The sequence below is a fragment of the Zea mays genome, chromosome 3 (assembly GCF_902167145.1).
Source record: "Zea mays cultivar B73 chromosome 3, Zm-B73-REFERENCE-NAM-5.0, whole genome shotgun sequence".
In the NCBI taxonomy this organism is placed as follows: domain Eukaryota; kingdom Viridiplantae; phylum Streptophyta; class Magnoliopsida; order Poales; family Poaceae; genus Zea; species Zea mays.
Window position 1 is genome coordinate 216244339 of NC_050098.1, and position 70592 is coordinate 216314930.

The window sequence follows — 70592 nt, forward strand, 5'->3', positions numbered from 1 at the left end:
AACTTGGTCTATCGAAAGAAGATTTTGGGGTTACAGCTCTTCAAGATCGTTTGAGGAAAGGTTCTGACGATGATTTAAGCATCAGATGCTTTTTCTTGATATTGTTCAATAGGTTGTTGTTCCCTACTGCCAGCTGGGGAATAACAAACCATGAGGTTCTTTTAACCGAGGAGATGGATCGTTTCCACCAGATGGACTGGTGCCAGCTTATTTTCAATGATTTATGCCAAGCTGCCAAGAAGTGGCATACTAGGAGCGTTACGAACGTTTCTACAACAATCTATGGATGTTCCATCGTTATTCTTGTAAGCATATCCTTTTTTGTCTATTATATGTACCCATAATCTTGTATGCAAAATCCATATACACGTAGATTATGCTTTTGTTATGTCTTATAATGATTCATGTTATGCTTTTTGCAGCTGTATTATTTGGATCATCTGCATGACTCAGCGGCACCCCAGAACAAACGTGGAACACCACGAATCAAATACTTTGATAGGAATATTATTCAAGCCCTGACAAGAGCTGACAAGGGCAAGATACGCAAAGGAGAAGAAGCATTTGGACATTGCTCAGTATTTTTTTTTGTGTCAATCATTTTTTACATGCATATGATAACGTTCACATACCTTTATGCCCGTTTGTAAGCATATTTGTGATGTTTTTTTGCATTTTCCATTAAACATATGAATCTCATTTATCAATTTCATATGTTTGTATAAGTTTTACTCCATCTTTCATGCCTTTTTTTAGTTCCGAAGCTCCTCGGAGACCTGCTACATAGCTGTACCACCCGTTGAAGCACAATTCAAGGCATGATTCTATTTATATATTTGTTTGTCATAGAATTTCAACATAATATTCATGACCATGCTATACATTTACTTAATAATTTTCAATTTACAACAGCATAAGACCAGGACCAACACTTTTGATGTACCTCGTCCTGACCCATCTGGACAGCACTCAATTCACATCGAACTCCCGCTCATCAGGGATTTGATATCAAGCAAGCTGAATCAGCTTCCATCCCGCCACCGCCTGGGTTTCATAGAGAAGCTGTCACATTTTGATGCGGAGGTTGGTAAAGTGTGTTCAGTTATTAAACAGACTCTTCAGCAGATTGTTGAGAAACAATACAATCTATCTGATGTTTTTGGCGAGTTAATTGATGAGGTCCTCCGTGCTGAGGCGGGTGACAACGAAGATGCTTATGATGTGCAGAAAACCACATCAAAATCAGATGATATTCTTCCCCAGACAGCTGGTTAGTTAGTTTAATGTCTTTACGTCAATATAAAAAAGTTATGCAATCATTTATCGATATCGTTTTGATGCCATTATTTTAAACAATGTTTTTTTTGTTTGCATGACACGTACAGAAGGATGTACGTGTCCGCCCCCCCCCCCAACTGTACCCGATATGTCTACTCCAGTTTCTCAGCAGGATACGCAGTTTACAGACACACAGGTACATGAATTACTGTTAAGGCAACAGCATATTCGTGTACTATTAGAAAGTTGCCCCGATGAAGCTGATATTGATCCACTGGTTCATACAAATATAACGAAACAGAACAAAACACCTACAACCTTAGTGGTAATGTTTTTCTTATTAATTGTATTTTTTCATTATAGGGTTGTATTCATCGTTTTATGTAAATAGCATATAACCATTACAATTTTTTCAGGGTAAACATGGTGACGGTGGCAAGAACATGCTGACCAATACAAACGTCACTCCTAAAGCAACACCACACATGGATCCTGACGCGCCGATATTTGATGCGACTCCGCAAATCAAGGTATGAGTAAACCCCCTCGTGGTTTTTCTATATTCTCATTAGCAGTTTACTAAATTTGTAATCCATTTATACCATCATCGTTAGTCTACTGGCGGCGTACAACAAGCGGCAGAAACAGACTTGCCTGACAGTAGTCCATGCTTTGATCAGACTCCATCTGAACATGTCAGCTCAGTAATTTACATTTTCTTTGTAGTTTTCATCTGTTCACAGATTTTGTATAGTCATGCTTCACAGTTTAAATAGGTTATGCATCATACAAATCAGTGTTATGCATATTTACACATACATGTTTGCTAAGTAGATGTGCATGCAGTTTTTACATAACTGTTAGATGCCTATGATAAATTACACATACATTTATGCAGTTTGCAAGAATATTTCTGTCTCTTGATCTGTATCAGTAATGTCAGCTCATTAATTTTATGCAGTCTAAATAGGTTATGCATCATACAAATCAGTGTTATGCATATTTACACATACATGTATGCTAAGTAGATGTGCATGCAGTTTTTACATAACTGTTAGCTCCCTATGATAAATTACACATACATTTATGCAGTTTGCAAGAATATTTCTGTCTCTTGATCTGTATCAGTAATGTCAGCTCATTAATTTTATGCCAGTTTATGACACTTCATTCCACATACGTATATTCCACTTTATGTCAGCTCAGTAATTTTCATTTTCTTTATAGTTGTCAAAATTGTTCACAGAGTTTTATGTATATTTTCATATATATTTTTAGGTTTATGTTGAAACCGATCCAGCTACAAACACTCCACAGGTTGGCCAGGCTTCTCTTGATTCGGAGATGCAAACTGTGTTAGCTCTACGCGAATATTTGTGTGGTCTGCAATCTGACACCGGCAGATATGAAGTTCATACTAAATCTAAATCTGTTTATATGCTGGTAGTTTTACGCGACCTCTCTAATTGAAATAAAAAATTCCCCAGGACCATAATAGATTATGGTGAATATTCAGCGACATGTTCTGACATATATGAATCTTTTGCCGATGGGAAGTGTCTCGACAATGTATTCATGCAGTGTTTCATCCAATGTGTTATTGATGATGCAAAAAATCAGCAGACTTCCATGAGTTCGAACAGTTTGATTCTTGATGTTAATGTTGGGGTAAACTATCGTAACTTACATACACCATTTTCATATACAAATTAGATGAACCCAAGTACACTCACTCCATTTATATCGTTTATTGCAGTCACTACTCAACTTTGAGGAACAGGAACGACACAGTCGCAACCCTCAACCTTTTGATGAATCTGTACTCCACACACTTCTAGACAATTCATTGCCTGAGACAGATGAATTGGACCAATGCAAAGCGGTAACAATCGTATTTCATAATCCAAACATAATTTCTTTTAAATGGAACATATCACATTGTTATGCTTTTGTAACTTACACTGTTTATTTTATGCTTTTTTTACACGGTCAGATCATGGTCCCCATGGTAAGCAGGGGGCATTGGACATTGTATGTTGTCAACAAGGTCAAGAAGTGCATTCATATTTTAGATTCCAACCCATATGGACCAACACTTGGTGGAACTACATGGAAGGACTATCATTTTGCACATTTGGGCTCAGGTGGCAGAAAGTTACCATGGGCTAAGGTTATTATGAGCAGATTAAACAAAGCAATACAACATGTACGGCCCAGGACATGCTTTCCCAAGTTTGGTAACTTCACAATTGACTTGTGCCCAAATTGTCCTAACATGGCAGCTGGATCCAATGACTGTGGGTTTTATGTCATGGGTTACATTCTATTTTATCAATGCGACGAAGGATCTTTGCAGTCAGACATAGAAGCAATACATACAAATTTACCAGTTAATTCTATAGTTGGCACAAGGCAACATATGGAACAGAGGTATAACTAACTCAGTGTTTTTGTATTGCAGGGCAACACCAGTGAGATACGGTCTCTTGCGCTGCATTATATCACATTCCACCCGAAGAACAAAGCATTATCGCTGCTCCAAGACATCTAAAGATTCAAGGTCTAAAGGATGTAGTTTAGTTTGGTCATGTAATAAATTTTGTATACAATGGTTCCCTAAACTTCAGATCAGTCATGTGTGTATATTATGGGCAAAGTCCGTAGACGTTTCTTAGTTTATGTCAATGTCAACTTTGGGGATCAGCTAACCTCTAAACTGGAATATTGTACCAAACTGTGTTTGATAGTAATGTGTGTTTCTTAGCATTTGATTCTGCCAGGTTCCTGTACAATATTGTTATGTCAATAACCTCGAAGTATGCATGTTTTTTGTCCGAAGTTTACGATATAATTATTGCGGGTCTTATGCATGTTTGTCCATACACTTATGATACAATAGTCATCATTATATGCCAATACATTATTATATACATTATCAGAGTTATATACTACAAACAGGGTCATTTTTTGTACAGTCATGGTTCACAGGCTAACCATCTTATGCATTACACAACGCAGAGTTATGCATTTTTTCACATACATGTATGCTAAGTCTATGTACAGTCAGTTTGCTGCATACCTGTTAAAGCTTATGACAAATTACACATACGTTTATGCCAGTTTGCAAGTATATTTATGATACTTTCTGGATTTTGTCAAATGAACACAGGAATCACAATTACACCAGGAAATATTTGTATCTTATGGTCTTCTACTCTCTACCAGATGAATCATCATCTCCGACATCCACCGTTCGTTTTTTCGACGTTGATGTCTCATTCCATTGCGAGGCTGCAGCTATGATTTTGTTCCTTGAACCAGGAGGCCGTCCTCGCTTACGTCCAGATAGGTTAGCCAATCGAACCCTATTATCCTCGACAGTTAAACACGTACGGCTGTTGTGACCATCAGTTATGCCACATTTCTGGCATTTCCTGCTCATCTTCTTAGCTCCTTTCACACCCAATTTTAAAACTTGTTGCTCACTACTTTTGATTGTTCTTCCCTTAGGCTTTGCCTTATCTGGTCTTGCTAAGTTTACACCTTCCATATGAAATTCCAGTTTCTACAAAACAAAGATATCAAGTCAGATTTTATTTTCACGTATGTCATCATATATTGTAGCAATGTTTTCACCTTTCTAGCTTCCACATCCATAGAACTACTATCAACCAGCTGAAAGGGAAATGTGCCCTTGGGCCATTTCTAAGTATTTTGGTGATTGAGTGCCAACACAAGTGCTTAAATGTAAATCTATGCCCATGAATGGACAAAGTGCAAATCAAGAGCGAAGGTATGTTTCTAAGTCTTACTACATTGGTTTTGTGTACTAATATACTTGTCTAAGTATGAGAAACAGAAAGAAGAAGAAAAGAGAAGAGTTGGCTATGTACAGCCAAAAGGCTGTTTCGGTCTGGGGCACCGGACTGTCCGGTGGTGCACCGGACAGTGTCCGGTGCGCCAGGCTGACTCGGCGCGAAGTGGTCGCTCTCGGGAATTCGCCGACGGCGTACGGCTAAAATTCACCGGACTGTCCGGTGTACACCGGACTGTCCGGTGAGCCAACGGTCGGCCGGGCCAACGGTCGGCCGCGCGATCTGCGCGGGACACGTGGCCGAGCCAACGGCTAGAAGGGGGCACCGGACTGTCCGGTGTGCACCGGACATGTCCGGTGCGCCAACGGCTCTCTGGCCACCAACGGTCAACTGCGCCATTTATGGAAAGGAATCGGGCACCGGACAGTGTCCGGTGTGCACCGGACTGTCCGGTGCACCCGACGACAGAAGGCAAGATTGGCCTTCCAGGTTTGCTCTCAACGGCTCCTAGCTGCCTTGGGGCTATAAAAGGGACCCCTAGGCGCATGGAGGAGAAAACCAAGCAACCTTAGAGCATTCTTGATCATCCACACTCAGTCTTTGCGCATTCGTTTGTCATTCTCAGTGATTCGAGCTCCGTTCTAGTGAGAACTTTGAGATAGTCTTTTGAGCTCGATTCTTGGCCGTGTGTGTGTGCATTTTGCTGTGGATTTGTGTGTGTTGCTTCCCTTCCTTACTCCGTGATTCTTTGTGAACATCAAAAGTGTAAGGGCGAGAGGCTCCAAGTTGTGGAGATTCCTCGCGAACGGGATAAGAAAAGAAAAGCATAACACTGTGGTATTCAAGTTGATCATTGGATCACTTGAGAGGAGTTGAGTGCAACTCTCGTCCGTTGGGACGCCACAACGTGGAGTAGGCAAGTTTTGTACTTGGCCGAACCATGGGATAAATCACTGTGTCTTCTCTGTGTTGAATTCTTTGTGATTATCGTATTGTGCAAGACCTTCTCTCTAGCCACTTGGCGATTATTGCGCTAACACTTAACAAGTTTTTGTGGCTATAAGTTTAAGTTTCACAGGATCACCTATTCACCCCCCCTCTAGGTGCTCTCAATTGGTATCGGAGCCGTTCTCTTCACAAAGGGACTAACCGCCCGAAGAGATGGATCCTAAAGGGAAGGGAATCGTGATCAACGACAAGGAGAAGGAGTCCTTCGTCAACGAGCCAAGGGATGACAAGTCCAACGACTCGGGCTCGGGCCACAGACGCAAAGATGGGAAGAAGAAGAAGACAAGACGCATCAAGGAGATCGTCTACTACGACAGCGATGAGTCTACTTCTTCCCAAAAGGACGACGACCACAACGAATACGAGAGAAAGAAACCGGTCAATTCGAACTTTTCTTTTGATTACTCTCGTATTCCTCAAAGTACTAATGCTCATTTATTATCTATTCCACTTGGTAAACCTCCTCATTTTGATGGAGAGGACTACGGATTTTGGAGTCACAAAATGCGTAGTCACTTGTTCTCTCTCCATCCTAGCATATGGGAGATTGTAGAAAGTGGAATGCACTTTGATAGTACGGATAGTCCCATGTTTATTAATGAACAGATTCATAAAAATGCACAAGCTACTACTGTATTGCTAGCCTCTTTGTGCAGGGACGAGTACCATAAGGTGAGCGGCTTGGACAATGCCAAGCAGATCTGGGACACCCTCAAGATCTCTCATGAGGGGAACGATGTCACCTTACTCACCAAGATGGAGTTGGTGGAGGGCGAGCTTGGACGGTTCGCAATGATAAGGGGCGAGGAGCCAACTCAAACATACAACCGGCTCAAGACCCTTATCAACAAAATAAGGAGCTACGGAAGCACGCGATGGACGGATCACGACGTCGTCCGCCTAATGCAAAGGTCCTTTACCGTTCTTGATCCTCATTTGGTGAACAATATTCGTGAAAATCCTAGGTACACCAAGATGTCGCCCGAAGAAGTTCTGGGGAAGTTCGTAAGCGGGCGAATGATGATCAAGGAGGCAAGATATGTGGACGACGCGTTGAACGGTCCTATTCATGAGCCTCAACCCATTGCTCTCAAGGCAACGAGGAGCAAGGAGGCGCTACCGAGCAAGGTGGCGCAAGTTGAGGCGGCCGGGCTAAATAATGAGGAGATGGCCCTCATCATTAAGCGCTTCAAGACGGCGCTTAAAGGTCGCAAGGGACAGCCAAGCAAGACCAAGACAAAGGAGAAGCGCTCGTGCTTCAAATGTGGTAAGATTGGTCATTTCATTGCTAACTGTCCCGATAATGAAAGTGACCAGGAAAAGGGGAACAAAAGGGAGAAGAAGAAGCATTACAAGAAGGCCAAGGGCGAGGCACATATCGGAAAGGAGTGGGATTCGGATTGCTCCTCCTCCGACTCCGACAATGAAGGACTCGCCGCCACCGCCTTCAACAAGTCATCCCTCTTCCCCAACGAGCGGCATACATGCCTTATGGCAAGGGAGAAGAAGGTATGCAATCAAAACAATGTCACTTATGATTCTTCTAGTGATGATGAGTCCAGTGATGAAGAAATAGATTACTCTAGTTTGTTCAAGGGATTGGATAGAACTAAAGTAGAAAAGATTAATGAATTGATTGATGCCTTGAATGAAAAGGATAGACTCTTAGAAAAACAAGAGGATCTTTTATATGAAGAGCATGACAAATTTGTAGAGGCACAAAAATCTTATGCTTTAGAAGTTAAAAGAAATGAAGTGCTTTCCAGTGAATTATCTTCTTGTCATGAAACCATTGCTACTTTAAAAGGTGTTAATAATGATTTAAATGCTAAACTAGAAGTGGCTAGTAAATCTAACTCTTGTGTAGAACATGTTATGGTTTGCACTAGGTGTAAAGATTTTAATGTTGATGCTTGTAGTGAACACCTAGTTTCAATTTCTAAATTGAATGATGAAGTGGCTAGTCTTAATGCCCAACTTAAGACTAGCAAAAGCGAATTTGATAAATTAAAATTTGCAAGGGATGCCTATACGATTGGTAGACATCCCTCAATTAAGGATGGACTTGGCTTCAAGAGGGAAGCCAAGAACTTAACAAGCCATAAGGCTCCCATTTCCGCCAAGGAGAAAGGGAAGGCCCCTATGGCTGGTAGTGCTAAAAAGAACCATGCTTTTATGTATCATGATAGGAGACATACTAGAAATGCAAATAGAAGTTATAATGTTTTTGATTCATATGTTTATCATGACATGGTTGCTTCTAGTTCTTTCTATGAGCATGATAGGAATGTTGGTAGGAGAAATGTTGTTCATAATATGCCTAGGAGAAATGTTGTTAATGTTCCTAGGGAAGTTAATGAGCCTTCTACAATATATCATGCTTTGAATGCTTCCTTTGCAATTTGTAGAAAGGATAGAAAGGTGATTGCTAGGAAGTTAGGGGAAAAATGCAAGGGTGATAAAACTTGCATTTGGATCCCTAAGGAAATTGTGACTAACCTTGTAGGACCCAACAAGAGTTGGGTACCTAAGTCCCAAGCCTAAATTTGCCTTGCAGGTTTATGCATCCGGGGGTTCAAGCTGGATTATCGACAGCGGATGCACAAACCATATGACGGGGGAGAAGATGTTCACCTCCTACGTCAAGAATAAGGATTCCCAAGATTCAATTATATTCGGTGATGGGAATCAAGGCAAGGTAAAAGGGTTAGGTAAAATTGCAATTTCTAATGAGCACTCTATCTCTAATGTGTTTTTAGTAGAGTCTCTTGGATATAATTTGTTATCTGTTAGTCAATTGTGCAATATGGGATATAACTGTCTATTTACAAATGTAGATGTGTCTGTCTTTAGAAGAAGTGATGGTTCACTAGCTTTTAAGGGTGTATTAGACGGCAAGCTTTACTTAGTTGATTTTGCAAAAGAAGAGGCCGGTCTAGATGCATGCTTAATTGCTAAGACTAGCATGGGCTGGCTGTGGCATCGCCGCTTAGCACATGTGGGGATGAAGAACCTTCACAAGCTTCTAAAGGGAGAACACGTGATAGGTTTGACTAACGTACAATTCGAAAAAGATAGACCTTGTGCAGCTTGTCAAGCAGGTAAACAGGTGGGAGGAGCGCATCACAGCAAGAATGTGATGACCACTTCAAGACCCCTGGAGCTGCTGCATATGGACCTCTTCGGACCCGTCGCCTATCTGAGCATAGGGGGAAGTAAGTATGGTCTAGTTATTGTCGATGACTTTTCCCGCTTCACTTGGGTGTTCTTTTTGCAGGATAAGTCTGAAACCCAAGGGACCCTCAAGCGCTTCCTTAGGAGAGCTCAAAATGAGTTTGAGCTCAAGGTGAAGAAGATAAGGAGCGACAACGGGTCCGAGTTCAAGAACCTTCAAGTGGAGGAGTTCCTTGAGAAGGAAGGGATCAAGCACGAGTTCTCCGCTCCCTACACACCACAGCAAAATGGTGTGGTAGAGAGGAAGAACAGGACGCTAATCGATATGGCGAGGACGATGCTTGGAGAATTCAAGACCCCCGAGTGTTTCTGATCGGAAGCCGTGAACACGGCTTGCCACGCCATCAACAGGGTCTACCTTCATCGCCTCCTCAAGAAGACTTCGTATGAGCTACTAACCGGTAACAAACCCAATGTATCTTACTTTCGTGTATTTGGGAGCAAGTGCTATATTCTAGTAAAGAAGGGTAGAAATTCTAAGTTTGCTCCCAAAGCTGTAGAAGGGTTTTTGTTAGGTTATGACTCAAATACAAAGGCGTATAGAGTCTTCAACAAATCATCGGGTTTGGTTGAAGTCTCTAGCGACGTTGTATTTGATGAGACTAATGGCTCTCCAAGAGAGCAAGTTGTTGATCTTGATGATGTAGATGAAGAAGACGTTCCAACGGTCGCTATGCGCACCATGGCGATTGGTGATGTGCGACCACAGGAACAATTGGAGCAAGATCAACCTTCTTCCTCAACAATGGTGCATTCCCCAACTCAAAACGATGAACAGGTTCATCAAGAGGAGTGTGATCAAGGGGGAGCACAAGATGATCATGTGATGGAGGAAGAAGTACAACCGGCACCTCCAACCCAAGTTCGAGCGATGATTCAAAGGGATCATCCCGTCGACCAAATTCTGGGTGATATTAGCAAGGGAGTAACTACTCGATCTCGATTAGTAAATTTTTGTGAGCATTACTCTTTTGTCTCCTCTATTGAGCCTTTCAGGGTAGAAGAGGCCTTGCTAGATCTGGACTGGGTGTTAGCCATGCAGGAGGAACTCAACAACTTCAAGCGCAATGAAGTTTGGACACTGGTGCCTCGTCCCAAGCAAAACGTTGTGGGAACCAAGTGGGTATTCCGCAACAAACAGGACGAGCACGGGGTGGTGACGAGGAACAAGGCTCGACTTGTGGCAAAAGGATATGCCCAAGTCGCATGTTTGGACTTTGAGGAGACGTTTGCTCCTGTGGCTAGGCTAGAATCAATTCGTATCTTGCTAGCATATGCCGCTCACCGTTCTTTCAGGTTGTTCCAAATGGATGTGAAGAGCGCTTTCCTCAACGGGCCAATCAAGGAGGAGGTGTACGTGGAGCAACCCCCTGGCTTCGAGGATGAACGGTACCCCGACCACGTGTGTAAGCTCTCTAAGGCGCTCTATGGACTTAAGCAAGCCCCAAGAGCGTGGTATGAATGCCTTAGAGACTTTCTAATTGTTAATGCTTTCAAGGTTGGGAAAGCCGATCCAACTCTTTTTACTAAGACATGTGATGGTGATTTGTTTGTGTGCCAAATTTATGTCGATGACATAATATTTGGTTCTACTAACCAAAAGTCTTGTGAAGAGTTTAGCAGGGTGATGACGCAGAAATTCGAGATGTCGATGATGGGCGAGTTGAACTACTTCCTTGGGTTCCAAGTGAAGCAACTCAAAGATGGCACCTTCATCTCCCAAACGAAGTACACGCAAGATCTGCTAAAGCGGTTTGGGATGAAGGACGCCAAGCCCGCAAAGACTCCGATGGGGACCGACGGACACACCGACCTCATCAAAGGAGGTAAGTCCGTTGATCAAAAAGCATACCGGTCAATGATAGGGTCTTTACTTTATTTATGTGCTAGTAGACCGGATATTATGCTTAGCGTATGCATGTGTGCTAGATTTCAATCCGATCCTAAGGAGTGTCACTTAGTGGCGGTGAAGCGAATTCTTAGATATTTGGTTTCTACGCCTTGCTTCGGGCTCTGGTATCCAAAGGGGTCTACCTTTGACTTGGTTGGATACTTAGATTCCGACTATGCTGGATGTAAGGTCGATAGGAAGAGTACATCAGGGACGTGCCAATTCTTAGGAAGGTCCCTGGTGTCGTGGAACTCTAAGAAACAAACCTCCGTTGCCCTATCCACCGCTGAGGCCGAGTACGTTGCCGCAGGACAGTGTTGCGCGCAACTGCTTTGGATGAGGCAAACCCTCCGGGACTTTGGCTACAATCTGAGCAAAGTCCCACTCCTATGTGATAATGAGAGTGCTATCCGCATGGCGGAAAATCCTGTTGAGCACAGCCGCATAAAGCACATAGACATCCGGCATCACTTTTTGAGAGACCACCAGCAAAAGGGAGATATCGAAGTGTTTCATGTTAGCACCGAGAACCAGCTAGCCGATATCTTCACTAAGCCTCTAGATGAGAAGACCTTTTGCAGGTTGCGTAGTGAGCTAAATGTCTTAGATTCGCGGAACCTGGATTGATTTATAGCATACATGTGTTTATGTTCATTCCGCATTTTGTTGCTTACTGTGGTGCTCAAGTTGTACAGACACTCCCTGGACCTCACAAGTTCGTTGCAAAGTGATGCACATGTTTAGGGGGAGATGTGTTACAACTTGACCCTTTGAAACTAACCATGTGCTTGAGTTTGATGATTTAGTCTTGAGGGAAGATTGAAAGGGAAAAGGTGGACTTGGACCATGAAAGACTTCCACTGCACTCCGTTGAGAGGGTAACTTATTCCAAGTTCATCTCATGAACTCTTATTGCCATTTGCTCTTAATTGACGATTTTGGTGAGGCAATGGGGTTATGGGGCCAAGATTGATCCCGTTTTGGTGCTTGATGCCAAAGGGGGAGAAAATAAAGGCCAAAGCAATAAATGGATCAGCTACCACTTGAGAAACTTTGAAAATAGTAGGATAGAGCTTTTGGTTTGTCAAAACTCTTGCATTGTCTCTTTTGTCAAAAGTTGGCCCCTTGTGGGGAGAAGTGTTGATTATGGGAAAAAGGGGGAGTTTTTGGAATCTTGAATCATTTTTTGTTGGAAAACCTCTCTTTATGTCTCTACAAGTGGATTTGACTTAGAGATAGGATTTTGTGTTTGATTTGCAAAAACAAACCAAGTGGTGGCAAAGGATGATCCATATATGCCAAATTGAATCAAAATAAACTTGAGTTTTTATTTGAAGTAATATTGCACTTGTTCTAGTTGCTTTATGTTGTGTTGGCATAAATCACCAAAAAGGGGGAGATTGAAAGGGAAATGTGCCCTTGGGCCATTTCTAAGTATTTTGGTGATTGAGTGCCAACACAAGTGCTTAAATGTAAATCTATGCCCATGAATGGACAAAGTGCAAATCAAGAGCGAAGGTATGTTTCTAAGTCTTAGTACATTGGTTTTGTGTACTAATATACTTGTCTAAGTATGAGAAACAGAAAGAAGAAGAAAAGAGAAGAGTTGGCTATGTACAGCCAAAAGGCTGTTTCGGTCTGGGGCACCGGACTGTCCGGTGATGCACCGGACAGTGTCCGGTGGTGCACCGGACAGTGTCCGGTGCGCCAGGCTGACTCGGCGCGAAGTGGCCGCTCTCGGGAATTCGCCGACGGCGTACGGCTAAAATTCACCGGACTGTCCGGTGTACACCGGACTGTCCGGTGAGCCAACGGTCGGCCGGGCCAACGGTCGGCCGCGCGATCTGCGCGGGACACGTGGCCGAGCCAACGGCTAGAAGGGGGCACCGGACTGTCCGGTGTGCACCGGAAATGTCCGGTGTGCACCGGACATGTCCGGTGCGCCAACGGCTCTCTGGCCACCAACGGTCAACTGCGCCATTTATGGAAAGGAATCGGGCACCGGACAGTGTCCGGTGTGCACCGGACTGTCCGGTGCACCCGACGACAGAAGGCAAGATTGGCCTTCCAGGTTTGCTCTCAACGGCTCCTAGCTGCCTTGGGGCTATAAAAGGGACCCCTAGGCGCATGGAGGAGAAAACCAAGCAACCTTAGAGCATTCTTGATCATCCACACTCAGTCTTTGCGCATTCGTTTGTCATTCTCAGTGATTCGAGCTCCGTTCTAGTGAGAACTTTGAGATAGTCTTTTGAGCTCGATTCTTGGCCGTGTGTGTGTGCATTTTGCTGTGGATTTGTGTGTGTTGCTTCCCTTCCTTACTCCGTGATTCTTTGTGAACATCAAAAGTGTAAGGGCGAGAGGCTCCAAGTTGTGGAGATTCCTCGCGAACGGGATAAGAAAAGAAAAGCATAACACTGTGGTATTCAAGTTGATCATTGGATCACTTGAGAGGAGTTGAGTGCAACTCTCGTCCGTTGGGACGCCACAACGTGGAGTAGGCAAGTTTTGTACTTGGCCGAACCACGGGATAAATCACTGTGTCTTCTCTGTGTTGAATTCTTTGTGATTATCGTATTGTGCAAGACCTTCTCTCTAGCCACTTGGCGATTATTGCGCTAACACTTAACAAGTTTTTGTGGCTATAAGTTTAAGTTTCACAGGATCACCTATTCACCCCCCCCCCCTCTAGGTGCTCTCACCAGCCGAATGTCAGTGTTATGTTCCAATGTTAATATCTGCATATTACATTGATCATCCTTAGTATTGCATTCATTTGTATTAGAGCCCATTAAAATTTCCTGTGAAATAAAACAAAGTCCAGTGAAGACACAAATCTTATAGAGCAGCATATGTAATACATTATAAAGATTTGATCCATACCTCGTTCCCATCATCTAATTTGCGTAAGTTGTCTATAGCCATTTCTTCTGTTTCATACGCTTCGACCTATATCATCATTACAAGCATGGATCATTATCGACAAGTAATTATGCAAAATTCGTAACATCACGAGGTGCGTACCTGGATGTCATCGCAAACACTTGTGCCACAACTCTCACCAGTACCTATATCAGGCTCCACACGCATCAATAACCCTAATAATGCGTCCATCATCTCTAGGGCTTTATCATTCCCAGCTTTAGACAGACTCGCATGGTGTACTACTTTCATTGCTTTTTTAAGCAACATCTTCTGTCTATATGATCTAGTTTCTCCATCTTTTCCTTTCAAATTCCTATCGTCTCTTGAAAAAGCCACATCTTGATGCGCGGAGTATGTGTATCGTTGCAAAATATACTCACTCGGGATCCTTTCAATTTGTAGATGTATGAAAGCGCGTACAAGATGAACACAAAATAGACCTATAATTGATTAAACATACATTATGTCATATATTAATCGCAAACAGCTATGTATTCGTAATAATTTATAATTTTATATAGAAAAAATCGTTTAGTATAACATACCTGTATGCTCCCAATGCTTGCACTCACATGAATACTTTCCGGCATCCACATCAGCCCTTATCTTGAATTGGTGTTGACCCCAAACAATTTTATTTGATCTTGTAGTATGTTTCACCACCCAATCATGTTCCTCACCCTCTGTATCACGGTCTATTCGGTATGCAGTTGCATATTTTACTGTCTCCTGAAACCTTGTCATCACAGCTCTAGTGTATGCCCTTGCAACTCTTATTTCAAACATATACAATGTAGTTGTATCCTTTTGACCCTGCAAATTACACAATATAGTATTAATATTGTTTTGTTTTTAATAGCATAAAACATATGTTTATTATTTTTTTTCACTTACCATGCATCCTAGTGCCTCTTTGGCCTCTTTCATCTTCCTACTATGCAGGAGCTTCATCATTTGCTTTCAAATTGATGAAGCGGTGTGTTTGCATCCACGTGGGCACTCTTCACCAACTTGTTCATGCTCTCGCTTCGTTGTGTAGAGACCATAAGACCACAATAGTCTCCTTTGAAAAATGCAGGTACCCAATCTTTGCGTATTTCATATAATCTGGCAAGGGTGTTGTTCTCGTGTAGCTGGAAATCATCAAGCATCATTTGCCAGGCAGCCTCGAACTCCATTTCATTCAATGGATGATGTATTATAGATTGGAACCTTGTTTTGAAATCCATGTCCTCAAATCTTGCATATAATTCATTCAAGTGGGGCATATACCTGTTTTGCACATGCCACAAACACAATCGATGTATTGTGTTTGGGAATACTCTGCCAAGTGCGATTGGCATTGCAGGGTCTTGATCTGAAATAGATAAATTTACATAACATCATGCAAGCCAATATAATATCATATAGTACGTGCCATAATAATTACGAGCCATTTTATTACAACATACCTGTCAACATCACTCGTGGTCCGTCACATCCTATGCATGTTTTGAACGTATTGAAGACCCACTCGAATGTATCAACTGTCTCGTCTCCTAGTAAAGCAAACCCAAATATTGTGCATTGTAGGTGGTGGTTCGAGCCAACAAACATGCCTAATGGCTTATCGTACATATTAGTCTTATGTGTAGTATCAAATGTAACTACATCACCAAAATCAATGTACTCGGCTTGCTGGCTAGCATGGGACCAAAATATGCTTAAAATTTTCCCTTCTTTGTCCAGTTGAAAGTCTGAAAAAAATTGTGGATTATCTTTCTTGCATAATGAAAAAAAGATAATAGCTTTGACACATCATTTGCATTTCTTTCCCTTTGCCATGCTTTTTTCCTGTCAAAAAATGTAATGATTATGCACTATATCTAACTCAACACATTACGATTGTTTATGTAATATAAAATACAATTATTGTCAATGCATAATACACTTACAGGTTACTCATGTCCTGCACGGTTATTGGAACGTTTTCTGGGCCACCATGCATTTCTGTAACAAAATCCATAATGCAATATTGTGGAATCCTGCTTTCTTGCATCGCAATAAGGAACTCCATATATTCACGATCATGTGTTTTGTTGCATTGCAATTGCCCTTTTTCTGTATCTTTCTTCAAAAATTCATGATTATGCTCATAGTTTACCAGATCAATCCGAACGGAAATAACATTCTCTTCAGCATCATTGTAGATTTTTTTAAGTTTCATCCCAGCCTTGCACTGTGTTCGTTTCGAACATGTGTTACGTATCCTTGGATTTCCAGCTACCCTTTCAGCATTCTTTCCTTCCATTGAACAGTTCAACCATTTACAATTCTTCCGCTCCCTATATTTCTTCAACGGAAATCCTACCTCGTATGCATATTGACTATAAAAATTATACGCCTCGTCCACGTTACTAAATGTCATACCGACTTTAGGTATCAATCTTATATCAATATTGTCCGGCTGCGCACAGAAATTTAACATTTACGATTCAATAGCGACTAAATTTAACGTAATATGGGAGAACTTACGTGGCTTTGAAGAATATGAGGTGTGTCTTGTTCATGCGGCCCAATATGTCTCATAGGGATGTGCTTCTCTGCGCCGACCACTTCTGCTGTTTTTGTGTGCTCTTCGATATGTCCAGGTGCCCTCAATGCCGCCGGAGGAGTAACAGAGACACCCTCTGTGTATGAGGCGATTGCAGACGCTACAGGATGCATGTCCATTGAAACAGACGTACCTGCTGACTTATGCACAGATGTTACAGGCAGAATGTCATCGCCAGCGCCGGTGGTGGACATCTTCTCGCCGCCCATCGCCGGTCGGACCTCTCACTTCCGCCACCGCTAACCGCCGCCAATATTTCAGATGGACGAGCGAACGTGGACGCGGCTGTAAAGCTATATATATATATATATATATATATATATATATATATATATATATATATATATATATATATATATATATATATATATATATATATATATATATATATATATATATATATATATATATATATATATATATGGATACGGACGGTGAGATAGTTTGAGTGTTGCCACCTCTCTGTTCGTGTGGGCTCGTCAGCTCGATGTTGGCCGGGGACAGACGGACAGTGAGGCAAAACGTAGGATCTGACGACGGGACTTCACATAAAGCAGGTCTAGCTAGTGCCTACAATACGCTGTTACGCCCTACGTACTCGTACCCGGCACAGCACAGGGGACTATAGTATAGGAGAGTGTGCGTGTGTGGCTGTGTGCTCACTCCACTTTCGCATCCTTTTCCTGTCTCAGTTGATTGATGTGTCCCGAGACCATTGGTGCCATGTCGGGTCAGCTTGCTTCTCGTTCTTCGATCTCCTTCCTTGCCTTCCTGCCATTTTTGGGGTCAGGAGGAGTCAGGACACACGACCGGTGTTGATTGTTGACTGACCGGTGCTCGCTTGGCCATCTGCTGAAATTTCAGCGCATCAAATGAGTGTGTTTCTTACCTTTTAATGCTACTCTCTGTCCAATAGCACTATATAGCAGTGGAGTACCATTTTAGCTAAGAGTAAAGCCTTATAATATAATATCTATGGGCTATGCATAATTTTGCACAGTCCACTCGTATAGCGGCGTTTGGTTTATACAGATTCTAGTAAATCTGATATTGCATCAAATCCAATGTAAAAGGGATTATCAGTTTACAGGAAGATTGTGAGATTCTGGGCTCTGGGAACAAAATCCAATGTACAGTATAAACTGTTTGGTTAATAATCAGATTCTAAAATGAGATTTTGAAAATAAGCCCTAAAACCAAACACAGGCCCTTATTTTACTCGTCAAGTTTTTAAGCTCTTGTGAATAAACTAACTTCGCTTCTCTTCAAACCCCTCTCCTCTAACACCCCACCTCAGTATACAACGCACACATGCTGACATGCCATGCCATGCCATGCATCCCTTTATTATACTTGTTGTAACGAGAAATAAAAAAAAGAAGATTTAGCGTGTAAGGACTAAGGAATGCGAAAAAAAAGTATAAGGAATGAGAAAGAAACAGATGGTCATAAAAGATACTCCATCGGTGCTTAAAAAATGTAACCTTCAGTTTATTAATTAAGATATCTAATATGACACTGTAATTAAAGAAGATAGGAAAATGGTTTCTTAATAAAAAAAAATCATGTCTATGCAGAAAACAAATAATGCAGAAACGTGATTGATAGATAGATGAGTGAGAGAAGACATATGATTGGATAAAATGATCATTCTATATAAATTGTCTATTAAAAACATCAAGCATAGTATCTATCCAAATTAAATAGGCATAGAAACTGCTTAGAACAAGGTTGGTAATATAGCCCATAGTGGGCTTTAAACCCTTGCCATGTCATCTATAACCAACAATAAAAATATTTATATAATAAAGTTAGATGTAAAGTTGACTCTTAAATTGTTCCCTTGTCTCTTTTTCTTTTATCCTTTTGCCTTGGAGCTTGTGCGGCAACTGGCTCTTACATGAGAGTCCACTTTCTCTACTTATTTATGTCTCTCTCATCCACTTAAACAAAAGTGTCATGTAAACAGGCTTAAGGCTTATTACTTGCTCTTATGGCTTCTAGCATTGAGACTGCTGAGTGGGAGTTTTATCCAAGTTTTATTTGCATTTAATATTGTGTCACACTAACAAATTGGATGATTTAGCGGCTTAATTATAAATGTAGATTAATTATAAAGAGAGTTTTATCAAGATAAACCCATTAGCATTACCAACACAAAAGTTGATGTAATTGCACTAAGGTTGTCCGTAGTGGGCCACTCAATGTAGCGTTGTATCAAGATAGTATAGCAAATTTTGCTGCATCAGAGCACTGTATGTGCTACTCTATTTTAACGTAGGGGTGTATCCACGTTAAATCGAGCGTCTCCATTGCATTTGACCGCATGTGTATAGAATATAATTGAAAAAATGATATAATATGTAATAGTTGGTATATGGTTAATCAATAGAGTAAATATGACTGTAGAGTATTATGGTATAGGATAAAGAATTTTACTGACAAAGAGAGAACATTTGTTTTAATTAGGGTAGAAATATAGAGTTGTACATGTACGGATAGCCTAGGCCGCTACGTGCCTATTGTGCTCTGCATCATGCAGTTTTTCAATATAATCAAACAGATGGAATGTCACACAGACAAACTAGCATAGCCGGCATGCTCGTATAAATTCCTAGGCACGCCTAAATAAAAAACACACAACAGAACACTGTACTTGCATAGTTGCATGCATACACAATTACACATTTTCTTGCACAAACACACGCGACCCTAAAACCAATGGCCAAGCTACTCCTCTCTAAACTAAACTGCCGTCACATGCATCAAAGATAGCTCTAATCACGCAACGCGAGGCCCCAAACGTAGTAACCACGAACGAGCTAGTCCCGTGTGTATGCTGGTGCTGGCACGCTGATGAGCTGACACCGACGACGACGTACGGACGCATGCTGCTGAATGCAGACGCAGATCAGGCTGAAAACAGGTGCTGGCTACAGACTTTCCTGACCTCTCCTTTCCTCCCCTTCTTGATCCGGATGGAGCCCATCCGGTCCATGCTGGCCACGAACGCCTGGAAGAAGCGGGTCTTGTTGGCGGCGAGGTCCTGCACGAGCGGCCTGGTGCGCGCGTCCAGGAACAGCGCCTGGTCGGAGGCCAGCAGGCCCAGCCTGGCCTGCAGGTTGGCGTAGTAGGCGTGGTCGAACTGGAAGGGCGTGCTGACGTCGAAGGGCACCACGACGCGGGCGCTGCCGCCCGACGACGGGCACGACATGCGGAGCGCCTTCACGAGGCGGGCGTCCATGACCGGGTCCGGCCGCCGCGTGCCGCGGAAGTCGTAGATGCGGCCCAGCACGTGGACGCAGTGCGCGAACCCGACGGTGTGCGCGCCGGAGAGCGCCACCAGGTCCGCCGCGCCCAGGCCCTTGCCCGCGAACACGCGCAGGAGCTCGTCCACCGTCGAGTTGGCCCGCGGCAGGCTGCCGCGGACCTTCCCCGCCAGGGACACCTTGCTGTCCTTCCGGCCCTTCTTCACCGCGTAGTACGGCCCACCCACCTGCGCAAACAGAAAAAGGTCAAAAAGTTGCATGTGATGGGCCACTACTGTTGGGCTGGGCCCGATCCCATTAGGGCCATTTGAGAGTTTCTCAGCCGAATGCTTATATAGGCTGAAAGTAATAAAAAAAGAAAGAAAGAAAGCATGAATGGATAAAGTTGTCCTAAAAGTTTAAAAGAAAAAATTATGAGCCGTAGACTTTCGGCCGTTTCTAGCAAGCCAGCCAGCCAGCGTGGTCCAGAAAGATGCAGGAGAGGAGAAGGATGGGCGACCGTGGTACTAGGCAACAAAGGCAGCGCCAGGTTGGACGCTTGACTATTGCTGGGGGAGGGAAGAACACGACACTTGACTCGCTCAGAGGCTGTCATGTCATAGACGACCACATGTCAAGTGTCACCTGACGCACTTATAAAACACGCCCATGTGGCCCTAAATTACTCTCATTGCAGCACCAAATCAGCTGGCCTTCAGTTGTGGTGCCTCGTGGCCATAAGATCCAAGCCAGGACAAGGAGTGCCGAATCCCAAGATTAGATTAGCTTAAGGGGCCGTTCGGTTTTCCCAGAACGGTGGACATAACCGTTCCTAGCTTGGATTATTTCTTTAGTTTGTATAAATTTTGATCACCTAGAACGATTCATGGTGTATTTTTGGAGAAACGAATAAGGCCTAACTCAACTGATATTAGACGTTGAGGCTGTCACTTTGTCTTCCTAGCTAGCTATATTAGGAAATCGTACAGACACTATAATTCGGAAAGGCAGAAACGGTTCAGGCAAAATTGCCGTTACGTAAAAGCGACTGATGGACGATGGTGCTAATTCGTCTCAGATCGAAGCAAACGTTTAAGCAAATCAAATTAAAACCTACTGGCTACTACTACTCCTACTCGTATATGCAACATGATGGGCGGCCACGGTTGCAGGCTTTGCAGCCACACTGACGCGCCATAATTAGCAGAAGCAGTTCGCTGAGCAGATCACCGACCACCGATACAGCGATTGAATTCCAGGTCCGGCAAGGATAGCATGGTTTCGTTTCCCTTCACGGTCACGTAATCATCATCACCGCCCCTGACGCTTGGCCTGCTTAGGCAGCTAAGCCAACAGCGAAACGCAGCCCTGTCCCTAACGACGTACACATGCCCGGCCATGGGCACGATGTGCGGTTGCGCCTTTTTTTCCACATGCGGTGCAAAAGCAGTCCAGATTAAAGCAGGTAAACCTTTTCTTCCCCGTCCCCGGCCGCCTCGCGCCGCTTTGGTCCTAACTTGCCAGTGTAGTGTACCTGGACCCCTACCAACTTTAACTGTCGTCAGTTGGGTTTCAGTTGCAAACGCGGTGAGCCGGTGATGCACTAGAGTCACATCGCGCGCGCTCTCTCTCTCTCGCCGGAACCCAAGGCTCTGCTCGTGCCTTCGGTTGCATAATGCTGTACGTGGTCAGACGGTTTCGGCCCAGCTCCGTCTTCTCTGATCGCACCGCTAAACTCCCCCCGCGTTTTTTTTTATTCCGCGTGAATCAAGCCAGAGAGATGAATGGGCTAGACAGCTTGCGTTGCGTGCGTAGGTAAAGGTACGTACGTACCAGCTGGACGTAGTCTCGGGCGGCGAGGGCGAGGACGTCGGCGCAGGAGACGATCCCGGGGCACTTGCTCTCCACGGCAGCCTTGGCGAGCTCCACCGTGTCGAACGCCTCCTGCGGCAGGTTCCTGTTCTCCTCCATGTCGCGCTCCACCCTGGGTGGCGGCGGGCGCGCGGGCGCGGCCGCGTCGGCCGTCGGCGCGATCAAAATGGACGCGTCACACCCCTGCGTGCGTGTGCATTTCACATCAAAATCAGCACGAGGACACCAACGACCGCAACGCAATGCACTAATTCACAAACAGTTGCTCAGCTCTTGCTTGTAACTAGCTAGCTCCGGGCGGTTACGTACTTCCACGAAGCAGTCGTGGTGGAAGAGGCGGAGCACGGCGGGTCCGGCGGCGGGGAAGTCCCTGTACTGGGCGGCGGTGACGTTGGCGACGATCTGGTCGACAGCGGGGCACGTCCTGGCGTAGAAGTCCAGCGCCAGGCCGTGCCGCTCCGGCGACCGCCTGCTGCCGAGGGCCGTGGCCGCCGCCGCGGGCAGCGGCTGCGCCTCCCTGCCACGCGATGTGCCGACGAGGGACGACGACGCGACGAGCAGCAGCAGCAGCAGCGCGCGGCGGTGGACGAGGAAGCGGATGCCTCTGCTAGAGGAATCCATTTCCGACGTGCAACGCAGAGGAAGCTAGCGCTGGTGGCTGGAACTGGAAGCACACCACCAAGGCGAGCGACAAGCTTGCCTTATCCCGCAGCCGGTAGCGCGAGAGCTGACGGACAGCGGCCAGCGGGCGGAAGCGGGGCGATAGCGGGACAAGCCAGGGAAAGGAGGGCCTTGTTTGTAGGTGTGCGGCCAAACAGTGGAAGGCGAGCGCATGTGGGTGCGGCGGTGGCGAGGTTGGCGGCTTCCGCCTGATACTGCGCTCCCGTGAAGCAGAGAAACCGGCCGGCCGCGATACAAATACCACGCATTCGTCGTCCTCCCATGGTCTCTTCAGGTGTACGTGTCTGGAGTCTGGACCGAATTTTTACTGCGCTCTCGCAGGTGATGGGCACGTGGTTGTTGACATGAGCTATACAGTATAGACTATGAAGTAAAGGATATAAAAAAATTAAAAATCGTTTAGATCGTGTTCGTTTGTATCTGATTAAACCGTTCCACTTGATCAACATATAAATTACCGAACCAATTCGACTAGCAACCGTTCCAGCAATCCAATCCATAGAAAAAAAACGAACGGGGCCTTAGCTTAAAATTGTGTTTTTTTGAAAGAAAAAAAAACTATTTTAATTTCTCACAGTAACAAATAGACCCTTCTATCAACCTCGTTTCTTCGTCTTCCTCCGTATATGTGAGCGGTCAGGTTAAGGAGATGTTTGAATGCACTAAAACTAATAGTTAATTAATTAAAAATTGTTAGTGTAATTAGCTAGCTAACAAATAACTACCAAATCTCTACTACTTATTAAGACTGCAATAGTAGTCGGTCATTCCGCGTTCTGCCCATTCCGTGTTCTGCCTTTCCGATTCCCTCCTCCCCGCGCATAGTCCATTCCTATGTTGTGTGTCTTTCCTCCCCGCGCACAGTCCATTCCTATGTTGTGTGCCTTTCTGATTCCCTCCTCCCCGCGCACAGTCCATTCCTATGTTGTGTGTCTTTCCGATTCTCTCCTCCCCGCGCACAGTCCATTCCTATGTTGTGTGCCTTTCCGATTCCCTCCTCCCCGCGCACAGTCCATTACTATGTTGTGTGCCTTACTTTTCTTCAGCGATGAGATAGTTTATTAAACAATCCCGCATGGATTCATATATATCCCGGATATATCTGTCATCCGTATTTGGGGTTTTTAAAAGATTTGTATGTATCCCACAATCAATATCCAACAAAAAGTAACTCATTATCTGATAAGCACTTGCTGAGGCATCTTGGGATACTGGTGTGTATCGCAGCACAGACAAGTCTCCTGTATCCGCGTACGTCTTCAAACTTATACATGATGATATATACCGAAATGGGTGCCTGCAGCACAGTGTTTCCATAAAGATATCTTTTTCAAAGAATGTAGGTTTGTGTGTCTTTCCGATTCTCTCCTCCCCGCGCACAGTCCATTCCTATGTTGTGTAAAGCCCATTCTCATTCCACCATACAGCCGACGTCTAGCTAAAATTAAAAAATACACATGGCCCCAAGGGAATTTGAACCCACGACCTCTCAAACAAATAATAGCAGTAGCTACCACTACACCACATATGTGTTTATGTCTACATCTATAACAGAAAATACATCTACTATATCTCTCCCCAAGTCCACCTGCTACCCTTGCACAATGTGTGTAGTAGATAAGTATCACCGAGATTCTTCAATTATATTTTTGGATGGAGGGAGTAGTATTTAAAGAAGAGTCTTGCATGCAATTTCTTTTGTTTGAATAATGTTTTCAACTTAAATTTCTTTTTTGCATGCGTGATATTTATTCTTCGTAATATTTTTTCCATAGATCTGACTTGTGAGTCATTTTTATAAACCAATGCCAAACATGAATCCATGTTTCTTACTTGAAAACCCCGAACAAACACCATTAGCAGGAGGCACTCGTGTTGGGGTCGCTCATCGACGACAAGAAAAACTTGGCGACTGTCAGTTCGACCTCTAGAAACAGTCCTACGTGGCCGCATGTGCCGCTATGTACGACAAGCTCCGGCGCAGCCGCCGCTTGGACGCGGTGCAGAGCGGCTGCTTCGCGCTGTCCATCGTCAAGCAGGGGGACCTCATGGTCGTCGCCAACGTCGGCGACTCTCGGGTTGTTCTGGGCACCGTATTCAATGACGACGCCATCACGTCGTCCAGCTCATCGTCCACCTGAAGCCCAACCTGCCACGTAAGTCGCTACTGACTGGACATGAATTCTTGTGTGCTGAGACGATAGTCGTTGCTTACGTTGTATGAGTGTCCTCGAACACGATGTATGTAGAGGAGTAGCACATCCGGTGGTGCAACGGCCAGGGGTACTACCTTGCTGATGAGCCCGGGGAGCACTCGTTTTACAGCCCAGCCAAGAGTCATCAGTACTCGGTATGTCGCGCGCGTTCGACGACTACTATATCGAGAACTGTGGCGTCATCTTGGCGCTAGAGGTGACACAGAGGAGGACCGACAACAATGACCAGTTCGTCATCCTTGCCACCGTTGGGGTAGCTTTTGTGATGGCTTGCCTTTAATTCTCTTCGCAAACACACACTTGCCTTTTTGTTTAAGCAAAAGTGTACGGTGGTACGTGTCTGTTGACTAACGATGTACAAGGGAATTTCTTACGGTATGTGTAAAACGTGCTCTCCAATGATGAGACCATGCAAATCGTGACATATATCAAAGTCTGCATGATACTGATGGTTGCAATGTAGTGGTGAAATAGATAGATTATAAATAACAAAATTTATGTATGGCCAGAATCACAAATTGATTATGAAACATTTTCTTATAACGGTATAACACACATTTTGTATATAAGTTATCGTAGTATACTGGTATTATATATTCCCGTTGCAACGTACGGGCATTCAGCTAGTTATTAACTAATTTACCAAAAATAGATAATAACTGAACTATTAGCTAAGGTGTTTGGATGTTTCAACTAATTTTAGTCACTAACTATTATCTCTAGTGCATTCAAACACCCCTAAGCTTACCCACCCATGACAGCAGAGGCAGATTTAGGCCCCAGATCGTCAGGATCGTGGCTGCCATGTAGCCCAAAAATCCTGGTTTTACCCTCTGTCTTTCCCCCTTCCCGCAAAGCTCATTCTCATTCTCACGTACAACTCACGTCTACCTAAAATTAAAAAAACACAAATGACCCTAAAGGGATTCAAACCCGCAACCTCTCAAGCAAATGCGAGTAGTAGCTACCGCTGCACCATATGTGTGTTTATGTCTACATTTATGACAGGAAAACATCTATTACTAATTCTCTCCCAAAGCCCACCTGCTACCCTTGCACAATGCGTAGTACTAGATAAGTATCACCGAGATTCTTGAATTATATTTTTGGATGGAGGGAGTAGTATTTAAAGAAGAGCCTTGCATGCAATTTCTTTAGTTTGAATAATGTTTTTAACTTAAATTCCTTCTTTGCATGCGTGACATTTATTCTCTGTAATATTTTTTCCATTGATCTGACTTGTGAGTCATTTTCATAAACCAACGCCAATGATGAATCCATATTTCTTGCTTGGAAATCCCGAACAAACACCACTAGCAGGAGGCGCTCGCGTTGGCGTCGCTCATCGACGACGAGAAGAATTTTGACAACTGCCAGTTTGACCACTGGAAGCAGTCCTGCGTGGTCGCATGAGTCGCTGTGTATGACAAGCTCCGACGTAGGCGCCGCTTGGACGCGGTCCAGAGCGGCTGCACCGCGTTGTCCATCATCAAGCAGGGGGACCTCATGGTCATTGCCAACGTCGGCGACTCTCGGATTATTCTGGGCACCGCATCCAACGACGGCGCCATCACGCCGTCCAGCTCATCGTCCATCTGAAGCCCAACTTGTCATGTAAGTCGGTACTGACCGGCCATGTATTCTTGTGTGCTGGGACGATGGTCGTTGTTAACGTTGTGTGAGTGTCCTCGAACATGATGTATGTAGAGGAGTAGCGCATCCGATGGTGCAACGGCCAGGTGTACTACCTTGTTGATGAGCTCGAGGTGCATTTTGTCTGGCAGCCCAGCTAAGAGTCATCGGTACTTGCCATGTTGCGCGCGTTCGACGACTACTATATCATAGACTGTGGCGTCATCTCGGCGCCGGAGGTGACGCAGAGGAGGACCGACAACAATGATCAGTTCGTCATCCTCGCCACCCTCAGGGTAACTTTTGTGCCGGTCTGCCTTTAATTCTCTCCGCAAACACGCATACTTGCTTTTTTGTTTGAGCAAGCGCGTATGGTGGTGCGTGCCTGATGACTGGCGATGTACGAGGGAACTTCTTCCGACAGGCGTGGGGCGTGCTCTCCAATGATGAGACCATAGAAATCATGGCATATATCGAAGTCTGTATGATACTGATGGTTGCAATGTAGAGGTGAAACAGCTAGATTAAAATAACAAAAAATTATGTATGGCTAGGATCACAAATGGATTATGAAACCTTTTCTTATAACAGTATAACACACATTTTGTATATAAGTTACCGTAGTATTATATGTCTCCGTTGCAACGCACGGGCACTCACCTAGTTAGCTAAAAATATGATTGTCGGCGTTTCGAACCCGGGGGGTCCCTGGACCGACGAGTAAATTGTCGCCGCGTGCCCCAGCCCAGATGGGTCGGCGCGAGACGGAGCGTGAAGGGGGGGAAAAGCCGGAGGGAGACAGGCGTAAAAGGGGAAACCCGCAGCCTTCGTGTTTGTCCCGCGCCCAGGTCGGGTGCGCTTGCAGTAGAGGGTTACAAGCGTCCACGCGGGAGGGAGCGAGAGGCTTACACGAGCGCCGTCCCGTCCTTCCCCGCGCGGCCAACCTTCTGTAAGAGGGCCCTGGACCTTCCTTTTATAGGCGTAAGGAGAGGATCCAGGTGTACAATGGGGGGTGTAGCAGTGTGCTAACGTGTCTAGCGGAGAAGAGCTAGTGCCCTAAGTACATGCCATCGTGGCAGCCGGAGAGGTTTTGGCACCCGGTTCGTGTGGTGTCGTGGCCGTCGGAGGAGCGCTGGAGCCTGGCGAAAGGACAGCTGTCGGGGCTGTCGAGTCCTTGCTGACGTCTCCTTGCTTCTGTAAGGGGGATGAGAGCCGCCGTCGTCATAGAGCATGCAGGGCGCCATCATTACTTGTTTACCGGGGCGAGCCAGATGGGACGCCGGTCTTGTTCCCCGTAGCCTGAGTTAGCTTGGGGTAGGGTAATGATGGTGCCTCCTGTGACGTGGTCGGTCTGAGCCCTGGGTTGGGCGAGGTGGAGGCTCCTCCGAGGTCGAGGTCGAGTCTGTCTTCCGAGGCCGAGGTCGAGTCCGAGCCCCTGGGTCGGGCGAGGCGGAGACCGTCGGCTGAGGCCAGGGCTGAGTCCGAGCCCTAGGGTCGGGCGAAGCGGAGTTCGTCGTCTTCCGGGGCTGAGCCCGAGTCCGAGCCCTGGGGTCGGGCGATGCGGAGTTCGTCGTCTTCCGGGGCTGAGCCCGAGTCCGAGCCCTGGGGTCGGGCGATGCGGAGTTCGTCGTCTTCCGGGGCTGAGCCCGAGTCCGAGCCCTAGGGTCGGGCGATGCGGAGTTCGTCGTCTTTCGGGGCTGAGCCCGAGTCCGAGCCCTGGGGTTGGGCGATGCGGAGTTCGTCGTCTTCCGGGGCTGAGCCCGAGTCCGAGCCCTGGGGTCGGACGAAGCGGAGTTCGTCGTCTTCCGGGGCTGAGCCCGAGTCCGAGCCCTGGGGTCGGACGAAGCGGAGTTCGTCGTCTTCCGGGGTTGAGCCCGAGTCCGAGCCCTGGGGTCGGACGAAGCGGAGTTCGTCGTCTTCCGGGGCTGAGCCTGAGTCCGAGCCCTGGGGTCGGGCGAAGCGGAGTTCGTCGTCTTCCGGGGCTGAGCCCGAGTCCGAGCCCTGGGGTCGGGCGAAGCGGAGTTCGTCGTCTTCCGGGGCTGAGCCCGAGTCCGAGCCCTGGGGTCGGGCGAAGCGGAGTTCGTCGTCTTCCGGAGCTGAGCCCGAGTCCGAGCCCTGGGGTCGGGCGATGCGGAGTTTCCTATGGCGCCTGAGGCCGGACTTGGCTGCTGTCAGCCTCACTCTGTCGAGTGGCACAGCAGTCGGAGCGGCGCAGGTGGCACTGTCCTCTTGTCAGGCCGGTCAGTGGAGCGGCGAAGTGACTGCGGTCACTTCGGCTCTGTCGACTGAAGGGCTCGCGTCAGGATAAGGTGTCAGGCCACCTTTGCATTAAATGCTCCTGCGATACGGTCGGTCGGCGTGGCGACTTGGCCAAGGTTGCTTCTTGGCGAAGACTGGGCCTCGGGCGAGCCGAAGGTGTGTCCGTTGCTTGAGGGGGTCCTCGGGCGAGACGTGAATCCTCCGGGGTCGGCTGCCCTTGCCCGAGGCTGGGCTTGGGCGAGGCGAGATCGTGTCCCTTGAGTGGACCGAGCCTTGACTTAATTGTACCCATCAGGCCTTTGCAGCTTTGTGCTGATGGGGGTTACTAGCTGAGATTAGGAGTCTTGAGGGTACCCCTAATTATGGTCCCCGACATTAGCCCCCGAGCCTCGAAGGGAGTGTTAATACTCGCTTGGAGGCTTTTGTCGCACTTTTTTGCAAGGGGACCGACCTTTCTCGGTTGCGTTTTGTTCCGGTGGGTGCGCGCGAGCGCACCCGCCGGGTGTAGCCCCCGAGGCCTCGGAGGATTGGTTTGACTCCTTCGATGTCTTAATGCGTTTCACAATGCTTCGGCCGGTCTGGTTGTTCCCTCATGCGAGCTGGCCGTAGCCCGGGTGCACGGTCGGGTCCCGAGCTCTCTGAGGCGGCTGTTGAACCCCTCCGAGGGGCCAGCCTTCGAACCTCTGATCAGTAGGGGGCTCAGGGCCCGTTTCCTTCGCGGAGAAGGATCCCTTTCGGGGTATCCCCTTTCCCGGTCCCTGTTGTAAGAGAGAGAAAGAGGAAAAGGATACAAAATCGAAAGACGTGGTGCACCTTTTTGACGCGGTCATTATGGCGGAGGTGAAGCGCCGCCCGCTTCTCCTGCCAAAGGTGCCGCATGTCCCGCCGCGGAGTTAATGCGACGGGACGAGTGGTTCGCGGGGCAGCCGTTGCGCGTGCGCGAGCCGTTCGAGGCGCGGGCGTTTCGCTTTGAGTTTTGAATCCCGCGGTGGGTTCGGGCGACGTGTTGAACGGGTCTTGCCTGGGTCTTTATATATTTAGGAGAGGGACCGGTGACGGTTTTTTGCTCTGCTACTTGCCTCCTTCTTAGGTTTTCGCAACCCGAGGGAATAGCCAGAGAAAAGGAAACCGCCCACCTAGTCCTCTCCGCCGCCACCTCCTCCGCTTGGTGATGGCCGACCAGGTGACCATTGTTCCGCCGCGCGATCCGTGGCCTTTCTCCACCGTCACGGCGGATGACCTGGAGGCCCTCGTCGCTGAGGGTTTACTTCGCCTTCTCTCCGATGAGAGGCAGCCGGAGTGGATGCCCCCCCCCCCCGAGCGGAGCCGCCCCGTCCCCGCCGCCGAGGTATGTTGTGAGCTTCGTCTCCTTTCACTAGCGGGGGTTCGGAGTGCCGACGAGCCGTTTTATGCGAGCAATTCTGCATGTCTACGGGGTGGAGCTGCACAACCTCAGCCCCAACTCCATCTCGCAAACCGCCATCTTCGCGGTGGTTTGCGAAGGATACTTGGGGATTGACCCCCACTGGGACCTGTGGACTCATTTCTTCTCTGCGGAACTTTTTGCTTTGCTGAAGCAGGCGCGGGCGCCGCAGTATATCCCCGCCATCCTTGCGTCCTCGAACAAAGGGTGGCAGCGCCAGTGGTTCTATCTCCGAAATGACGACGGGGGGCTCCCGTCGTTTTCTCAGCGAGTGGTGACCGCCGCCGCTGACGCCTGGCGCTACAGGACGCCGCACGACAGACAGAAGAATCTCCAGCCCCTTCTGAAGGCCCTGGAGGGGTTGCAGAAATGAGGGCTCACCGCTGCGGGAGTAATTGCCGCCATTCATCGTCGGAGGGTGCTTCTCTTGACGGAGCGGCGGTTGCCGCTTTGGGAGATGACGCCGGAGGCCGACTTGGAGGGTTCACGTATGTCCTCGGATTCCCTTCCCGCCGACGACCTCCACAGGCGGGTAGCCGTCACGTTGGGGAAACCGGACGCCAGCGCCCTTTCCCAGCCCTTGATGCGTCTCGACCGCGGGTGTGTGTCCCTGGTGAGCGTGCGCTCCTTCTTTCTCCTTGCGTCGGATTGCCCTTGGTTCTCACAGCCGAGACTTTTCGTCTGTCTCCAGGAGGTAGGGTGTCACAAGCCTTCCCGGCCACCGGTCCCGGAGGACGCGGTGGACCGAGCTGCGCGGAGGGTTGCCGCGGAGAAGAGGAAGGAGAAGAAGGACGCGAAGAAGGCTCGGGCCCGCGAGCGGACGCGGGCCCGAGACGCCTTGGAATGGCTCCGTTGTCGGTAGGAGAGGGATGGACTCCCGAGGGAGCCATCGCCGGAAATGCCTGACGACGACGACGATGAAGACGATGACGAAGACGACGATATGGCTGCCCGCCTTGGCCTCAGCCCGGGTCTGAGGCTAGGCCAGGAGTCGTCAAGCTAGCCCCCGAGCAGGCTGGCGCCGTCGGTTTCCGGGGCCGGGACGTCGGGGTCTCGGTCCGAAGAGCGGGGGCAGACCGAGGGGGTACTTGACCCCTCGGCTAGGGAAGTTGAGGTGACCCCGAGGAGTCAGGCCGAGCTGCCTGTTCCCCGAGAACCGTCGCCCGTGCCGGCTGCGCAGGAGGGCGATCCTCAGGTCGTTGTGGCTGCGCCTGGGCAGTCCGTCTCTCGGGCGTCTAGAGCGCCCAAGGCGAGGATGGTACCGAAGCTAGCAGCGAGGCAGACCTCGGCGGTACCTTTGGGGGTCGAGGTTCGAGAGACCTCCCCACAGGCACGGTTGATCATGGCCCGGAGTGGGTAAGTACCTTAGGATGTCTTCGTCCCGGCTCATCCTTTGTATGTCCCGACCCTGACTTTCCTTTTCTCCTTAGCAAGTGGAGTCATGGTGGCTCCCCGGAAGGTCCTCAAGACGACGTCGGCTCCTGCAGCCGGTGCCGCGCCGGGCCTCGCCGGCCAGCTGATCTTCTCGCAAGACGCCCCACAGCGGGGGGCTCAGGCGGCACCAGTTGCCGTGGAGCGAGCTCCCGAGGCCGGCTCTTCTGTCGAGGCGGCCGTCGCGCTGGGGGAGGCGGCTGGCGCGACCGTGGCCTCGGGCCCACCAGATATGGCGCCGACGCTGGCGCCAGCTGCCGCCGAAGCCGTTGTCGTCCTAGCCGTGGAGCGACCCGTCGCCGCTGACGCTGAGATGGCCGAGGCGTCGCTACTTGGTGCCTCGGAGGAGGGGGACGCGGAACCGTGACCCGTCCCGCCGAGCAGCAGCCTTGTCCCTGCGCGGCGGAGCTTCGAGGGGCGGCGCCAGTTGCTCCGGTTCCGGACCCGTGAGGCCTCGGATCCCTTCTTCGTTCTTGACGATGAGCGGGAGGAGCAGTCTTGGGATGAGCTCCGTGAGTGTGCCGAGGCAACGGTGGGGTCGCTCCGGTCATCCTTGGAGGTCTTTTGCAGGGACGTTCCCAAGATCCTCCAGGTAATGATTTCAGGCATACCTTTCTCGTGATCAAGGTGTCCTTTGTGACGCCCCGCTTCCTTCCCTCAGGATCTGACGGATCTGAGCGCCGCCATGTCGTCGTTCATCCGCCGCGAGGTCGATGTCTGGGGTTCGCTGCGGTCCCTGAAGACCTCGCTTGCCAGGGCTACCACGCGCCTCTCCCACCAGAGCGTCGAGATGGCGGACCTTCGGTTGCTCTGTGCCGATCTGGGGGCAGAGGCAGCAGCGGCACGCACAGAGGTGCAGCGGCGGCAGTCGGAGCTTGACCAGGTCGCCGGCGAGCGGGACCAATCTCGGGGCCGGGCCGCCGAGGCCGAAAGCCGGGCCGGAGCCCTTGCAGCAGACCTAGCCGTAGCCCAAGCCGCATCCTCGGAGCAGCGTGCCCGAGTCGGAGGTATGCCTTGGCTGTTTTAAGTTTTCGTTTCTGCTCGGTTCCTCCACTTGTGTTTGAGGTCTTGCGCTTTGGCTGTTCGCAGAGCTCGAGTCTGCCCTTGATAAGTCCACCAGGGCGCTTGCTCAGGCGGCCGAGCAGAGGGAGGCTGACCACGCGACCATGTCCGAGGCCATCTCGCTTTCTGCCGGGTCTTTGGCTTCAATGACGTACCCTCGGGAAGCTCCCCTCAAAGTCGCCTGCAGGCCTTGGGTGACCATGTGCGTGGCAGACTCCGCGAGGCGCTACATCACGGCGTCAGGCGGGCCTTCGCCGTGCTTGCTTCCCACTATGTCATGGATCTGGAGCGGGTCAGCGAGGGGTATTGCCTCCCCGACGAAGATGAAGCCGCCCTGGCTGAAGTCCAGAGGCTCGACGCGGCCGCCGCAGGCCCGAGCGCGGTGCTGGCAACCACCTTCGAGGCAGAGATCCTCCCGCCTGTGCCATCGTCCGAGGCCGGGGCAGACTTTGCCGAGGGTGGGGACGAAGTCGAGGGCGCGGCTCCTTCTCCAGGCGACGCCTGACTCTACCGGAGCAGTTTTCTTTGAATGCACATGTGTCTTTTGCGGCCGCTGAGGCCCGAACACTTTATTATCGTAGTATAAGGTTGTGCTCCTTTTCCTTCCATTTTGCGTATCCGGCCCCGTTCGTCAGTAGCAGGGTGGCTTGCCCAAGTAGGAGTCATTTTTCGTGGTAGGTGACGAGTGAGGTATCCGTATCCTAGAGGTGTAGGAGTCCCTCGGCTCGATCGGCCTTGCCACTTACATGCGCCCTCGTTCGCTTCTTGGGGTCCTGCTACTGACATAGCCGGGGAACGCAGAAGCCTTTTTGATGGAAGACTTTTTTCGAGGAAAATTTTGACGCAGAGGGGGTTCCCCCCTCTAGCCCCCGAGGGAGGGTCGGGCTTTGCCGAGGCAAGGCTGACCCTTCCTTGATGACTAGACTTCGTGTGTGAACGAGGTGTACGAATAACTTGAAAGCATCTTAAGGGTAGAAGCGACGTAGCTGTCGGATGTTCCAAGTGTTGCTGTAGACCTCGCCTTGACTGTTGGCCAGCTTGTACGTCCCGGGCTTCAGAACCTTGGCGATGACGAACGGCCCTTCCCAGGGAGGCGTGAGCTTGTGTCGCCTCGGGCGTCTTGTCACAACCGAAGCACTAAGTCGCCCACCTGGAGGTCTCGGGACCGAACCCTCGGGCGTGGTAGCGTCGCAGGGACTGCTGATACCGCGCCAAGTGTAGCAAGGCCATGTCCCGAGCCTCCTCCAGCTGGTCCAGTGAGTCTTCTCGATTAGCTCGATTGCTTTGGTCGGCGTAGGCCCTTGTCCTCGGGGAGCCGTATTCTAAGTCTGTGGGCAAGATGGCCTCGACCCCATAGACTAGAAAGAACGGTGTGAATCCCGTGGCTCGGCTCGGCGTTGTCCTCAGACTCCAGACCACCGAGGGGAGCTCCTTCATCCATCGCTTGCCGAACTTGTGGAGGTCGTTGTAGATCCGCGGCTTGAGTCCTTGCAGGATCATGCCGTTGGCACGCTCTACTTGCCCATTCGTCATGGGGTGAGCCACGGCGGCCCAATCCACCCGGATGTGGTGATCCTCACAGAAGTCCAGTAACTTTCTGTCGGTGAACTGGGTGCCGTTGTCGGTGATGATGGAGTTCAGGACCCCAAAGCGATGGATGATGTTGGTGAAGAATGCCACCGCCTGTTCGGACCTGATGCTGTTTAGGGGTCGGACCTCGATCCACTTGGAGAATTTGTCGATGGCGACCAGCAGGTGCGTGTAGCCCCGGGTGCCTTCTGCAAGGGGCCGACGAGGTCCAGACCCCACACAACAAACGGCCAGGTGATGGGTATGGTCTGCAGAGCCTGAGCGGGCAGGTGGGTCTGCCTTGCATAGAACTGACACCCTTCACAGGTGCGGACAATTCTAGTTGCGTCGGTCACCACGGTCGGCCAGTAGAAACCTTGTTGGAAGGCGTTTCCAACAAGGGCTCGAGGCGCTGCGTGATGACCGCAAGCCCCGAGTGTATCTCTCGTAAGAACTCCTGGCCTTCGGCGATGGAAATGCATCGCTGGAGGATGCCTGAGGGGCTGCGGTGGTAGAGCTCCTTCTCGTCCCCCAGCAAGACGAACGACTTGGCGCGCCGCGCCAATCGTCGAGCTTCGGCTCGGTCGAGGGGTAGCTCTCCTCGGTGGAGATATTGCAGGTATGGGGTCTGCCAGTTTCGATTAGGCGTGACCCCGCTCCGCCCCTCCTCGACGTGCAGTGCCTCACCCTCGGGGGCCGAGGGTGCCTCGGACTGAGCCGAGGGTACCTCGGGCTGGGCCGAGGCCTTCTCGGGCTCGGGCGTGTCGTCGGTCTTGACGGAGGGTTGATGCGGGTCTCGGGAGAAGACGTCCGGGGGAACCGTTGTTCGCCCCGAGGCTATTTTAGCCAGCTCGTCCGCAGTCTCGTTGTAGCATCGGGCGATGTGGTTGAGCTCGAGCCCGTAGAACTTATCTTCCAGGCGCCGAACCTCATCGCAGTAGGCTTCCATCTTCGGGTCGCGGCAGTGGGAGTTCTTCATGACTTGGTCGATGACGAGCTGCGAGTCATCGCGAGCGTCGAGGCGTCGGACCCCTAGCTCGATGGCGATGCGCAACCCGTTGACCAGAGCCTCGTACTCGGCCACATTGTTGGACGCCGGGAAATGGAGGCGTAGCACGTAGCGTAGGTGCTTCCCGAGGGGCGAGATGAAGAGCAGGCCCGCGCCTGCTCCTGTCTTCATCAGCGACCCGTCGAAAAACATGGTCCAGAGTTCCGGTTGGATCGGAGCTGTTGGGAGCTGGGTGTCGACCCATTCAGCCACAAAGTCCGCCAAAACCTGGGACTTGATGGCCTTCCGAGGGGCGAACGAGATCGCCTCGCCCATGATTTCCACCGCCCACTTTGCAATTCTACCTGAGGCCTCTCGGCACTGGATGATCTCCCCCAGGGGGAAGGATGACACCACAGTCATTGGATGAGACTCGAAGTAGTGTCGCAACTTCCGCCGCGTCAGGATCATCGCGTACAACAGCTTCTGAATTTGTGGGTAGCGGATCTTGGTCTCGGATAGTACCTCACTGATGAAGTAGACTGGTCTCTGGACGGGCAATGCATGCCCCTCTTCTCGTCTCTCAACCACGATCGCGGCGCTAACCACCTGAGTGGTAGCGGCGACGTAGATCAAGAGGGCTTCTCCGGCAGCGGGGGGCACCAAGATGGGCGCGTTCGTGAGGAGCGCCTTCAGGTTCCCGATGGCTTCCTCGGCCTCCGGGGTCCAAGTGAAGCACTCGGCCTTTCTTAAGAGGTGGTACAGAGGTAGGCCTCTTTCGCCGAGGCACGAGATGAAACAACTCAGAGCCGCAAGGCATCCCGTGACCCTCTGTACGCCTTTCAAGTCCTTGATGGGCCCCATGCTGGTGATGGCCGCGATTTTCTCCGGGTTGGCCTCGATGCCCCGCTCGGAGATGATGAACCCCAAGAGCATGCCTCGGGGGACCCCGAAGACACACTTCTCGGGATTGAGCTTTACGCCTTTCGCCTTGAGACACCAGAATGTCGTTTCAAGGTCAGAAAGGAGGTCGGAGGCTTTCCTTGTCTTGACTACGATGTCATCGACGTAGGCCTCGACCGTTCGACCAATGTGTTCGCCGAACACGTGGTTCATGCACCTTTGGTATGTCGCACCCGCATTCCTCAAACCGAACGGCATGGTAACATAGCAGTACATGCCAAAGGGTGTGATGAAAGAAGTCGCGAGCTGGTCGGACTCTTTCATCCTGATTTGGTGATACCCTGAGTAGGCATCGAGGAAAGACAGGGTTTCGCACCCAGCAGTGGAATCCACGATTTGATCGATGCGAGACAGAGGGTAGGGAACTTTCAGACATGCTTTGTTTAGACCAGTGTAGTCTACACACATCCGCCATTTCCCTCCTTTCTTTCTCACAAGCACAGGGTTGGCAAGCCATTCGGGATGGAATACCTCTTTGATGAACCCTGCCGCCATTAGCTTGTGGATCTCCTCGCCTATGGCTCTGCGTTTTTCTTCGTCGAATCGGCGCAGAGGCTGCTTCACGGGTCGGGCTCCAGCTCGGATATCCAGCGAGTGCTCGGCGACATCCCTCGGTATGCCGGGCATGTCCGAGGGACTCCACGCGAAAACGTCGGCGTTTGCGCGGAGGAAGTCGACGAGCACTGCTTCCTATTTGGGGTCGAGCTCGGAGCCGATCCGGATCTGCTTGGATGCGTCGTTGCTGGGGTTGAGAGGGACGGACTTAACCGTCTCCGCTGGCTCGAAGTTGCCGGCGTGGCGCTTCACGTCTGGCGCCTCCTTAGAGAGGCTCTCCAGGTCGGCGATGAGGGCCTCGGATTCGGCGAGGGCCTCGGCGTACTCCACGCACTCCACGTCGCATTCGTACGCGCGTCGGTACGTGGGGCCGACGGTGATGACCCCATTGGGGCCCAACATCTTGAGCTTGAGGTAGGTGTAGTTGGGGATGGCCATGAACTTGGCGTGGCATGGCCTCCCCAGCACTGCGTGGTAGGTTCCTCAAAACCCGACCACCTCGAACGTGAGGGTCTCCCTTCGGAAGTTGGAGGGTGTCCCAAAGCAGACGGGTAGATCGAGTTGTCCGAGGGGCTGGACGCGTTTCCCGGGGATGATCCCGTGAAAAGGCGCAGCGCCTGCCCGGACCGAGGATAGATCGATCCGCAGGAGTCTGAGGGTCTCGGCGTAGATGATGTTGAGGCTGCTGCCTCCGTCCATGAGGACCTTGGTGAGCCTGACGTTGCCGATGACGGGGTCGACAACGAGCGGGTATTTCCCCGGGCTCGGCACGCGGTCGGGATGGTCGCCCTGGTCGAAGGTGATGGGCTTGTCGGACCAGTCTAGGTAGACTGGCGCCGCCGCCTTTACCGAGCAAACCTCCCGACGCTCTTGCTTGCGGTGCCGAGCCGAGGCGTTCGCCACTTGCCCACCGTAGATCATGAAGCAGTCGTGGACCTCGGGGAACTCTCCTGCCTTGTGATCCTCCTTCTTGTCGTCGTCGTGGGCCCTGCCACCTTCCGCAGGTGGCCCGACCTTGTGAAAGTGGCGCCGGAGTATGGCGCACTCCTCAAGGGTGTGCTTGACGGGCCCTTGATGATAGGGGCACGGCTCCTTGAGCATCTTGTCGAAGAGATTGGCACCTCCGGGAGGTTTCCCAGGGTTCTTGTACTCGGCGGCGGCGACAAGGTCCGCGTCGGCGGCGTCGCGTTTCGCTTGCGACTTCTTCTTGCCTTTCTTCTTGGTGCCGCGCTGAGTTGACGCCTTGGGGACATCTTCCGGTGGGCGGCCTTGGGGCTGCTTATCCTTCCGGAAGATGGCCTCAACCGCCTCCTGGCCAGAGGCGAACTTGGTGGCGATGTCCATCAGCTCGCTGGCCCTGGTGGGGGTCTTGCGCCCAGCTTGCTCACCAGGTCGCGGCGGGTGGTGCCGGCGAGGAACGCGCCGATGACATCCGAGTTGGTGACGTTGGGCAGCTCGGTGCGCTGCTTCGGCCGGAGACTCCCCTGGCTGCTGGCGGCAGCTTCGGAGATCCCAGGAGTTCCCAGGGCGCACGTACGTGCCCTGGAAATTGCCGGCGAAGGCTTGGACCAGGTCGTCCCAGTTGGAGATCTGCCCCGGAGGCAGGTGCTCCAGCCAGGCCCGAGCGGTATCGGAGAGGAACAGGGGGAGGTTGCGGATGATGAGGTTGTCATCGTCCGTTCCACCCAGGTGGCAGGCCAGCCGGTAGTCCGCGAGCCACAGTTCCGGCCTCGTCTCCCCCGAGTACTTTGTGATAGTAGTCGGGGTTCGGAACCGGGTCGAGAACAGCACCCGTCGTATGGCCCGGCTGAAAGCCTGCGGACCGGGTGGTTTGGGCGAGGGACTCCGATCCTCCCCGCTGTCGTAGCGTCCCCCACGCCTGGGTGGTAGCCTCGGCGCACTTTCTCGTCGAGTTGGGCTCGACGGTTGCGGTGATGGTGCTCGTTGCCGAGGCGACCCGGGGCCGCAGGCGCTGTGTTGCGCGTGCGCCCGGTGTGAACCGAGGCTTCCCGCATGAATCGGGAAGTCGCAGCACGATGTTCCGAGGGGCACCCCTGCCTTCGGAAGGCAGAGCTTTCGGCCCGTCGGACCGCGGCATCCTCCAGGAGATTCTTGAGCTCTCCCTGGATACGCCGCCCCTCGGTGGTTGATGGCTCCGGCATCGCGCGGAGAAGTATTGCCGCTGCAGCCAGGTTCTGGCCGACCCCACTGGAAACCGGTGGCGGCCTTACCCTAACATCATCGGCGATGCGGTGCTGGATGCCCTGGGGTAGATGACGCACTTCTTCGGCCGGAGGTTGGCCCACCCATTCCTGCCTGATGTCCCGGCGGAACGGCTCAAGTGTTCCTACTCCCTCGTCGAGCCTGGCCTGCATCTCGCGGATTTGCTCGAGCTGTGGGTCATGACCCCCCGCCGGGACGGGGACCACAACTAGCTCCCGAAGGATGTCAACGCGAGGCGTAGGCCTAGGGGGGTCATCGTTCTCCGGTTTACCAAGATGGTTGCCTTCGGCGGGACCCCCTAGATCGACGTGGAAACATTCACGACTTGGACCGCAGTCCTCATCGCCGAGGCTCTTGGTCGACGGGCGGTGACAAAGTCACGTCAGGGGCAGACTGCACCGTCGTCTCAGGTACGAGGGTGACGCCCAGCAAGTCCTTCGCGAGTGTGCTGGTGTCGTCCGTTTGCTTGGAGTTGGCGTGTTACGGGGAGACGACGCTCGTCTTCGTCTCAGACGCAAGGTCGATGCCCGACGTGCCCCACGTTGGGGCGTCGGCGCCGTCGACTCGCTCGACAGCCGATGAGGTGTCGCCTCCTGCTTGGCCTTGGTTGCCCCGCCTCCTCCTCCGTCGGCAGGGGAGGGGACAGGACAAGCCCGGATGTTGTTCTTCCGCCACGTGGGGAAGACGTCGTCGATTCCGCCGCCGGCGAGCCGGTTGTCGACCGCCATTGCCGCTGTCGCGCGGCGGAGGAAGGAGTATCATGTCGTAGCTGCCGTCGAGGGACATGAACTCAAGACTCCCGAAACGGAGCATCGTCCCGGGCTGGAAAGGTTGCTGGAGACTACCCATCTGGAGCTTGACGGGAAGCTGTTCGTCAACACGCAGCAGGCCCCTACCTGGCGCGCCAACTGTCGGCGTTTCAAACCTGGGGGGTCCCTGGACCGACGAGTAAATTGTCGCCGCGTGCCCCAGCCCAGATGGGTCGGCGCGAGACGGAGCGCGAAGGGGGGAAAAAGCCGGAGGGAGACAAGCGTAAAAGGGGAAACCCGTGGCCTTCGTGTTTGTCCCGCGTCCAGGTCGGGTGCGCTTGCAGTAGGGGGTTACAAGCGTCCACGCGGGAGGGAGCGAGAGGCTTACGCGAGCGCCGTCCCGTCCTTCCCCGCGCGGCCAACCTTCTATAAGAGGGCCCTGGACCTTCCTTTTATAGGCGTAAGGAATGGATCCAGGTGTACAATGGGGGGTGTAGCAGTGTGCTAACGTGTCTAGCGGAGAAGAGCTAGTGCCCTAAGTACATGCCATCGTGGCAGCCAGAGAGGTTTTGGCACCCGGTTCGTGTGGTGTCGTGACCGTCGGAGGAGCGCTGGAGCCTGGCGGAAGGACAGCTGTCGGGGCTGTCGAGTCCTTGCTGACGTCTCCTTGCTTCCGTAAGGGGGCTGAGAGCCGCCGTCGTCATAGAGCATGCAGGGCGCCATCATTACTTGTTTACCGGGGCGAGCCAGATGGGACGCCGGTCTTGTTCCCCGTAGCCTGAGTTAGCTTGGGGTAGGGTAATGATGGTGCCTCCTGTGACGTGGTCGGTCCGAGCCCTGGGTTGGGCGAGGTGGAGGCTCCTCCGAGGTCGAGGTCGAGTCTGTCTTCCGAGACCGAGGTCGAGTCCGAGCCCCTGGGTCGGGCGAGGCGGAGACCGTCGGCTGAGGCCAGGGCTGAGTCCGAGCCCTGGGGTCGGGCGAAGCGGAGTTCATCGTATTCCGGGGCTGAGCCCGAGTCCGAGCCGTGGGGTCGGGCGATGCGGAGTTCGTCGTCTTCCGGGGCTGAGCCCGAGTCCGAGCCCTGGGGTCGGGCGATGCGAAGTTCGTCGTCTTCCGGGGCTGAGCCCGAGTACGAGCCCTGGGGTCGGGCGATGCGGAGTTCGTCGTCTTCCGGGGCTGAGCCCGAGTCCGAGCCCTGGGGTCGGGCGAAGCGGAGTTCGTCGTCTTCCGGGGCTGAGCCCGAGTCCGAGGCTTGGGGTCGGACGAAGCGGAGTTCATCGTCTTCCGGGCCTGAGCCCGAGTCCGAGCCCTGGGGTCGGGCGATGCGGAGTTTCCTATGGCGCCTGAGGCCGGACTTGGCTGCTGTCAGCCTCACTCTGTCGAGTGACACAGCAGTCGGAGCGGCGCAGGCGGCGCTGTCCTCTTGTCAGGCCGTGTGGGGGATAGATATCCCCCGGGTCCACTAGAAGAGTAAAAGACCTCACGAAAGGCCCAAGGGCCCAATAAATCGTAAGGTCATTCTTTCGTGGGCCTGGGGAGAGACAACCAACAAATCAGAGCGACATGAGGCCGGATTGGTGCAAACCCGGACGGCCCACAACGTCGAGCGAGTGATCGCAGCAGAGATCCGACTTTCCCGCGCTGGAGCCCCCATGCAACGGAGCCATGCGAGGATAAGTCGACAGAATTACATGGAGATAAACTCAAGCAGTTCACTATCTTTTAGCTACTCGTTGTTATCATATCCACATGTATTGCCCCACGGTCGAGTATATAAGGCCTAGGGGGAACCCCTTCAGAACGATCGACCCTATTACTTAGCCACCCACATCAACTCTCTGCATTCTCAATCCAGAGAGCTCTCTTGTAACCACATTCACCAAGCATACTCACCAGGACGTAGGGTGTTACGCATCTCTAAGCGGCCCGAACCTGTAAACCTTGTCCACTGTTCCTCGTGCGATCGGCACGAACCATTTTGCTACAGTTGTCGACACCGTCCTACTCCTAAAAACACCTTGAGGGGCAACCCCGGGTGTGCGGTCGGACCCAAAAACACCGACAGGCCGGTCCGTGGAGCGACGAAGTGACTGCGGTCACTTCAGCTCTGTCGACTGAAGGGCGCGCGTCAGGATAAGGTGTCAGGCCACCTTTGCATTAAATGCTCCTGCGATACGGTCGGTCGGCGTGGCGACTTGGCCAAGGTTGCTTCTTGGCGAAGAGGCCTCGGGCGAGCCGAAGGTGTGTCCGTTGCTTGAGGGGGTCCTCGGGCGAGACGTGAATCCTCCGGGGTCGGCTGCCCTTGCCCGAGGCTGGGCTCGGACGAGGCGAGATCGTATCCCTTGAGTGGACCGAGCCTTGACTTAATTGTACCTATCAGGACTTTGTAGCTTTGTGCTGATGGGGGTTACCAGCTGAGATTAAGAGTCTTGAGGGTACCCCTAATTATGGCCCCCGACAATGATGAACTTGCATGTTTCTACATTATTAATTATTTTCTTCTTCTTTTATTTACTCAATTATAATTTTAAGCATGCTATATATTTGTTGGATTTAAGAAAATTAATGTGTTTAGCGTGTATCTTATAAGTGTGGGTGACTCGACGGTTTTTTACATACTTGTATAATCGTATGAATATAATGTCATACACGCGAGTGAGTACTACCCATTGTCATTCTGGTCATGCTCGCTCGAGCCTCGAGGTGCTCGACGGACGACGTTCGCTGCCCGCTGCAACGACGATGGGTCGACGACCACTCGCGTCGGAGTGGTCGGAGTGGTAACACCCTGCGCCCTCCACGATCCGCCGCACGGTCGCTCCGTCCACCCCTCGCGGCCTCGTCGGTAAGCGGCAGGTCCACTACACGATAGTCGGTGGCGGTCGATCCACCTAATACATATGGGTTGAAAGCAAAACAAACAAGTCCTCGGGCAGGAGACTCCTTTGATGACCATCTAAAAAAATGCAACACCAAAACAAAACAAAAAGGACAGAGCAAAATCCACTGTAGTTCGTGTACTCTTGCGTGCTGCAGCTAGAACTAGTCGAAGCTAGCACGCTAGCAAAAGGGCGGAAACAGGCTAAATTGATACTGTAACATCGTTATTGTAGCTCGGCTGTTTTCGGTTGGAACAAGTCGAAACATGCACAACAGCGACACTACTGTAGCATCGTTGTTGTAGCATGGCTGGTGATTTTATTAAATTTAAGAGATTAGTATGTATGTGCTGTATGTTGATGTGAATGTGTAGCATATGTACTGCGATTCAAAATATAATACAAAGCAATTTCGGAGAAGTAGGGCAGATGTTTTTTTTTTGACTTATTCGATTATGATGTTGGGCCACACACACTATTCGGCCCAAGGACCTACAAACAGCACGGCATCTGGGCTCTAATCCGCATTAGATTAATTTCAGATGAAAATGTGCCACATTAACCTTGGGCCCATATGTTATAGGTCCAACCGCCTGTTTGCTGATCCAAGGACCTTTTTCTTCTCGGCGCTGCTGGTATCCACCTGAACAAGTGCGTGATTACTCGGCTCGCTTGATCGGACAGCGAAGCTAATCCGTTGGCATTCATCTTTGGTGCCCTATCAATAAGCTGACTGAAAAAAGGGTTCAATCAGACGAAGACACATTTTTTTAAAAAAATGTTTAATTGGTTACGCAAGTGATCGACATGGCACCCACGCGCCAACTTTAAATATTACGCAAAGATGTCACGGTGCATGATGTCACTGATCACTAGCTTTTGCACGGCATGGTTCGTGATTTGTCCGACGCGAAGCTTGACAACGATGCACATCTGCGCTTGCACAAGACGAGCTGTGCTACTCTTCAATTTCATTCAAACGACGACTGTCAATTACTACTTCCAAGTTTGTTTTTTAGCCAAATTACCTGTATCCGCATATACAGTCCCACTGACTGTCGATTGCTCGGAGACTTTTTTCCTAAAGAAAATATTCCGTAGAAAATTTGAATTCTGGAGGTCCGATCAAGTTGCAATGAACTACTGAACGAGAGCGCTGAGCATCGCGATAGGATGCGCTGCAACCTCGTCAGTTTGCGGCGGACAACACGTCCCCCTCGGCCCTCGCCGACTCCTTTCGTAAAATCTCCGGGGTCCAGACAACGCTACTCCTTCCGCCGCGGGTTTTCGCCTCGCGGCCGCGCCAGCCCTCCTCTTCCGGCGGCTCCTCGGCCCTCGCGGAACTCGCCACATCCCCCATTGCCCCCGTCGCCCGTTCGCTCCCCGTCCGAATTATTTACTCAAATCATTCATCGCCGGCCCGTCCCACTCCCACCTCCCCAAGCAACCTGACCACGCCACCCCGCGAGGTCCGCGATACCGTCCAAATCCACGCGATAACAACCAGGCCGTCCCCCTTCCTTCCTTCCCTCCCGTATATAGCTAGCGAGGGGCGTGGCAATGGTTCTTCAGCTCCGCCTGATCCCGCGCCTGGCTGCCGCAGCCAGGTTGACGCCCGCGACTTCCTGCGCTCCCCGGCTGCTCCTGCGGCGCGCGCCGTTACCACCGGCCCTCGCGATGGCGTCGGCGTACAGCGCCGGTTACGGCGCGGGCAGGAGGCTGCTATTCAGGCAGCTGTTCGAGAAGGAGAGCTCCACGTACACCTACCTCCTCGCCGACGTCGCCGACCCCGACAGGCCCGCCGTGGTGAGTCCATGTCCATCCAGCGCTTCATAGGTTGGGATTGGGATTGGCTCGGAGCTTCAGGCTATTTTGACTAGCATTGGCTTGTGTAGTTGATTTTGGTGGGAATGGATTTGCTATGTGGCTTGATCGCATGGCCAGTATTGGGTTTCATGTGCCTGCACACAATAAACTGGACTGTTACCATATGCATCGAATTCAAACCATTGTAGAATCGGAATGTAGATGCGGTGGGTGCAATTATTAGTAGTGAACAAATCAGCATCGGGATTAGCTGATTTGCCTTCCATCTACGCAACTGCTACTACTCCCTGTTTGTAACTCGTGGCCGAATTTGACCTTTAGGGATTATTTTACCACTCTCATGAGTATGTTGCAATCAGTGAGAACGAGTGTAATTTCGTCAATTTAGAATCTGCATTTATATAAGTTATATGGAAGTGAGTTCAGTTTGTTCAATTGGATTGCATCAATTCAGTAGTAGTTGGTGTTCAAACTGCTTATCCTACACCCATTTCTGATTTCAGTGCTTAGTTTGGAGTTTTGGACGATTCACATTTGCATCTGACCAGTATTTCAGGAGTGTATTGACTGAACCAAACCAGGGGAGGATTTGTCTTCTTCCCTTTTCCTTTTGAATATTACATTGGTATTCTCTGATGTGCATATGGGTTTGTCTGACAAACGCCGTGAACCAAAATTTCATGACTTGCCATAGGATATGCCACTGTCATGGACCTTCGGTCCATGGGATAACTGTCTTCTCCGGCGAGGTTATACCCCTCTGCCGCAGGCTTGGTTCTAGGGTAGCAGCCCTAGTCGCTTGAGAGGGTCATTGCAAGGGAGAGAGAGATTAGTTTGATAATGATCTTGCTTGATTTATTCCCTGCTGCCATGCGGCTTATAAATAGCCCTATGGCTAACCAACTTCTCCTACAAACTCTCAACTAACTCCTACTTTCTTGGACTTATCTACTGCTAACCAACTCTCCACAATTCTCTCATCTCAATCTTATTCTCTAGCCTTATCCCAGCTCATCTCAATCTTATTCTCTAGCCTTATCCCAGCCTGGCTGTTGCCTCTCGCTCCCTATGATGCCCATGACATCTCCCCCTCCCTTGAGGACCAGCTCGTCCTCGAGCTGCCATAGACTTACCTGACACGACTTAAGGTTAAGCCTTTTACATCTCGGCTTACCTTTATTATTTAAGACGAAAATACAAAATAATTGTGGAACTAAAATATAAATTTGAACTCCAGCTATGTCCTCCTGTCCTCCTGGATCCCAAGGAAAGAGCTGAACTGCGGACTTCACGTTGGATGACAGGTGAAGGAGGAACCAGCCCGTTCTTATGTTGGGTCTGTCCAGCACCAAGGCAGTTGCCCGAATGAAGGAGACGACCCTCTTTGGCCGTGCAGGGGGGCTGCATACCCAGATCTCGACTTCTGCAGTGGGTTCAAAAAGTATAGACGAGACCTTGTGGTTGGGCGCGCAGGCTGCGAGTTGGTGCAGCGATGAGCTGATCAACAAGTGCAGCTTCCGCACCGCCCGCCTAACAAGGAAGCCGCGCACTGCGGCTTGCAGGCGCACCACGGCCTGCTCATGTGATGACGGCCATGGGGTGGCCCTGGAGGCCACAGCAAGGTGCTTCTCCCCACGAAGGGACTGTACCTGGCGGCGTGCCAGGAACCCTCGCGCTGCCGCCTGAAGCCGCACCGCTGCTTGGAGTTCCTTCTCTGTCTTCTCCTTGTAGCGGTGGAACATCACAACGAATTGGTCCCACTTCTCTTCGAGCCGAGTGAATGCATCTAGAGTTGGAGAGGGTGGGTGGGAGGGCGTTGCGGCAGCAGATGGTGTGGCGGCTGGTGGTGGTGAGGGATGGGCGGCTGGTGGTGGTGAGGATAACCTGGAGCTGATACCAGGTGTCATGGACCTTCGGTCCATGGGGATAGCTGTCTTCTCCGGCGAGGTTATACCCCTCTGCCGCAGGCTTGGTTCTAGGGTAGCAGCCCTAGTCGCTTGAGAGGGTCATTGCAAGGGAGAGAGAGATTAGTTTGATAATGATCTTACTTGATTTATTCCCTGCTGCCATGCGGCTTATAAATAGCCCTATGGCTAACCAACTTCTCCTACAAACTCTCAACTAACTCCTACTTTCTTGGACTTATCTACTGCTAACCAACTCTCCACAATTCTCTCATCTCAATCTTATTCTCTAGCCTTATCCCAGCTCATCTCAATCTTATTCTCTAGCCTTATCCCAGCCTGGCTGTTGCCTCTCGCTCCCTATGATGCCCATGACAGCCACATAAGTAATTAACTATTAACTAAAGCAGGAGCAATTATTTTCAATAATTTTATCCATACTTGATTGATGAATAAATATATACATTTGGTCAATACCATGATTCCATCTGATCTGTTTCATTCTGTGTGATTAGCTGATTGACCCTGTCGACAGAACAGTTGACAGAGATCTTAATCTTATCAAGGAATTGGGCTTAAAGCTCGTGTTTGCTATGAATACTCATGTACATGCTGATCACGTCACTGGAACAGGACTAATAAAAGTAAGAAGTTTTGTGCTTCTAGGAATGTTTTGATGGATTTTTCTTTTCACAGCCACACACTTTGTTATCCTTGGTAATATGTTTAGCTAATGGTATGAACTTGCAGACTAAGGTACCTGGAGTTAAGTCTGTTATTTCAAAAGCTAGTGGAGCAAAAGCTGATCATTTTGTTGATCATGGGGACAAAATACACTTTGGTAACCTTTTCCTTGAGGTACAACCACATTCTAACAAGCTACTTTACTCTGTTCTGCTTTATTCATTTAGTTCACATAAATTCCAAGATTTAAAATGTCACATTCATGGAGAATACTGTAACTAGTTATCTTAAGCTCTCTGGTTTTTCCTTGAACTTAATGGGTGAGTGGTCCTGATTTTGGATCAAGAATTTTGAAAGTCTTCATCCTGTGTTTCATGAAATGTAGAAGTTGCAGTCTGTAACTTATATTGGAGATTTTTTTATGCTTCCGTTAAATACAAAGTCTGGACTTTGAATTCTTAAAATGTTTCTATAAAACAATTATGTATGTTTTCCGTTTATTTTTTTTTCTCCCATATTTTTTTATGATTTTATAGTACTTGTAAGCTGATCTGTTGTTTATACACATTTCGCATTTGAATAGTGAAATGTTTGACATACGAATTTTATAAATATGGCTTTAATTTAGTTCATAGAAAATTAAGTGATTTTATTGTAAATGATTTAGTAAGTTGTTATGCAATATGTTTCATATATTTTTATTGCTGTTCGTCGTTTGAATCCATCTATCTTTGTTTGTACATATATTATGTCTCGCAACGGAATTCTCTGAACTGAAATTTTGCTCTTATAAATGATTGCAATTCTTCTCACATCATTAGCTGCTAAAAAATGGACAGAATCCATGCATATACTGACATACAAGATACAGCCTTCAGCTGAGAACGTGCATTAAAATGGATCGACTTTTAATGAAATCTTGTTGCATTGGTGGATATGGAATTTTATATGGAAATAAAATATTCCATTTCAGGTGCGAGCTACTCCAGGCCATACCTCTGGCTGTGTGACTTATGTTACAGGTGATGCTGATGGGCAACCTTCACCAAGGATGGCTTTTACTGGTGATGCCTTAATTATCCGGGCATGTGGAAGGACTGACTTCCAGGTAATATGGCTAGGTAGTTTCTTCACAAGCTAGCAAAACAGTAAAATAGTAACTGTGGTCTTTCTAACCATGTTAAGCTTAATGAAGCCCCATTACATACAAGCCGTAGATATGTGATTTCTATTAATAGTTTGCATTTATTCTGTATTGTTGCAGGGAGGAAGTTCTGAGCAGTTGTATCAGTCAGTGCATTCACAGGCAAGCATGCGGAATCTTGGCCTGTATTATTGTATGGCAACATATGAACTTAACTAACTGAAACTTTGTATCGTGATCAGATTTTCACATTGCCAAAGGATACACTACTTTATCCTGCTCATGACTATAAAGGTTTCACGGTGAGTTTCTTAGGCTGATTTGATGACCAGAGAATTGGAGGGGATCCATGGGGAGGAAACCCCTTGCTATTCAATTTTGAGTAGCAAGGGATTCCTGACCCATGGATCCTCTCTAATTTAGGGCTAGTTTGGGAACCCTGTTTTCCCGAGGGATTTCCATTTTCCTAAGGGAAATTAATTCATTTTCCCTTGGAAAAATTGGAATCCCTTGGAAAAACGGTGTTCCCAAACTAGCTCTTAGGATTTGTTCGGTTAGGGGTGGATTGAGGAGGATTGGAGGGGATTAAATCCCCTCCTTAGGAGGGGAGGGGATTTAATCCCCTCCAATCCTCCTCAAGCCAAAAAGGCCCTTAGGGCTTGTTTGTTTTCATCTCAATCCATGTGGATTGGAAGATATTGAGTGAATTTAAATCCATAGTAAGTCAAAATCTCCATTACTAAATTTTTTTAATCCCATCCAATCCATGTATGTGGCTTAGGAATAATCGAACAAGACCTCACTACTTAAGTTCACCAGCCATGTTAGCAGTCACTTGATCTATGTTCTTGCAGGTAAGTACTGTTGAAGAGGAGGCTGCCTATAATGCTCGACTCACAAAAGATAAGGTAATTGGTAGTTCGTATTTAGGCCGAAATTCTTAAATAGCTCAAGCAAAAGAAATTCTTAGATTTCACCTACCAATTTTTTGCTTTCGTTTTTTTGCTAATTATATATATTTTTTGAACAGGAAACTTTCAAGACGATCATGAATAGTAAGTTCTCTCAAGTGGATATGTACATTTGGTTCATACCGAATTCCCACATTTCTGCTGACATGCTCACTTTGCTTGCCAAATTAATCCTCTTGTTTTGGGATGAAAGAAAGAAGTCTGATAATTTGGTCTCATCTTGGGCAGACTTGAATTTGTCATATCCAAAGATGATGGATGTAGCTGTACCTGCCAATTTGGTCTGCGGTATCCAGGATCCACCACCGAAGATCTGAGCTGTTCCCGTGGAAGCCTGCAACTGCACTTCTGGTTGTTTATGAACTCTGGATCGCCACCAGAGGCTTGCAGCTGAGTTGTTCATTAAATAATTTGTTTGCTGCATCCTGTGATATCGCGAGAAAATAATCTAACCAATGGCCGGTGTAGCCTCTGGTTGTATGTGGCAAAGCACTATTGTTTAGAGAGATCAAAAGGAACAATGCTGATAGTCAATGAAGTTTGATTGCCTGACAACATCTCTAGAAATACTTCGCTAACCGCAATCATGTTATTTGGATGTTCTTTTTAAAACGGTGAAAGGATGTTCTTTTTTTTAAAAAAAATAGTGAAAACAACATCAAGCTGTCTGTTTTCTTCAGGATGCTAACCATCAATGCAGACCAGTCATATTCCCATGCATTGCTACAGTTATATATATATATATATATATATATGCTTTAAATAAAGCATAAAATATATATTTTTTATTGATCATGAGGATGTGAATGTGGAGTCAACAAACAACGTTCAAACACTCACTTATACGTAATTTCACCTTGTTTTTCACATAAACTCTCCTATTATAGTAGTAGAGAAGAGATTATAGGAGTGTGAGTTAATTATAAAGAAATGTAGGTTTTTTTTGAAAATATTGACGTGGGACGACAGTTGAAACTGGTACTTTAATATAGTAGAGATAGAGATAGAAAAAATGTATACCGTGTCCGTGTGGAAGCCCAAGGTTGTGAAAAAATTTGTATGTGGCTATATATAGACCTGAGAGGGGTTGTCAAACCTTCAAGTTCCTATTGTAAAAAAAAGCAATTAGCAATGAGAATCTTGCGCATTGCTAGCAATTCCTGAAGCTTGTGAACGGGTTCATCACCGACAATGACATCCAGCTTTGGGGTTTTGAATCGGGTCATCACCGACAACATCGCCTAGTTTACCAGCTCTATGCATATTGTGATGACCTCGACATCAACCTCTATTTTACCTCCCTAGACCATCTAGAGCAATGTGCAGGTCGAGCGGGCAAACACTGAAATCCTCAACGGGTTGAAGACCAGGAGCTATAAACATCTGGAGAAGTATGACAAAAAATGGGTCGACCATGAAGGAAACAGATGACGCCTAAGAGGGGGTGAATTAGGTCTTCTAAAACTTTCTCTAAACTAAGCCACAAATAAATCCCTAGAGCAAAACCTATGCAAATAATCAAACTAGAATGTGTAAACTAGGTTTTGTCTAAGTGTTGCTATCTCTACCGAAATGACTAAGTTTCAATCATAAACAATCTAAATATAAAGACAAGATTCAAACTTAAATGCTTAATATAAATGTGGAAGCTAAAGAGAAAGGTAGAGATGCAAACTCTCGTGGATGACGTCGGTATTTTTACCGAGGTATCTGGAACCACGCAAGGTCCCGACTAATCATCATTGGTGTCCCTACGCAAAGGGAAGCCCACGCGAGAGCCAAGCACCACGTTCGAGTAACTCCGTAAGCCACGAGCCTTCTCCATGCGCAAGTGGTGCTCCGCTTCTGGCTCCTCTCGGACGCTCCCCACCGTCTCCACTATCGAGTTTCCGACTGAAAATGTTGTGGGCCTCGTTCCCTCCAGTACACGGTGGCGGCCGTGACACAAACACGGTTGGCACGGTCTCGCAAGACTCACGCCCGAATCGGTACAATTACAACGGCTCGAGCAAGAGCCGAGGGGTTGTGTGGGTTTTCTAAACTCACTCAACTAACTAGGATTCTCCTAAAGCAAGCGCTAAAGCGGTCTAACTAACCTAAGCACTTCGTAAAGCACCTACGCTAATCACCGAGTGATTCTATTAAGCACTTGGGTGTATGAGTATTTGCAAATGCCTATAATATGCCTTAGTATGTTGTTTGGGCTCCCACACCTTGAAATGACCATTTGGGGTGGTATTTATAGGCCCCAACACTAGGGCTGGGCATTCGGTTTTTTTCTAAACTTCGGTCCGGTTTTTCGGTTTTTAAAAACTTCGGTTTTACAGACATTAGAAACCGATCGGTTTTCTAGAAAATGAAAACCGAGAAGTTCGGTTTTGGTTTTTTACTTCGGTTTTTCGGTAAAAACCGAATACCAAACTTATACTCAAGACAATACATACAACAACTTTACATGATAGATTACACATAATTTTAAAAAATAAAAATTTTATAGGTATAAATATTTAGAGATACATCATACATCACATACAAATAAGTGAATAACAATTTAATTGTATCACATATTTAGTTCACATAATCAAATAGTCAAATTTGATAATTGATAAAGTTTGGTATTCGGTTTTTTGGTATTTCGGTTCGGTATACGGTGAAAACCGATTACGAAACCGAAAACCGAACTTCTTAGATACAAAAACCGAAACCGAACCGAACTACCGAAAAAACCGAAATTTCGGTTCGGTTCAGTACGGTTCGGTTCGGTTTTCGGTTTATGGTAAAAAAGTGCCCACCCCTACCCAACACAATTCTAGCCGTTGGAGAAAAGCTGCTGCTCTCTGCGGCACACCGGGCAGTCCGGTGGAGTCACCAGACAATCTGGTGCGCCTAGCCGTTGGATCTGACACCGCAGGTGACCGTTGGCGTTGCATGCTTTTACACCGAACAGTCCGGACATCACACCGGACAGTCCAGTGGCTTCTCTCCACCAGTGCCACCTAGAACTAGCTGTTGGGTTACTGTTCCCTGGTGCACCGGACAGTCCGACGTGTAGCACCGGACAGTTCGGTGCTCTCAGCCGGACAGTCCGCTAGTGGCAACACTATTCTTCGTTTCTTGGACTTTGCTTGATACTTGTTGATCTTCACTTGTGATCTTCATAATGCCTTCTTTTGAGGTGTTGCTTTCCTCAATGCTTTAGTCCAAGTAACTTTATCATACTGTGAACTACAAACATAAACACTAGCAAACACATTAGTCCACAGGTTATGTTGATCATCAAACACCAAAACCTTTTGAGCCAAATGACCCGGGGTCCATTTTCCTTACCCCCTTTTTAGTGATTGATGACAACACAACCAAAGCAAGAAAATATAATCAAACATTTGAGTGAAAATATGCAATCTACTTGCTAGGATGCATGAGTGTCCCCATAATGTGAGATTATGGACTTTAAGCCTCCCCCTAACTCTATAATTCACTTACTTCCTATTTTAGACCAAAGAACTAAAACCACTTGAAGGAACACAGATTAAGACATTTTAATTTGGTGGTGTTTGATACAATTTTTATTGCTTTGGTCCCTAAACTTCTGCCCCTTTGGCATCAACCACCAAAAAGGAAGACACTAAAAGTATGTAGGAAGCAAATAAGACTTCCTCTCACAAAAGATTTATCAATGATATCGATTGAAGAAGTAAGAATCATTACTCCCCCTAAATGAGTGTTCTCCTTTTGAAAGAATTTTCTCCCCCATTAGAGACGAAAAAAATACTCCCCCTGACAGAGATCTTCTACTTAGGAAAAAACATGTGAAATAGAGGTGCAAAACATGATTTGATTAGACTAACTTTCCTTATGCATAGGTAACACATACTCCCTCTGTTTCTTTTTAGTTGTCGTTGGATAGTTCAATTTTGCACTATCCAGCGACAACTAAAAAGAAATAGAGGGAGTATGAGTTAACAACTTATGCATGTATAACAACATGGGAAGTATAAGATATGAAATATAGTTTAGCCAAATATTGGAGAAGACATGTAAATGATGCCAAATATAGTCTCAAAGATACCAATTGAAAGTCAATTGTGGACCAATTGAAGACCAATGTCAGGCTTGTGAGACATAAGAATTCTTGTAGATTTGCAGTGGAAGCTTTATTGTCTTTCTTCAGGGACTCTATTTTCCTTTCAATAAGACTACTACATATAATAGATTTGAAAACATGTATTAGTCTCAAAGACAGATTATAGAGTAACCCCCCCTGAAAGTGTGCATACAAGTTTTGAATACTTGTAGGAGATATGCACTTTGATTTGAAATCGGAAGGGGCAAATTATCCATATTCCGAGCTTTGGCACATATAAGTTAAATGATACCAATTGAAGCATGATTGAAATATTATACCACTTGTAGTATTTCAAAATATCAATTGATGTATCATTTTCTGAGGAATGTTAAATAAGCTATGTGTCGTGCTTATATCAAAGTAAATACAAATTGTAGTACTAGGTTTGAAAGGTAAAATTAGATACAATAAAAATAGATACGCATATCTAAAAATAGGAAATGCAATAAATATAATTACCTTAGTCATGGGTGGGGAAATTTGGGTCCAAAGTATTCACTAACCCACTTGGCAATAGACTTGATCCAATATGATGCATCCTATGATATACATCCCAATTTTGTCAAGTCTTCAAATTCCCCGTCGTCCTTAGGACTCCTCACTTCCCTCTCGGGATCCAAACCTTCTTGGTGATTTTCATGGTTGAAATAATTTCTTTTGGCACCTAGATGCATTTGGCCCCTTTCACTTTGTTGTCTTGCTTGTTGGCCTTGATTGCTATCATCTTTCCATTCTTTTTCTTTTTGATCAAGTATGGTGTAGCAACATTTTTGTCCACCTTGTTGATATAGGTGTTGGATATTTTACTTGTTGGCTTTTTCTTGAGCTTTTGCCTTTGTTTATCCCCAGTCTTCGCCTTGCATTGGAAAGACTTGTGGGCTTCTTCTTTGTGACATAGCCTATAAATCACAGTTTCGCCCTCCGCATGCTTGTTCACTCCCGCAGTGGTGTTATCCTGTGAAGGTTGGATTTGTTTGGCTTTGCCGTTCTTGTCATACAAGGCCTTCCCAAGGTGAGCCACCTCTTGCTTTAATTGCTCATTCTCCATTGCAATCTCGCCTGAACATGTTTCTATGCCAACATTTTATTAACAAGAACTTGATTGCATGGGTTAGAATTATCAATTAAATCAAAGCAAGAAGTAGAAGCATCTTTCTTAACAATTTCAGGAATTTCAACTAAAGATACTTCTGGGATGCTATCAATATTTTCTAGATTAGTAGTTAGCTCATCATTGTGTATGTTAAGAATTTCCATTTTCCCTAGCAAACTTTCAATGGCTTCTTGGGAGCTAGCTAACTTATCCCTAAGTTTTTCATTCTTTTTAATAAGGCCATCATCGGTAGCTCTGGATGGAGCACTAGACTCTAATTGCTCAATTTTAGTTGATAGCTCACAATTCAAATTTGCAAATGTTTCAAATTTTTCTAGCAAACCTTTATAATCATTTTAAGAGCTAATCAACTTATTTTTCAAGGTTTTAAGTTGAGCCTTTTGTTTAGTGCAAATATCCTAGAAAAATTTAACGGTTTATACAAACTCATCTATGGAGGGCTTTCCCTCACCTTCATCATCACTACTGCTATCATCACTAGAGGATGGAATACTCATTTTACCTCTTGTCATAAGGCACTTGCGTGATGAGGATCGGTGGCTGCGCGTCCTTGGGGGTTCATCTTCTCTTGAAGAGTTATCCCAAGTTTTGACACTTGTAAGCGCTTTGCCCTTGCTCCTCCCTTTTGTGGGTTCGACCATAGTTGGACAACTGTCCCTGAAGTGGCCCTTCTCCCCGCATGCGAAGCATCCTCTCTTTCTTTGTTTTTCCTGTCAATGTTAAAGAGAAGATCCTCGACCTGTAGAGGCACACTCATTAGATTAATCTTGCGGATCATCCCCATTACCTTTCCGGTGTGTCAGATTGTTTCTTCGTCCTCGGAGGATGATGTTGATGGTTGATTATCTTCATCATTATCACTTTCTTCTTCTTCCTCTTCTTCACTTGAGGAACTTGGAGTGGGAGCATTCTTTTTACCCTTCCTTTCATCACATGCATATGGCCTTGATGAAGTTGGCTCCTCTCCGTGACACATTTTTCGCGACATCTCAAAGGCCGCAATTTTCCCAATCACAATGGTCAGGGTCATTGTACTCATGTCCTCCATGTTTTGAAGAATAGTGATGCTCCTCCCATATCTTTGTTGTGGTAGTAGAGAGATAATCTTCCTTACTCCACATCACCTAGCTTATTGATGTCAATAGAACTGAGCTCATTGATGATTAGATTCAAACGAGAATACATATCTCTAACAAGCTCATTATCTTTCATAGCAAAAGAATCATACTCATTTAAGACTATGCGATGTTTTTGCTCATGGACATTGGATGTGCCGTCATGGAGCTCATGCAATTTTATCCAAATCTCATTAGCAGTTTTTATAAAAACTTGATTAAAAATATCCATGCTAAGAGATTCATACAAGCAATTTTTGGCTCTAGCATTTAAATGAATTTCTTTTAACTCACTCGTGGTGGGTTTCTCAGGATTTTTGAGTGGTTTCATCCCTTCACGAGTGAATCTCCAAGCACCTAGATCAACGACCTCTAGGTAACAAGACATTCTAGCACTATAATAAGGGAAGTTAGTGACGTTGAATGTGGTGGCCTATGGGTATCCATCCCCTTTCTCTAAAAGCGTTGGCTCTTTTAGCGGTGAAGCTAAAGCGTTTCAAATGAGCCAAACTAGGCTCGGATACCAATTGAAGGAAATAGGTGCCGCCTAAGAGGGGGTGAATTAGGACTTCTAAAACTTTCTCTAAACTAGGCCACAAAAAAATCACTAGATCAAAACCTATGCAAATAATCAAACTAGAATGTGCAAACTAGGTTTTGTCTAAGTGTCGCTATCTCTACCGCAATGTCTAAGTTTCAATCCTAAATAATATAAGTATAAAGACAAGATTGAAACTTAAATGCTTAATATAAATGTAGAAGCTAAAGAGCAAGGTAGAGATGCAAACTCTCGTGGATGACGCTGGTATTTTTACCGAGGTATCCGGAACCACGCAAGTTCCCAACTAATCCTCGTTGGTGCCCCTAAACAAAGGGAAGCCCGCGCGAGGGCCAAGCACCACGGTCGAGTAACTCCGTAGAGAGCCATGGGCCTTCTCCACACGCAAGTGGTGCTCCGCTTCCGGCTCCTCTCGGATGCTCCCCGCTGTCTCCACTATCGAGCTTCCGGCTGAAAACGTCGCGGGTCTCGTTCCCTCCGGTACACGGTGGCGACCGTGACACAAACGCGGTTGTCACGGTCTCGCAAGACTCTCGCCTCACTCGGTACAATTACAACGGCTCGCGCAAGAGCCGAGGGGTTGTGTGGTTTTTCTAAACTCACTCAACTAACTAGGATTCTCCTAGAGCAAGCGCTAAAGCGGTCTAACTAATCTAAGCACTTCACAAAGAACCTACGCTAATCACCGAGTGATTCTATTAAGCACTTGGGTGTATGAGCACTTGGAAATGTCTATACTATGCCTTGGTATGTTGCTTGGGCTCCCACACCTTGAAATGGCCGGTTGGGGTGGTATTTATAGGCCCTGACACAATTCTAGTCGTTGGAGAAAAGTCGCTGCTCTCTGCGGCACACCGGATAGTCCGGTGGGGTCACCGGACAGTTCGGTGCCCCTGTCCAGTGAGCCTAGTCGTTGGATCTGACACCACAGGTGACCATTGGCGCTGCAGGCTTTTACACCAGACAGTCCGGATGTCACACCGGACAGTCTGGTGGCTTCTCTCCACCAATGCTACTTGTTACTAGCCGTTGGGCTACTGTTCCTTGATGCACCGGACAGTCCGGCGTGTGGCACCAGACAGTCTGATGCTCTCAGCCGGACAGTCCGCCAGTGGCAACACTATTCTTCATTTCTAGGACTTTGCTTGATACTTGTTGATCTTCACTTGTGATCTTCATAATGTCTTCTTTTGAGGTGTTGCTTTCCTCAATGCCTTAGTCCAAGTAACTTTAGCATCATGTGAACTACAAACATAAACACTAGCAAACACATTAGTGCACATGTTATGTTGATCATCAAACACCAAAACTTTTTGAGCCAAATAGCCCGAGGTCTATTTTCCTTACAGACCACTTGGAGCCCGTCTTATGGGCTAACAAGACTACGCTGAGCTAGACCACTAGGGAGACCCCCCACCTTGGTCTACAACGCCAAGGTGGTCCTCTCCTAGAGCTCACCTTTGGCTCCCCCACAATGAGACCTCCCACACTAGGGAGACCCCTCCTTGGTCTACAACGCCAAGGTGGTCCTCCCCCCGAGCTCACCTTTGGCTCCCCCACAATGAGACCTCCCACACTAGGGAGACCCCTCCTTGGTGTACAACGCCAAGGTGGCCCTCTCCCCAGGCTCACCTTTGGCTCCCCCACATCAAGATGTTTGATGAGACATCCCAGGACCGGCTCCAACTCCAAGACCTATATCTCCTTGAAGAACGACGTTAGCTCGCGACATTTTGCACTGCTAAGTACCAGCAGGCCCTTCATCACTATCATCAGTGTCATGTCCAACACTAGTTACTCTAGATCGGGGACCTAGTGCTCCGTCGCATCCTCTCACATGTTGAAATGAACAAGTTCTCCCCTGGCTGGCGTCCGGTGTGACAATGGTGTCACACCAGACACACCATGCAAATGTTGTGCTCTTCTTGGTTTTGGCGTAGAGAGCACATGACACATCTGGTGTGACAACAGATGTCACACTGGACACAGCTCACATAGAGCATAATTCTATGCACAGTTTGATACACAATCAAAGGATATGTTCGATGTGCCACCGAGCATGGCACTAAACAGGACACATAGAGAGTGTGTTATTTGGACACTTCGACTGAGTATTCACCGGACATGTTCGGCGTGCCCACCGGACGTGGCACCTGATAGGGTATCCAAATAGGTATTTTATGCACCAACCAGATTCTACACATCCGACATATCTGGTGTGCCACCAGTGGCACACTGGACCTTTGTACTATGACGTATAGTATGGCAGAACTAGCCGTTAGTAACGTCAACTGGCATATCCGGTGCACCAGTAGACATGTTTGGTGCACACAAATTCTAAGTGGAAAAGTGACAGCTAGTTTGGGGGTTGTTGGTATTTATACCCCCATCGACCTGCCTTATTCAATGTTTGGCCTCTTGTAACATATAAAGCATTCATTGTGAGAGTTAGGGAGACCCATTGCATGATGAGGTGACTAGAGAAGCCATATAATCTCACGATTAGCAATCTCATTAGTGCATATAGAGCCATCATGTGCATCCACCACTCATATATAGACTTGTCATGGTTAAGTGAGAGTCTATCGCTTGTTACTCTTGGTGATCGATATCACCTAGATGGCTCGATGGCGATTGGAGTGTGGTGATCAGTCGGAGTGCTTGTGGCCAGTTGTGGGTGACACAACTCAGGAGTTGTACACGGTTACGAGCGATTCACTGTGCTAGAGTGCCAAAGAATCGACTCATAGTAAGCACTTAGTTCTTGCAATGACTAAGGGGGACCTATACCCTTGTGTGGGTGCTCTAACAAGGACTAGTGCTTCGATACCTTGGGGAAAAATTCGGAGGAGTCACCTTTACCCTTTGCTTTATATTATGCATTCACTTTGAGCAATTTACTTTGAGCATTTATGTTTCAAGCATTGTCATGGTAGCTTAGGGTATGTTCTAGTGTGCTTAGCTTGTTATTATATTGCTAGAGCATTTGGTGAAGTTGGGCATGTCCGCATGTGATTAGGCTTTAATTATTGCAAGAATTTTAAAAAGCCCAATTCACCCCCTCTTGGGCATCTTGATCCTTCATGCGGGTTTGGGGAGAGTATACTAGCTTCCTAACTTGGTACACATGTTAGTAAGCCCAAGAAAAAATCTCCAAGTCACATCTAGTGATAGTGATTCATCCAAAGTGAGATTGAGAGTGATCTCTAATGAGTTGCATTAAGTGATTGCGTCTAGTTGCACTAGTGATCGTATTAACTTGCATGATTCTTATTACTCTTGGTGGTTTTCACCATCTAGACATCTTAGAGACAACAAACGATTGTTGAGTGACTTTCGTGATTGTTAATGGTTCTAATCATCATCTTGTAAAGGTTTATTATGCTCATTTTCCATGAGAGATTCACAAAGAGCAACTCTAGTAAATTAGTGGCTTGCTGAAATGTCTTCCTAGAGTAAGTCTTAAGGTGCACTTTGTGGGCTTGACCCATTACGCCAATAAGCGTGTGAATCATCTTGTTTAGACTTGCCACAACAAGGACATAGGTTGTCGACAAGCAACCAAATCTCAGGGATAAATATTGTGTCCATCTCTTGCCCCATGTGTTTGCATTCTAAATTATACTTGTTATTTCATTTACATATCATAACTCATAGTTTGCATCATATTGTGTAAATTAATATATTTCTTGTTGAGTAGCTTTCCTATTATTGTTCATATCCTTTACATGCTACTAATGCGAAGAAAACTAGAACTAGAACTAGAGTAAGACATATAACTTTTTGTGTACAAGTTTTATATTATCTCTAGTTTCTCTTGATAAGTTCTGTTTGAATATTTTTATAGGTTATTCGTCCTCATTCTATCCATCTTGGTCCTATCAGGTATGCTATATAGTGTCGTTTGTCTTCTTAAATATCATCTACGCCATGCTTCAATCAATAAACCAAGTTTTGGGACTAAGAGACTCATGGACATTCTCATTGTAACTAACCCAACTACATATAACATTGTAAAATACACGTTAGTTATAATATTTATGTTTATCAATCACTAAAAACAAAAAATGATCATATTAGGGCTTAGATGCATTACTCACCCATATGGATAGCCACCTCGCCAACGAGAAGGTAGGGTTGGAGAGGAGGGTGGCACATAGCACAGAAGGGGACCGATAGAGATGCAAGAGAGACATGTGAGAGAGTAGGGAATGGGAGGTCTCGCTTGTTGATTTGTTGGTGAGGCAGAAGCAACCACCACATAGGGTTCATTTTCTCTTTTAAGTATTTCTATTTATTAGTTTTAATTTTAATATAAGTATTATATATAAGGAAATTATTTATACTCTCACAAAGTAGCTATTGTATGTCTATACTATATTTAAAGCACCAGTTTCAATGGTCGTCATGCGTCATTTTTTTACAAATAACCTCTCACAGCTATTTCAAATTAATCCGCTGCACATCTATAAATACCAAACGACACCCGACATGGGCTAGATACACGCGGGCCACAACTATGGCACAGACACGTCATGCCAGCCCGCTAACTGTGTCGGGCCAGCCCGTTAGCCCGTCGATCCATTTAATTAAATCAGCGTAACGACGCCCGACACGGGCTAGATGCACGCGGGCCACAACTATGGCACAGGCATGTCATGCCGGCCTGCTAACTGTGTCGGACCAGCCCGTTAGCCCGCCGATCTATTTAATTAAATCAGCGTAAAATGTTAAAAAACGGTGCAGGTGGGGTTCGAAGCCCGTCGATCTATTTAATTAAATCAGCGTAAATGCCCGTCGATCTATTTAATTAAATCAGCGTAAAATGTTAAAAAACAGTGCAGGAGGTGGGGTTCGAACCCATGCCTTGATGGGAGAAGGGCGGGAGACACTGAGTGAAACTGTCTAACCAGTAGAACATCACACTAAGATGTTTTTAATATTGAATATAAATTGTATATAGGTATATACGTTTTTTGTAAAATTAAAAATAATCGTGTCGGGCTGGGCCAACACTACGGGCCGAGGTTACAACCCAAGCACGTCACGACGTTCTTTGCTCTTGCAAACATTAGATCGTTTCTGAGACCACATTGGCGTAATGGACTATATTGTGTTTGAGGTTGCTGAATTGGATGGAGCAGCAATGATTTGTCACACTAACAGCAAAATAAAAGGTTATTTGTTGGTTTTAAACGTTAGTAATTGCTACGAAGTAGAGTAATTTATATGGAGCGTATTTAGTTTTTATTGATGTCTGACTTTAGCAATCACTCCATAATTTGATATATCTTTTTTTATAAGTTTGACTTCATGGGACTTATTTTATAAACTTGATCTCACAAACTTTCTCTTATTTGGTTCTGTATGATGGAATTATGTTATTTTATAATCTCTGTTCATTCAGTCAATCATTGTGAACTCTCTTATAATCTCTCACTTCATTGACCGTGTTGTACCAACACATATTTGCATGGAGTAAACAATAACATCAGTTAGCCAAATCAAAAAATATATTATACAGAGAGCGGAGACAATCAATAAAAAATCTTGAATTTTTTTTTGAACGATAGTTTACGTGGGTATTGTTGTAAGCCGTTGCAACGCACGGGCAACCGACTAGTTATGTATAATGTTTTAGTATCATACATATTATTATTTTGATTGAGTTATTTATTTATTGTATTGATCATTAGGATTGTGACAAGCTTACGGCCTTGTCGAAAACAAGGGAAGCCCAATCACAATTTGTGCAACAAATGGGCCAGGACGACGACAATAAGGGCCCACTAGGGTTTATTTCCAAACCAGGCGCCTATAAACACTTCTCTCACGCTCACGGCCGCCGCCTCCACCCGTCGCCGCTTCCTCCCGTTAGACTAGGTTAGGCTAGGGTGTCGACCAGCTCGCGGAAATGGTGGCCTTCAGGGTGAGTCTTCTCCTGCTCCGTCCATCCGACTGCGGTGATTAGAATTTGATCCATGGGTTTGATTTAGCCCCTGCTTTCGCACCTGTGCAGTTCCATCAGTACCAGGTGGTGGGGCGCGCGCTGCCGACGCCCGGCGACGAGCACCCCAAGATCTACCGCATGAAGCTCTGGGCCACCAACGAAGTCCGCGCCAAGAGCAAGTTCTGGTGAGCTGCCATCTATATCTGCGCTTCCTTTATGTTTCCTGTTGAAGGATTTCTTCGTCTTAGGTGCGAGTCGTCGATTAATGTACTGCTGTTATCTGTGCGCAGGTACTTCCTGAGGAAGTTGAAGAAGGTTAAGAAGAGCAACGGTCAGGTCCTGGCCATCAACGAGGTATGTCTCTGCTCTGATACGGCACTTTTTTAGCATCAAGGGCTGCTACATGTGAACCTTGCCATCCTTTAGTTGCTTGTTTAGTGCCTTGCGACTGCGACTGTGTGCCGGCTGCCCAACCTTACTTGTGTCAATATCCATTTTTTATGAGTTATGACAGTATGAGTGATTTATGTATATATAGATGGTTGTGACTTGTTGAAAACAGTGTTTTGTTACTCTTTGGGACTGGTAAACATACATATGTCATACTTATTCGGTAGTTTCTTCACCAAATGTGTGGTCAGGTTGCGTTTTATCCACCATCAGCTAGTTGTGTATTGTTTGCTAACTACAATTCTGACAGTTTGTCTATTTGCAACAATCGATTTTAGATTTCGTTGGGATATTCAAAAAAATGAATTTATTTTCCTTTACTACTACCAGTTTTGCTGTCTTCCTAGGTTGCTTATAATCTGACCTTTGTGACTCTCCTGCAACATTGTAGTGCCATGGTTTTGTTAGCTGTATATTAAGCTAACTCTGGATCCAGTTGGGTAGTGCGATTGACTTAGATGAATGATGGCGATCCCTTGTCCTTGCAGCTGAATCTTATTACTCGAAAGAATCCTTTGTGTTGTGTCATTTGCTAAAGTCCTGTATGATGTGGCAGATCTTCGAGCGTAACCCGACGACGATCAAGAACTACGGCATCTGGCTGCGCTACCAGAGCAGAACCGGCTACCACAACATGTACAAGGAGTACCGCGACACAACCCTGAACGGCGCTGTAGAACAGATGTACAATGAGATGGCTTCTCGCCACCGCGTGAGGTCCCCCTGCATCCAGATCATCAAGACCGCCACGGTGCACTTCAAGCTGTGCAAGAGGGACAACACAAAGCAGTTCCACAACAGTGAGATCAAGTTCCCACTCGTGTACCGCAAGGTCAGGCCGCCGACCAGGAAGCTGAAGACCACGTTCAAGGCTTCGAGGCCGAACCTGTTCATGTGATTTAGCTGTGGTCAGTGTATGTGATCGTAAGAATCTGTGTTTTAAGTTTTGACGCTAAGACTTGGGTGGTTTGATGATTCAACTCGTTTTGAAACGTGCTTGGTGAACCATTTGTGCATCGACTTGTGCCGAGTTGTTCGTACTCGGCACACTAATGTTGATCTATCTGGAGTGGGTGATTTATTTCCTTACCTCGGTCATCGCTTCTCCTGCGTTACTGAATGAACGAATGGTAATGGTAGTCTCATGGAAAAAGAGTTCCAAATTTTTGAACTCATGGAATTCGAAATTTCGTACGTGACACGCGTGTAAATCATAATATGTCGTCTGTAATTCCTAAACTGTGAGCGTACGTATTGTTTATACTCTCCGTTCTAAAATATAGTCCTTTTTAGCCTATTTTTTCTGTTCACATTTATTCAATGAATATAGATGTAAATGCAAACTACATTCATATATTCATATGTTACTTAACAAATGTATGATTAGTCTAAAATGAATTTATATGTTACTTAATAAATGTATGATTAGTCTAAAATGAATTATATTTTGGAACCGTCTAAAATGAATTATATTTTAGAACCGAGAAAATACTGTATAAAGGGTGAAGTGAATTAAGAAAAAAAAGTCGGTTAAAACAGTAAAAAAAGGTTTAAACCAACGCAATTAAATTCTAGTTGGGACGTTTAAACTTAGTCTTTAGTCATAGAAACGACTTATATAACGATTTGATATTTGGTGGCAATTACTCTCTGCTACTATAAACCACACATTTTCCTAGTTTCCATTGTCGTCGTTTTTGCAAAAAAGTTCTCATACTTTTTATAACCAAACCTGCAATCCAAACACCAACTTCAACACCCACGCCTACCAGTTTCCACGGTTATGCAAAATTGAAGTATGAGAAACTTCAACACATGTTTGTTAAGGCCATGCGTGAAAGTTAGCAAAAATTGATTAGTTCAACGCCCAATTGATTAGTTGGCTTCAACTTTGTTTGAGAGAGTAAGGTTTACTAAAATATTTTGAGTTAAATGCATCGATGATCCTTGAACTTGAGAAGATGTTATTTAGATTCACGGACTTTGAAAATACATTTATAGGTTCTTAAACTTGTTAAGCGATGTACCACACATCCCTAAACTTGTAAAAATGATATTGCATGTCTATTTCTGGATCATACCGATCATTACAATATGCCACTTAATAAGTTCAAAGACCTAGTTGTGGATCTAAGTGACATTTCTTGACAAGTTCAAAGACCGCTCATGCATTTAACTCATCTTTTTACATGATCTACTTATACATAGGTCGACTTATTATTGAACTTACTTGTGAATCCCCTTTCCTCTCTTCTTCGTATCTCTTCTTTATCTTTCAACGCACTCGTCATCATCCCAAATCCTTGTGCGGTCACACACCAATGGTAGCAAAACATATGTATAAGTGAATGTTTGAACCATGGTTGTTAGCTCTATATTCACACACGTCTAACCAACAAAAAACACATGTTTTTGTGTTTTATACTCTACACTCAAACATATTATAGATATTTTTATGAAAATAGGAGGAAAATAACATCGGGTCAGACTGGGCATAGCCTGTTTGCCGCACCTAAGGCTCGAGCACGGTGATTGGGTTGGGTCGAGCTATTCCATGTCGAGCCATGGGCTGCCCAACAGACCGCCCATTTAGACATGTATACCTACCTGTACACTAGTGATGCGCCCCGCAGGCAGGTAGCAACACAAGCAAGACGACGCAACAGAGATGTCCGATCATTGATTGATGTATATGGGTTTTCAATTTAGTAAATTTAAGATTAGTTAGGTTTGATTTAAGATTGTAGTTGTTTAATTAAGAGAGGCGTGGGCACCGGTCATGATGCCGCCGCCCGCTAGTCTGCAAGGCATGGAATCACAAGAACATGAAGAGGATCCCACAACCATCATATTCGTAAGCCGTTCAGAACTTTCAATTGCTCATTGTAAATGTTTGAAACATGTTTTGAAAAATTATTACATTTAAACAAAGTCTTTGAAGCCGTATCAAAGAGACACTTACATATCTATTCTCTATGACATTTTGTATGTCTAATTGTTTATGTTTTTGTTGTTTATTTATGTTTAAAAAGTCAGCACCCTTTTACATCCAAGACAAATGAAGCTAAGTCTTTTCGAGTATTCAAATAATTTGAAGTTTGACTCAAGTTATACAAAAAAGTTAACAATTTATGATATAAAATATATATCATCAAATGAATTATAATATATATATATATATATAGTAAATCTAGTTATAGATATAAAATGTTAATACTATTATTAAAATTTGGTCAAAGTTAAGTTATTTGACTGATATAAACTCTATAGTTACATCTATTTCCTTGATGAATGGAGTATGGAATTATAGTGTTTATATGCATATTTGTTGCTATAGTGAAAATCATTGATCCGTCTAGTTTATCGTCTACTCTAACTTAATACTAAATGAAAAGTGAGCGACTCTCTAACATTTAGAGTGTTTTTGTTGGAGCAATGGGGTGGTCCATTTTCTTTCCACTCCTTATTTTTTATTTGATTTGTGGAATAGATGAGTTGATCCATCACCACCTCATTCCTCATAAGGTAACAATTAGTACATATATGAGGAATAAGTTGATTCCATCAAAATTTATGGGATAAACTCATGATGCATCACCTTACAAAACAGAGGTTGACTCCATAAACTAAACACACAATTAATGTAGTAGAACTAGGGGTGGTAACGGGCCATTTAATTTAGCCTAGCAAATTTAAGGATCGAATCAAGTTAGGGTTGGATTATAAAACAATACAATTTTGAACTAACAAAATTAAGGGCCTTGTTGGTGTGAAGCAAGTATTAGGGCCATGATCCATTACCACTCCTAAGTAGAACATTATACCGGTGGCACAAGTGATGCCACATGGAGAAGATGAACATGCGCCATGTGAAGAGTCTGCCGATCCAAGATTGAAGGTGTATATAATGAACGGGCTAAGGACTTGTTCGGTTATTTCTACTCCATATGGATTAGATGGGATTAGAAAAATTCAATAAGAATTTTGACTTACTGTGTATTTAAATCCACCCAATCACATTCAATCCACATAGATTAGCACTAAAACGAACAAGCCCTACGACCATCTCCGACAGCTTACCCATCCTCATGCCTATATTCAAACTCCACTCTACGAACAGTGCAGTCTACAATAAAAAACTGTGTAAAATGGTGTATGGGTAAACTTTAGGTAATCTGTTGGAGTCAACCTAAATAGGCTTTGTATGTTATCTTTCTATCAAAGATCGTGGTCTTAGTCATCGGATAAAACTATTGATTATAAGGTGGGATCATCCCTATATTTGTATAATGATAAATTAAGAATTGGTTTCTATATAGTATTGGTATTTCATATGTTCTTAGGAATAATGATGATAATGGTATAGAATGTGTATGCCATAAATAAGATCAATATTAAAGTACAAGTCCACATGTCACTATTAAAGTAAAATTAGCCGTGTAACCTAATAGACAATAAACCCCAACAAATAACTCTACATCTCTCAACCCTTTTAAGCACCCATCCACCCAACCCAGGTGGCCAACCACTAGCTGCCCCGCCGACCAGTCCACATGTCATGTTGTTTTGGTTGTTTTGCACGGTTAAACAATGTTTTGTCACATGTCAGATTTATTTGTGATGTGTTGTTGTTGGATGTTGTGTTATTGTTAACGTCATATAAAATATATCGTGGTGGATGTTTTATGCTTCAATTATATGTGGAAGCTAGAAAATGTGGTGTACTCCCGATGAAATTGTACGCATGATTTGGATCTAATTCAATTGTATACAATTTTTTTTATTAATTGACGATGAATTAAAAACATAATAAATAGTTACCATGTTGTCTGATTCTATGACGAATATATACGTTATTATAGGTGTACATTCGGGTCGCCCGGCCCGGCTCGGCCCAAGCCCAAAAAGATCTGTATTGTATGAATTTCGGCCGGGCTCGACTCGTTTAAATTTCGGGCTGAGCCGGCCCACGAGCCTAGCCCTCGGTCCACGGCCCGACCCGTAATTGCTTAAACGTGCCGGGCTCATTTCGGGCGGCCCGAAATTCCATTTTTTGCCTGAAATTCACATTAGGACCCGAAATTCACATCAACCCTAAATTCAAAAAAACAATAAAACAAATAAAAGATAAGACAAATAAATTTGAACAAAAGCAAACTTAATATTTGTATTAAAGTTACCAGGGCTATGCAATGACTTCCTCGTTTACAAATCATTTTGTTAGAAGGAAAAAGAGTATAATCAGCTCTATACAAAGTTCGTAAGTTCAGTTTATTGTCTAATGTTCATAACAAAAGTAAAATTACATTACATACTCTAATTCAAAGTTACAAAAAACATCTAACTAGCATTATCTCGATCTTTGTGTTCTTTATCATGTATATGAAAGTGTGGAATAAAGTGTGGTTTTAATAAATATATGGGCCTTTTCGCGCCTCTCTATGAGCCATTTCGTGCATGCCTTAAACGGGTCATGCTCGTGACCGCCTATGAGCCATAACCTCAATCCAAACCCGGTCCGATATATCAGGTCGTGCCGGCCCGACACTAAAATATTTCGGGTCGTGTCGTGCCTGGGCCATGCTTCACGCCTGCCCATCAGGCCCGGCCCAAATGTATACCTATATACGTTACAAACGATATATCATGCCACCCATAATGTTATCCGCCAGTTATCATGCTTTATGACGAAAATATGTCACAATTTATTTGACACGTTAGTTATGTCATTTGCCACTTCATCCCACTTATGACGAAATTAATCATTACAACTTTTTGGCTCATCGGCTGCCATGTCAACTATCGAATTAAAGCTAGCTGTTTGGATTGATGCAACTTGTCGGGGACCATAATTAGGGGTACCCTCAAGACTCCTAAATCTCAGCTGGTAACCCCCATCAGCACAAAGCTGCAAAGGCCTGATGGGTGCGATTAAGTCAAGGATCGGTCCATTCGAGGGACGCGATCACGCCTCGCCCGAGCCCAGCCTCGGGCAAGGGCAGCCGACCCCGGAGGATCTACGTCTCGCCCGAGGACCCCCTCCAGCAACGGACACACCTTCGGCTCGCCCGAGGCCCAGTCTTCACCAAGAAGCAACCTTGGCCAGATCGCCACGCCAACCGACCAAATCGCAGGGGCATTTAATGCAAAGGTGGCCTGACACCTTTATCCTGACGCACGCCCTCCAGTCGACAGAGCCGAAGTGACCGCAGTCACTTCGCCGCTCCACTGACCGGTCTGACAAGAGGACAGCGCCGCCTGCGCCGCTCCGACTGCTGAGCCACTCGACAGAGTGAGGCTGACAGCAACCAAGTCCGGCCCTAGGCGCCATGGGAAACTCCGCTTCGCCCAACCCCAGGGCTCGGACTCGGGCTCAGCCCCGGAAGACGACGAACTCCGCTTCGTCCGACCCCAGGGCTTGGACTCGGGCTCAGCCCCGGAAGACGACGAACTCCGCTCCGCCCGACCCCAGGCTCAGACTCGGGCTCAGCCCCGGAAGACGACGAACTCCGCTTCGCCCGACCCCAGGGCTCGGACTTGGGCTCAGCCTCGGAAGACGACGAACTCCGCTCCGCCCGACCCTAGGGCTCGTACTCGGGACGAACTCCGCTCCGCCCGACCCCAGGGCTCGGACTCGGGCTCAGCCCCGGAAGACGACGAACTCCGCTCCGCCCGACCCAGGGCTCGGACTCGAGCTCAGCCCCGGAAGACGACGAACTCCGCTTCGCCCGACCCCAGGGCTCGGACTCGGGCTCAGCCCCAGAAGACGACGAACTCCGCTTCGCCCGACCCCAGGGCTTGAACTCGGGCTCAGCCCCGGAAGATGACGAACTCCGCTTCGCTCGACCCCAGGGCTCGGACTCGGGCTCAGCCCCGAAGGACGACGAACTCCGCTTCGCCCGACCCCAGGGCTCGGACTCAACCCTGGCCTCAGCCGACGGTCTCCGCCTTGTCCGACCCGGGGGCTCGGACTCGACCTCGACCTTGGAAGACAGACTCGACCTCGACCTCGGAGGAGCCTCCACCTCGCCCAACCTAGGGCACGGACCGACCACGTCAACAGGAGGCGCCATCATTACCCTACCCCGAGCTGACTCAGGCTACGGGGAACAAGACCGGCGTCCCATCTGGCTCGCTCCACTATACGAGTAATGATGGCGCCCCGCACGCTCTATGACGACAGCGGCTCTCAGCCCCCTTACGGAAGCAAGAGGACGTCAGCAAGGACTCGACAGCCCCGACAGCTGTCCTTCCGCCAGGCTCCAGCGCTCCTCCGACGGCCACGACACCACACGAACTGGGTGCCAAAACCTCTCCGGCTGCCACGATGGCATGTACTTAGGGCGCTAGCTCTCCTCCGCTAGACACGTTAGCACACTGCTACACCCCCCATTGTACACCTGGATCCTCTCCTTACGCCTATAAAAGGAAGGTCCAGGGCCCTCTTACAGAGGGTTGGCCGCGCGGGGAAGGACGGGACGGCGCTCGCGCAATACCGCTCGCTCCCCCCCCCTCGCGTGGACGCTTGTAACCCCCTACTGCAAGCGCACCCGACCTGGGCGCGGGGCTAACACGAAGGCCGCGGGTTCCACCTCCCACGCCTGTCTCCCTCCGGCTGCTTTTCCCCCCTTCGCGTTCCGCCTCGCGCCGACCCATCTGGGCTAGGGCACGCGGCGACAATTTACTCGTCGGTCCAGGGACCCCCCCGGGGTCAAAACGCCGACAGTTGGCGCGCCAGGTAGGGGCCTGCTGCGTGTTGACGAACAGCTTCCCGTCAAGCTCCAGATGGGCAGTCTCCAGCAACCTCTCCAGCCCGGGACGGTGCTCCGTTTCGTGAGTCTTGAGTTCATGTCCCTCGACGGCAGCTACGACATGATACTCCTTCCCCCGCCGCGCGACAGCGACAATGGCGGTCGACAACCCGCCCGCCGGCGGGGAAATCGACGACGCCTTCCCCACGTGGTGGAAGGACGACATTCGGGCTTGTCCCGTCCCCTCCCCCGCCGACGGAGGAGGAGGCGGGGCAACCAAGGCCAAGCAGGAGGCGGCACCTCGTCGGCTGTCGAGCGAGTCGACGGCGCCGGCGCCCCAACGGAGAGCGCGTCGGGCATCAACCTCGCGTCTGAGACGAAGACGAGCGCCGTCTCCCCGCAACACACCAACCTCAAGCAAACGGACGACGCCAGCACGCTCGCGAAGGACTTGCTGGGCGTCACCCTCGTACCTGAGACGACGGTGCAGTCAGTCCCTGACGTGA

The 70592-nt window shown here is 47.8% G+C and overlaps 4 protein-coding genes, 1 long non-coding RNA gene and 1 pseudogene across 6 annotated transcripts; 4 read left to right on the top strand and 2 right to left on the bottom strand.

Moving 5' to 3' along the window:
- Positions 1 to 1426: 1426 nt before the first annotated feature.
- On the top strand, positions 1427 to 3829 carry LOC103651383 (uncharacterized). The gene is made up of 7 exons (XM_020551050.1): positions 1427 to 1474; positions 1695 to 1808; positions 2557 to 2681; positions 2766 to 2946; positions 3035 to 3160; positions 3272 to 3484; positions 3740 to 3829. Exons 1-7 carry the CDS (start codon positions 1427 to 1429, stop codon positions 3827 to 3829), a joined length of 897 nt encoding a protein of 298 aa, XP_020406639.1.
- A 10099-nt stretch (positions 3830 to 13928) lies between these two features.
- LOC103651384 (uncharacterized) lies at positions 13929 to 14329 on the bottom strand. Its single transcript, XR_564707.2, has 3 exons — positions 14248 to 14329; positions 14107 to 14172; positions 13929 to 14024 (listed from the first exon to the last, which is right to left on the bottom strand). It is a non-coding gene; the product is annotated as an uncharacterized lncRNA (long non-coding RNA).
- Positions 14330 to 19240: 4911 nt separating this feature from the next.
- LOC103651385 (peroxidase 19) lies at positions 19241 to 22776 on the bottom strand. The gene is made up of 3 exons (XM_008677022.4): positions 22171 to 22776; positions 21823 to 22044; positions 19241 to 20237 (listed from the first exon to the last, which is right to left on the bottom strand). Exons 1-3 carry the CDS (start codon positions 22480 to 22482, stop codon positions 19653 to 19655), a joined length of 1119 nt encoding a protein of 372 aa, XP_008675244.1. The 5' UTR covers positions 22483 to 22776; the 3' UTR covers positions 19241 to 19652.
- Positions 22694 to 26853, top strand: LOC109945212 (probable protein phosphatase 2C 48; annotated as a pseudogene).
- A 16788-nt stretch (positions 26854 to 43641) lies between these two features.
- On the top strand, positions 43642 to 49588 carry LOC100283164 (uncharacterized). Of its 2 annotated transcripts, NM_001156066.2 has the most exons (9): positions 43809 to 44297; positions 46738 to 46866; positions 46973 to 47080; positions 47880 to 48014; positions 48171 to 48212; positions 48293 to 48352; positions 48905 to 48958; positions 49081 to 49105; positions 49250 to 49555. In NM_001156066.2, the coding sequence occupies exons 1-9, from the start codon at positions 44052 to 44054 to the stop codon at positions 49336 to 49338; spliced, it is 888 nt and encodes a 295-aa protein (NP_001149538.2). In that variant the 5' UTR covers positions 43809 to 44051; the 3' UTR covers positions 49339 to 49555. The 2 variants fall into 2 exon arrangements, with proteins under 2 accessions (XP_008672901.1, NP_001149538.2); XM_008674679.2 differs by having other exon boundaries at positions 43642 to 44297; positions 49081 to 49588.
- Positions 49589 to 61784: 12196 nt separating this feature from the next.
- On the top strand, positions 61785 to 63422 carry LOC100283101 (60S ribosomal protein L18a). The gene is made up of 4 exons (NM_001156003.1): positions 61785 to 61864; positions 61955 to 62070; positions 62176 to 62239; positions 62892 to 63422. Exons 1-4 carry the CDS (start codon positions 61850 to 61852, stop codon positions 63231 to 63233), a joined length of 537 nt encoding a protein of 178 aa, NP_001149475.1. The 5' UTR covers positions 61785 to 61849; the 3' UTR covers positions 63234 to 63422.
- The last annotated feature ends 7170 nt before the right edge of the window (positions 63423 to 70592 follow it).

Bases quoted from the DNA above. Each gene is read 5' to 3' on its own strand.
- LOC103651383 (XM_020551050.1), top strand. From the start codon at position 1,427: ATGTCTACTCCAGTTTCTCAGCAGGATACGCAGTTTACAGACACACAG. The intron at 1,475-1,694 runs GTACATGAATTA...CAATTTTTTCAG, and splicing joins CGCAGTTTACAGACACACAG to GGTAAACATGGTGACGGTGG. The intron at 1,809-2,556 runs GTATGAGTAAAC...ATATATTTTTAG, and splicing joins ATGCGACTCCGCAAATCAAG to GTTTATGTTGAAACCGATCC.
- LOC103651385 (XM_008677022.4), bottom strand. From the start codon at position 22,482: ATGGATTCCTCTAGCAGAGGCATCCGCTTCCTCGTCCACCGCCGCGCG. The intron at 22,045-22,170 runs GTACGTAACCGC...ACACGCACGCAG, and splicing joins ACCACGACTGCTTCGTGGAA to GGGTGTGACGCGTCCATTTT. The intron at 20,238-21,822 runs GTACGTACGTAC...CTGTTTGCGCAG, and splicing joins CCCGAGACTACGTCCAGCTG to GTGGGTGGGCCGTACTACGC.
- LOC100283164 (XM_008674679.2), top strand. From the start codon at position 44,052: ATGGTTCTTCAGCTCCGCCTGATCCCGCGCCTGGCTGCCGCAGCCAGG. The intron at 44,298-46,737 runs GTGAGTCCATGT...CTGTGTGATTAG, and splicing joins ACCCCGACAGGCCCGCCGTG to CTGATTGACCCTGTCGACAG. The intron at 48,213-48,292 runs GCAAGCATGCGG...TATCGTGATCAG, and splicing joins ATCAGTCAGTGCATTCACAG to ATTTTCACATTGCCAAAGGA.
- LOC100283101 (NM_001156003.1), top strand. The intron at 62,071-62,175 runs GTGAGCTGCCAT...ATCTGTGCGCAG, and splicing joins CGCGCCAAGAGCAAGTTCTG to GTACTTCCTGAGGAAGTTGA. The intron at 62,240-62,891 runs GTATGTCTCTGC...ATGATGTGGCAG, and splicing joins AGGTCCTGGCCATCAACGAG to ATCTTCGAGCGTAACCCGAC.